At 32.9% G+C, this 71885-nt stretch overlaps 7 protein-coding genes across 12 annotated transcripts; 5 read left to right on the top strand and 2 right to left on the bottom strand.

Moving 5' to 3' along the window:
• Positions 1-10102: 10102 nt before the first annotated feature.
• LOC140877944 (uncharacterized) lies at positions 10103-15573 on the bottom strand. Its single transcript, XM_073281545.1, has 13 exons — positions 15434-15573; positions 15059-15315; positions 14690-14864; positions 14026-14109; positions 13661-13902; positions 12803-13031; positions 12519-12683; positions 12104-12235; positions 11807-11920; positions 11504-11551; positions 10812-10890; positions 10549-10605; positions 10103-10375 (listed from the first exon to the last, which is right to left on the bottom strand). The coding sequence occupies exons 2-13, from the start codon at positions 15253-15255 to the stop codon at positions 10314-10316; spliced, it is 1584 nt and encodes a 527-aa protein (XP_073137646.1). The 5' UTR covers positions 15256-15315; positions 15434-15573; the 3' UTR covers positions 10103-10313.
• Positions 15574-22181: 6608 nt separating this feature from the next.
• On the bottom strand, positions 22182-26912 carry LOC140875541 (glutamate receptor 2.7-like). Its single transcript, XM_073279251.1, has 5 exons — positions 26527-26912; positions 23585-24894; positions 23178-23496; positions 22696-23093; positions 22182-22591 (listed from the first exon to the last, which is right to left on the bottom strand). The coding sequence occupies exons 1-5, from the start codon at positions 26801-26803 to the stop codon at positions 22211-22213; spliced, it is 2685 nt and encodes an 894-aa protein (XP_073135352.1). The 5' UTR covers positions 26804-26912; the 3' UTR covers positions 22182-22210.
• Positions 26913-28317: 1405 nt separating this feature from the next.
• On the top strand, positions 28318-30961 carry LOC140875326 (protein DCL, chloroplastic). The gene is made up of 3 exons (XM_073278990.1): positions 28318-28826; positions 29375-29489; positions 30568-30961. Exons 1-3 carry the CDS (start codon positions 28447-28449, stop codon positions 30742-30744), a joined length of 672 nt encoding a protein of 223 aa, XP_073135091.1. The 5' UTR covers positions 28318-28446; the 3' UTR covers positions 30745-30961.
• Positions 30962-43785: 12824 nt separating this feature from the next.
• Positions 43786-46440, top strand: LOC140888525 (ABSCISIC ACID-INSENSITIVE 5-like protein 5). 4 transcript variants are annotated; one of them, XM_073296232.1, is made up of 6 exons: positions 43786-43873; positions 44441-45608; positions 45701-45772; positions 45870-45899; positions 45989-46062; positions 46152-46440. In XM_073296232.1, coding segments are annotated over exons 2-6 (1308 nt in total). In that variant the 5' UTR covers positions 43786-43873; positions 44441-44477; the 3' UTR covers positions 46153-46440. The 4 variants fall into 4 exon arrangements, with proteins under 4 accessions (XP_073152333.1, XP_073152328.1, XP_073152318.1 ...); XM_073296227.1 differs by having other exon boundaries at positions 45989-46079; XM_073296217.1 differs by having other exon boundaries at positions 45989-46440.
• A 5043-nt stretch (positions 46441-51483) lies between these two features.
• Positions 51484-58157, top strand: LOC140874935 (uncharacterized). 2 transcript variants are annotated; one of them, XM_073278430.1, is made up of 10 exons: positions 51484-51736; positions 51831-51882; positions 51994-52048; positions 52193-52278; positions 53041-54079; positions 56038-56263; positions 56485-56620; positions 57175-57269; positions 57361-57484; positions 57768-58157. In XM_073278430.1, exons 1-10 carry the CDS (start codon positions 51660-51662, stop codon positions 57846-57848), a joined length of 1971 nt encoding a protein of 656 aa, XP_073134531.1. In that variant the 5' UTR covers positions 51484-51659; the 3' UTR covers positions 57849-58157. The 2 variants fall into 2 exon arrangements, with proteins under 2 accessions (XP_073134531.1, XP_073134532.1); XM_073278431.1 differs by having other exon boundaries at positions 51685-51736; positions 51831-51915.
• A 1122-nt stretch (positions 58158-59279) lies between these two features.
• LOC140875426 (uncharacterized) lies at positions 59280-63177 on the top strand. Of its 2 annotated transcripts, none has more exons than XM_073279102.1 (8): positions 59280-59809; positions 60318-60420; positions 60565-60657; positions 60748-61431; positions 61533-61896; positions 62127-62208; positions 62329-62560; positions 62806-63177. In XM_073279102.1, exons 1-7 carry the CDS (start codon positions 59633-59635, stop codon positions 62533-62535), a joined length of 1710 nt encoding a protein of 569 aa, XP_073135203.1. In that variant the 5' UTR covers positions 59280-59632; the 3' UTR covers positions 62536-62560; positions 62806-63177. The 2 variants fall into 2 exon arrangements, with proteins under 2 accessions (XP_073135203.1, XP_073135204.1); XM_073279103.1 differs by having other exon boundaries at positions 62329-62565.
• Positions 63178-67868: 4691 nt separating this feature from the next.
• On the top strand, positions 67869-69150 carry LOC140865822 (uncharacterized). Its single transcript, XM_073270612.1, has 2 exons — positions 67869-69062; positions 69130-69150. The coding sequence occupies exons 1-2, from the start codon at positions 67869-67871 to the stop codon at positions 69148-69150; spliced, it is 1215 nt and encodes a 404-aa protein (XP_073126713.1).
• Positions 69151-71885: the final 2735 nt, after the last annotated feature.

Here is a 71885-nt window from a genome sequence, read left to right as displayed (position 1 = left end):
AATTTAATTAATATTTAAATTTATAATTTAAATATATTAAGCTCGTTTAGGCTCGATAAAAGCTCGATAAGCTCGTGAGCCATTAATATATTCGTTAAATAAGCTCGGGCTCGGCTCGTTTATAAATGAACCGAGCTTGAACATTCAAAAGCTCGGTTCGGCTCGGCTCTTTTACATCCCTAGATCAATATTTAGGATTAATATTTTTCAGATAAAAATTAATATTTTTTATGGCTTAAGTTTAACCTTGGATCCATCTAACAAAATGTATCCACTAAAATCTCACAAGATTTTGTATCGATGCTACCCCAAAAAAGAAATGAATTTTTTTTACTTAAAAATGTGATATTGTAGATAATTATATATACATATATATATATACTATTATGGGAAAATGATCAATAAATCCCCATAAGCAAACTTATATTTGCCCTCAGTTCCCGTGTCAGCAAATATTTGTTCTCACTCCCTGACAAAGTTCTGGCATTTGTTTCAACTCCCTATTTGAGCACAAAATACGAAAATGCCCTCACTTTCTTTTGAAATCCAATAATACCCCTAACTCTTTAAAAATAAAATAAAAATTACTTATAAGGCAGACAACGTACAGTTTCTTTTCATCATTCTTGTTGAAATTCTCCACAAATTTATCCATCAATCGTAAACGACTAATCCACCGATCGCAATATTGCAAATCTGCTTCGAATCGGATTGAAAAAAGTTGCTAATCGTTGTGAATTGTTTCTGGACCATGAAAATTTTTTTGAAGAACCATTATTTCAAAGATTTAAGGTATTATTTTAGGTTTTTAAAAATTTGCAGCCAATAAATTTCATTACAGTGTTTGATGTAGTGTAATTATTTTTATATATCCTTTTTAATTGAACGATTCTTTGAGATTTGATATGGTTTTAGTGATTGTATTAAATTTTTGTGTTATCGTGTGAATTGTACAGAGTTTTTTTTTATCAATCTCTGGTTTTCCCATCTGTGGGTGAGAATGAATATTATTTATTGGAATTTTGAGATAGAGTAGCTGAAATTCCTTGTTGTTCTCGATTATAACGATTTAATTCCGAACCGTAATGGTTTTAGTGCTGCATTATGACTTAGATATTGATAATTTTTTATCATTAAAATAAAAATGGTCTACTTGAATTTGTTATTGTGTGCTGTTTTTTTGTATGTCATGTGTTATACGAATGAATATATGATTTTTATTTTAGATCTTATTATATTGAATGTAGTTTTTTTAATAGTTTGATAATGAAATCTAGAAGTGATTCTTGTAATATCTCCTTTTTTTATTGTTACAAGTAAAAATACAGATTTGAGTGATTTCAATCTTCATTGGATGTAGTTTGATGAATATTTTTGTGAGCCTGAGAACAATGTGCTGAAATTTCATTAGAAACCATGATTCTTCGATATGTATCTCCACTACAGTTTAAGAAGTATTATACTTTCATATCAATGCACTCTAATCGACGAGTTCATTTTTTCTCGGATAGACATCCTGAGATTATCAAGGCAGCTGGACGACTATTTATGGGGAGTCATCATGCTTATTATTTGTAACATTTAGTAGATAATTTTGTGAAGCTAATAATACTAAATTATTTATTATTCTCTAATTTTATTAAAATTTTCACACACGATTTTATCTTTTTAAGCTCGCTGTAAATTATTTTATTTTTATTTAGGTGTTGAGAAGTTATCGTCGACATAACAAAAAATATTGAGCTTTCATAATCAAGAAAGCAATGTATGCTCCATCTTTACACTTACATAGGAGAAAGCTAGTGGTTATGGAAGTTGGCTCGAGCACGGACCTTCGAGGAGATATGCTTGTTCTAGTGAAAGCATTGTTGGTTTACGCTTGATTTAATGATTTTGTGGAACACACTATTGTTTTATATTAATTTGAGTTCTGGTTGTAGTGTACTCTTATGTATTGAGTTCTCTTTTGTTGTCGTATCGTGTGAAGTTGGTTCGTAAGTCATAGTTTATTTAGAAGTTGTTTGGTCGGAACTTATTTTTGTGTTTAAAGATGATGATAGATACTTGAATGATGAGTACTTTCAGTGATTAATTTATGAAATATGTTCTTTGTTTAATTTAGTTTTTATTTATGATTTGAGGCGCAATCAATATTTGATTTATGATTAAGACACATTTTATATGTAGTGAGCAGGGCAGGTCATAATGATGTTACTTTTTTTTTTTATTGTGAGGGTAAAATATAATTTTATGATTATAAATCAGATAGTCATTTTGTATTTTATGTACGTACCATGAGTACTACATATTAACACTTGTGCAACTGATCTCTGTCTTTATATCCTAAAACTTTACACGTTACAACATAAAAACAAATCGACATATTCAATATAATCGATTAAATTCGGGAATTTGAATCATACATTATCAAAAAAGTGAGTTTCATACTGCCTCAAATAAACGAATCATAAAATGTGTCATATTGCCTAAAAATTGAATATTTCATTCTCAATTTTTTATTTGTTTATTCCAAAAAAATATGAGATTATTCCAAATATATTTGAAGTTATCCCAAATCAGGGACTATGCATGCGTCTTATATATTTGACAAAGTTTGTGCATTTGCAAAGAATGAATATCTCACATTCCAGACTGTCTGTCTGATTATCCCGCAAATATCCGAGGTTGTTCCAAACATATTTGAAATTATCCCAAATCAAGACAATTGAAACTAATTTAATATCTCTTGAGAACGTCGATCATAGTGGCCCAAAATTTTATCCTGAGAAGTAGAACGTTATGTGCTCAATTGAGAAATATTTGTACTCTTCTAGCTCATGTGTTGTGCCAGATCCCATTATCACATATGTTCTTTAATATTGGAGTTCAAATACACTTGTCGTATTGCAAATTGAGCTAATCGATGTCAAAATATCACACTCAAGAGTTTTTTAAGTTTAGAATTACCTTTAATTATGCAAAGAATGAGTCACTTATATCCAATTTCTTGTATATTTGAGTCGCAAATATCCGAGATTGTTCTAAATTAATATGAAATGATACCTAATCTTAAAAAATTCGAAACTAATTTGTTTTCACTAAATGTTAGTGGCCCAAAATTTTATGTGATTACAATAATCTCATAAAATTAGACCGTGATTGTTCTACATATTTAATATGAATTAGTTAATTAAACACACAAAAAATAGGGATTACCCTTGAAGCATGCTTTAACTATTTCTTGTTTTGAACGGATATGCGTCTCAAGCCTCCAAACCCTCAAGCCTTCTCCGATGTTCTCTCAAAATCGAACATAGGATTATTTGTACGTGATCACAACTTTTTGTCAGCGTATACCCTAACCAAACTAAAACCAAGAAGCGAGTGAATGGGATGAAGTGTACCGATAGAGCTTAATAATGAGAGGTAGGTGGTAGTCAAAGTCTTTGATTGGTCAATGTCTACTAGGAGAGTGTGATCCTCATAACCCATAATGTTTGTCCTACAATCGAAAAACATTGTTTTTGATTCAATAATATTTATCCCTATATCTGCATGCTAGTTGTGCTCGATCTCGCACTCACATGTTCTGAAAGATGAGTGAAATTAGAATAAATGATAGTCCTCAAAGATGAGAAAACATCATATTAAACAAGTTAAGAGTTTGGATTTTGGAAAATATACCCCTATTATATACATTGGGTGGCAATGGACATCCACAAATGGTGCTCTCATTGGGTCATGATCAATGTCTTCCTCCTACACCTTAGACAAAAGTGGGGAAGGGCACATTACTAGACAAACATGGGTAATGGTTCTACCAATCTCTAGGGATTGAAAACTCCGCTCCACTTGTGTCATGTAGTGTATTATAGGATATTGGTGCATGCTAACATAGACATGTCTTTTTGTTCCACAAAAAAAATATTATTCTGCATAAGTCTAAGATTGTTCCTAATACATGACATTTTGATCCAAAGCCACTTTAACAATGAGATTATGATCCTCATGACCCACAATTTTTGTCCTACAATCGGAACACATTGTTCTCGATTCAATAATATTTATTCCATCTCTGCGTACTAGTTGTCCTCGATATCGCACTCACATGTTCTGAAAGATGAGTGAAATTAGAGTAAATGATAGTCCTCAAAGATGAAAAAACATCATATTAAACAAGTTAAGAGTTTGGATTTTTGAAGGCATACCCCTATTGTATACATTGGATGACAATGGACATCCACAAATGGTGCTCTCATTGGGTCATGATCAATGTCTTCCTCCTACACCTTAGACAAGAGTGGGGCAAGATACATTACTAGACAAACACTTGGCTGATGGTTCTACCAATATCTAGGGATTGAAAACTCCTCTCCTCTTGTAATGTATTATAGGATATTGGTGCATGTTAACATGGACATGCCTTCTTGTTCCGCAAATCAAAAATATTATTCTGCATAAGTCTGAGATTGTTTCTAATACATGACATTTTGATCCAAAGTCACTTTAAATAGGAGATTATGATCCTCATGACCCAAAATGTTTGTCCTACAATCGGAACACATTGTTTTCGATTCAATAATATTTATTCCATCTCTGCGTACTAGTTGTGCTCGATATCACACTCACATGTTCTGAAAGATGAGTGGAATTAGAGTAAGTGATAGTCCTCAAAGATGAGAAAACATCATATTAAACAAGTTAAGAGTTTGGATTTTGGAAGACAAACCCCTATTGTATACATTGAGTGGCAATGGACAACCACAAATGGTGCTCTCATTGGGTCATGATCAATGTCTTCCTCCTACACCTTAGACAAGAGTGGGGCAAGACACATTACTAGACAAACACTTGGGTGATGGTTCTACGAATTTCTAGGGATTGAAAACTCCTCTCCTCTTGTGTCATGCAATGTATTATAGAATATTGGTGCATGTTAACATGAACATGTCTTCTTGTTCCGCAAATAAAAAATATTATTCTGCATAAGTCTGAGATTGTTCATAATACATGACATTTTGATCCAAAGCCACTTTAACTAGGAGAGTATGATCCTCATGACCCACAATGTTTGTCCTACAATCGGAACATATTGTTCTCGATTCAATAATATTTATCTCATCTATGCGTACTAGCTGTGCTCGATCTCGCACTCACATGTTCTGAAAGATGAGTGGAATTAGAGTAAATGATAGTCTTTAAAGATGAGAAAACATCATATTAAACAAGTTAATAGTTTGGATTTTGGAAAATATACCCCTATTGTATACATTGTGTGGCAATGGACATCCACAAATGGTGCTCTCATTGGGTCATGATCAATGTCTTCATCATAAAACTTAGACAAGAGTGGGGCAAGACACATTACTAGACAAACACTTGAGTGATGGTTCTATCAATCTCTAGGGACTGAAAACTCCTCTCCACTTGTGTCATGCAGTGTATTATAGGATATTAGTGCATGTTAGCATGGACATATCTTCTTGTTCCGCAAATCAAAAATAATATTATGCATAAGTCTGAGATTGTTCCTAGTTAATACATGACATTTTGATCTAAAGCCACTTTCACTAGGAGAGTGTGATCCTCATGGCCCACAATGTTTGTCCCACAATATTGAGCAATGAATAATATTGTTACACATGATCTCATTGAATAATGAAAAAGATGTATTCTCTTATATATTTGCCAAAATAGTACACATAACATAAGATGACCAAGACTCAAGTAATTGGATGATGATTCTGAGATTGTTGCAAATTAATTTTGATTTATTCCAATTCAGTATTCGATCATAAAATTTTTTACTTGGTTGACATATTCAATCTTAGTAAAATAATTTATCAACCTAGAAAGACGAATAACTATGCTAAATTATACAAATTATGTACTACTATCTTTAATTTTTGTACCAGAAATACAGAACACATAAAAATTTATTTCACTGAAGCTTAAATAACAGATTGAATCACATTGAGTTTACAACATGTCTTGCTACTAATTAATTATTGTCATACTTACATCAACCCAAAAAACATAACCATATAATAAAAATAACTCAAAATTATTTTCCAGCGATCCATGTTCAACAGATAATATAGTCATTTCTTCAGATAACATACTCGCAGCAACACAAGTTCGATTAGTGTACATCTTCACCGTCTTTTTATTTGTCCTTATTTCTTCTGTGTCACGGGCTACTCCAATGAACTCACAAAATGCATTAACAAACAGATTCAAAAAAAATTAAAGAACCAAATAAGAAAAATTGGATTTACCATAATCACTTAATAATTTCAAATGAATAATTATTCCAATGAAGCAGCCAACAATATAAACAGAAATCATATAACAAATTCAAGAAAAAAAAACATAAAAATAGAGATAAACACATGAAAATAAATAACTAAAAAATAATTTCGGAACCTTAAAATACAATTGAAGGATTTAGAGCAAAAAAATCCATTGTGACAACCAAATAAATAAATGAGTATGTTTTTATCAAATTAAATAATAAAACACTCGCAATTGTCGATAACGAAATCAAAGTCAAGCATTTAAAACAAAATTTACGAACTTCTGCATAATCATTCAACAATTTCGAACAATTAATCAAAGGAAACAAATAAATAATTTAAACAAGAAAGTGACCACAATCAACACTAGAACACTACAAATTTGGGACAAAGGGACACAATCGAGAATTACAAAAAAAAAAACACCAAAACGCAGAAACCTTCAAATATTTGCGAAAAAATGATATTTAATCGATTTCCAAGATGAAAACATATTTTGAAAAAAAAAACCTTCAAACTTTTTCTGGGTTTCATATCTGTATTCACCTACGACCATTTATAGATTTTATTCTCAACCCAATCAATAAAAAGCATAACATTCAATAAGACTAAAAAATAAAGATCGGGGCTTTATTCATAACGTACACATTCCACAACAACAAAAATAATAACAAGATAAAAATTTTAGGCAGCTGATTTGAATATTACAAGGAATATCGACATAATATTTATAATCCAGTACTAAACGATGAAAATTGACAATGAAATCATTATAATCGAGAATAATCACAAATTTTAGATAATCAATACACAATTGGTTGAGATGAACCACAGACCCACTTATATATGTAAAATCTAAAAGCTGTCCATTAAATTTGTATAATTCACGCTATGTACGGAACTTCAACATAACCACAACACAACATACAAAACACTCAAAGAATCATGACTCAATTGAAAAAGAAAAAAAAAACTCAATCATCGAGATGGAATTGCATCTAAAAATTTCTTAATTTTTCAAAAAAAAAAAATTCTACCTTAAACTTGTTGTTTCGATGTTGGTTCTACGAAAAGATTTTCAAAATCTAACGATTCTTAGCTTTAAACTATTTTTGCCTCAGTTTGTTGCACAAAACATCGACACAAATATATTGATCGTCGTTGATTTAGCCGTCAATGAAGGATTTAAGTAGAAGACAAATTGGGAAAATGTTGGATTGGAAAAAGAGAAGAAGAGCTATTAAATAAATATTTATTGGTAAATAGGTATTAGTGAGTTTTCATATTATTTCAGGATAATTCATAATTTCACCTCAATTGGGGAGTCCAAACAAATTCGGCACATTGTTCTTAGACTCACAAAAATATCCATCAAGCTACATCCAATGAAGATTGAAATCACAAAAATCTGTTTTTTTACTTGTAATAACCAAAAAAAAAAAAATCACAAGAATCACTTCTAGATTTCACTATCTAATTATTAAAAAACTAAATTCAATACAATAAGATCTAAATTTAAAATCATACATTCATTCGTATAACACATGACATACAAAAAAATAGTGCACAATAACAAATTCAAGCAGCCCATTTTTATTTTAATTATAAAAAATTATCAATATCTAGGTCATAATGCAGCACTAAAACCATTATGATTCGGAATTAAATCGTTATATTCGAGAACAACAAGGAATTTCAGTTACTCTATCTCAAAATTCCAATAAATGAGATTCATTCCCACCTATATACGGGAAAACCAGAGCTTGATAAAAAAAATCTCTACAATTCACACGATGACACAAAAATTTAATAGAATCACTAAAACCATAACAAATATCAAAGAATCGTTCAATTGAAAATGATATATAAAAACAATTACACTACATCAAACACTGTAATGCAATTTATTGCTGCAAATTTTTAAAAACCTAAAACAGTACCTTAAAATATTTGAATAATGGTTCTTCAAAAAGATTTTCACGTTCCAGAAGTAATTCACAATGATTAGCAACTTTCTTCAATCCGATTCGAAACGGATCTGCAATATTGCGATCGGTGGATTAGTCGTTTACGATTGATGGATAAATTTGGGGAGAATTTAAACAAGAATGAGGGGAAAAAACTACACGTTGCCTTATAAGTAATTTTTATTTTATTTTTAAGTAGTGAGGGGTATTATTGGGTTTCAAAAGAAAGTGAGGGCATTTTCGTATTTTATGCTTAAATAAGGAGTTGAAACAAATGCCAGAACTTTGTCAAAGAGTGGAAACAAATATTTGCTGACATGGGGACTGAAGGTGTAATGAACTGGGTTGGCCCAGTTTTTGCCCTCCCCAGGATTCGAACCTTGCGCTCCAGGTCATAAATGCAATGTTCCCTTAATCCTGGTACATAAAAGGGCACCCTTTTTTGTAATGAACTGGGCTGGCCCAGTTCATTCTTGCTCCCATGATCTTCTTCCCCCTGGTGGGGAGTTTTTGCCCTCCCCAGGATTCGAACCTTGCATTCCAGGTCATAAATGCAATGTTCCCTCAATCCTGGTACCATTGAGCTAGCTGATATGGTTCGGGGACGAACCAAGCGGAAGCTGGTGGGCATGTGACGCCCGGGGCTGAGGAGGCGGGGAGTGATCGCCGGTGCCATGAGGTTGCACGGACAATGAGGTGCTCCTGGCAGGCTTCTAGGCGGAGGGAGACATGAATGAACCGATCCTGCCGGAATGAGAGGGATTCTGAGACTGTGTAGGTATGGGACTACATAGTTGAGGAGAGCTTAAAATATTTCATATGTACTACTCATATCAAGAAGGTGCATCTTCTTTTCGGGAGCTCATCATATAGGAACTCCAAAGTTAAGCGTGTTTGACTTGGAGAAATTATAGGATGGATGATCCCCTGGAAAGTTTCTCAGGGTGCGTGTGAATGAGGACATAAGTACGCTGAAAAGACCCATCTTAATATAGTGGGTCGTTACAGAAGGCAAAGATAAGTTTGGTGATAGGGATTTATTTATCATTTGCCGTAGTATTATAGATTTATGGCAATTTTGTTTAAAATATTTTAATTTATCATTTGCCGTAGTATTATAGATTTATGGCAATTTTGTTTAAAATATTTTAAATTTAATTGAACTAACAATGTCGATTCACGACAACAAACATTTTATTACTTTATTTTTTAAAGAACTGCCATAATAAAAGGCCGTATCATTGGAACAAGTTGCCCAGTGTACTACAAGTGTCAAAAATTACCATTATTCTTTCCCAGTTTGCTTTCTTTCATTTTAAATCAAAACATACGTGTAACACGGACAATCAAATGCGAGGATGTTGATATTTTTTTTTTATTATTTTTGAAGAAGAAATACATTTTATAATAAAAGGAGCTTCTTCTTCTTTCTTTCTTTCTTTTTTCGAAATGAAATAATGAGCTTTTGACATGTTTTCAAAACAATATACATCGTTTCAGTCGTTTTTATTGCCATTGAAGTCCATTGTTTCCAATTCGATTTGTGCACGTGTTGACTCAATAAATTTAGTTTGCAAAAATAACGTGGATCAAACTTTTCTCCTAAAACAAAATTTGACCGAAGTTATTCTTCAAAATTTTCTCAACAAAAAAAACGTTCGCGACAGCCCAAAAATTTCGGATGCGACACAAAGAAAGTAGAATGCATTTATTAACCATATCTTGCACGAGAAAATGCAATCAAAATGAAAAATTAGAGCTTTGATTTAATGGTATTATTTCTTGGCTTGAATAACGTTCAAAGAATAGTTGGTTTTTTTTTTTTTTTTTTTGCAGATATAATATAATCAGAACTTCAATTTAACACACTCATTAGCTGTACATACAAAACAAACTTAAAAGAATGGTCCAAAATTGAATCAACCTGCAAATTGATTGATTTCTCTTTTTATACAGAAAAAAGCCGCTTCTTGCAGATAACATCAACACTCATTAAAGAATCAAAATCCTGTATAATGAAATCAAATTAAGGTAAGTATTTTTTTGTGTATCAAATCTGTGGTTTTGTGGGATCATCTTCGGCTATTACGTCGTCTTGAAGATCTATCTGACCTGCACGTCGGAAAAACAAAACACGATCAAGAATTGAAAGTACATTCAGCTCAGCCATCAAAATAAAGAAAAGTGAGGCTGGAAGATAATATTTTTTGAGTTAGAACGGCCATCTGTTAAAATCTACGAGGCTCGTGTGCCAACTTTGGAAAGAATTTGAAAAAACATCATACCAAATAAGGAAACCAAGGATCGGGGCTTTGAAGATTCATTTGAATTCACCTCTATCCCTGCATGATCACCAAAAGTGTCATGTAATATCCATAAGAAAAATGTGAAAATTAAACAATGATACAAGTCGGATTAGTAATCTTGAATTTGATATATGTCAGCAAACCAAATAGGGGTCTAGGAGTGTGAAGTATTGTTCAAGTCGGGATTCACTTATCGGCTCAATTCCAAGTGAAAAAACAATCAAACTTGAATTTTAGCGTACCTGCAGTGCCAGCTGATTTTATGATATCTGATTTCTTGTAAGTGTATCCAATAAAATTGGCATCTTTTGATGTTAACATCTGCTCAATGAAACCACATCGACAAAATGATTATTTGACTATCATTCTGTTAAAGAAAAGAAACCCTAAAACGATTCCTGATACAGACTCAGAATTTTGTAGTTCCTGTCGTGCATGGTATATCAGAAAGAAAGTATCAAAAAACACAAGGAAAAAGTTGACATTTTTCCAAACTATAGTTTTCCATATGGCATCTTATTTTTCTATCTAGCACCATATAGACAGTGTTTCAATAAAAAATACATTCTTTCACACACAAATACATAAAATCTCTCAAAAGAGAAACTAGTATCTTATTGAATCCGGCCACACACACACACACACATATAAATATTTATACGGCCACACATATTTGAAAATACCAATTTGTAGAGAAAATTTGATGTGCCAGCTTAACAATTTATGACAACAAGATTATGCATGAAGCTATATCATTACTTCGTTTATATATATAAACATACCACAAGTGTTGTGGTAGACTAATCTCATAGATCTCTTGTAAAGTATGCCAAATATATGTAACGATTCAAAACAAAGCCAATAATTTTCTGATCTCCTTATTGTTTCAGATTAACCGGTGCCGCAATAAAAATGGTAAAGATAGCACTTTTACCTTCCTCCAAGGTCCTACTCTTGGTGCCGTAGATGGTGGATTTTCACCCTGATTAAGAGCCATTAAGACACAAAGAATTAAAAAAAAAAAATTCACATTGACAAAAGTATAAACTCGTTAAAAGCTACAAAACAGAGAAAAGCTCTGGAATTGTAAAGTAAATGAAAACAACAGCTTGTTGAAATGGCCAAGAAACTCAAAAAGATTGGGATTTCCACATTGTAGCTACAATGTCATTAACTGCTCTTCCAAACTAAGTACTATAATAAAAAATATAAATAAAAATTGACTTTGAGTACTTACTTCCTCGAATTTCTCAAAGTTCTGTGTGTCCAAATCTCCATTAACAGTAGGCTTGTATGCAGCTTCAGTTTCATAAAGTGCATCCCATTTGATCCCTCTGAACCAAGGATGTGCCTGAAATTAAAAATAACCAATGAAAAATTTATACATTAAAACATTACTTAAACTAGACCATTAAAAACTTAAAAGTATCAATAAGGATGAATATGATTTTCTCGACTCCGTTTCATGAAACAAGAAATTAATCCAAGTTACTAAGGCATCTTTCCTCTGGGTATACGTTCATGCATGCCATACCTTTATTTCATCTACGCCTCTGGTCCCCAATCTTTTATCAACATCACACAGCAAATGACAGATCAGATCCCTTGCTTCATCTGAGATTTTGGGTTCTTCAGGGAATTTTAAGCATGTTTTCCAATTTATAATCTGATAAAAAGATGAGTAAAACATTTAAATGAAACAGAGAGATGCATTAAAATTGCTAACTAAATTATTGAGGCAATTTCTAACTTTTCATATCAGCAGCGCGTAGCCAAATGTGCATCTGGATTAAAGATCTAAATCAATTAAGATTGTTTGAATATTTTTTTAGTCAATGAATTTGGAGTTCAACTCTCTTCCAATTTAAGTTTCATTATGAATAAAATATAATGAATTTCAGATTCTTAAATTCTCACTTTCAAAAAATCCATCACTAAGTTCAGTATACCTTACGGCATGTCATTCGGGGGTCATCAGAACAAAAGGGAGGATAGCCTACGAGCATCTCATACATTATTGCCCCCAAAGACCACCAGTCACACTCCATTCCATATCCTTTTTTCAATAAAACTTCAGGTGCCATGTAATCCAGGGTCCCAACTGTAGAATATGCCTGCACAGAGAGGATGTGTATTATGCCCTAATACTGAACACCACATCTTAAGTTATAAAAAGATATGACTAGTTAAGAAGGGGATAAATACCCTAAAAATTAAACAAAAGAAAGTATACCAAGGCACGACGATTGCGTTTCCATTGTTGTAACTGCTCTTTTGCCATTAACCAAGGAGCATTATTAGCGCCAACGCGCCCTTCTTTCTCGGTTTCAGGATCTTGATAAGTAAGATCTTCGTCTTCTAACAATGATGAATATTTATTTTCCAGTGGCTTGCACAAGCCAAAATCAGATAGCTTTAGGTGTCCGTTTCTGTCCAATATCAGGTTGTCTGGTTTGATATCCCTGCAAGCAGAATAATTTTGGAGTGGGTTAATGTATTCACATTATACAGCAAAAATCGGTGAACCAAAAGTTCAGGGATAACAGGGATACATAAGCAATCAATCATTGAGCTCAATTGGCTTCAAATTGTCCATCCTTCATAATGCCAAGAACATGACTAATGCTATGTAGGAAGAGTTAACAAAAGAAATAAGGGCAATCAAGATATTGTTGTGGTTATATGATAATTTTTCTCTTCATAATCTGTAAAACTACAATTGAATGACTGGCGCATGATTACAACTGTTTAAATTGTGAAGGACAAAGGATAATGAAATATAACATCAACTTTGTTGCATAGTCAAAGATAAGATAACAAACGGATAGTGCAGCAGACATAACTTCACGTCTTATTACAAGTCACTAAACAAAACAAAATTACTTGTCTTTGCACTCAATCGTAAAAAACTTTTAAATCTTTTCAAAACGATAAATTTATCATATGCAAAAAAATACTTCATCTTGATAAAAGACCAAACCTTTCTATTTCTTGCCTAAATTTAATTTTCTTCAGAGTAAACGCAATCCATATAGCAAACTTCCTTAGTAGAATTCGTCAAAAGTTTCAAATAAAGGTAATCCACACATACCTGTGAACATAACTATGCTGGTGAATTGAATGAATAGCAAGAATGCTCTCTGCCATGTAAAACCGGGCAACATCCTCGGAAAGGATATCCTCTCGCATCAGTAAGGTCATAATGTCACCACCGGGTAGATATTCCATGATAAGATATAAAAACTCGGAATCTTGGAAAGAATAATAGAGCTTCACTATGCACCTACTATCAACCTCCACAAGCAGATTCCTCTCAGACCGTACATGCTCAACCTACAGAGTATAATCCAACAATTATCACTAATCAATGTGCAAATTGTTATTCTACAATAACATTCAGATCCACTAGTTTCAACTATGATTTATTCAATTTCAACTATTTGTCTGCCTTCATACCTGTCCACGGCTAAGCATCTCTGATTTCTTCAATTTCTTCATTGCAAATATTTCTCCAGTATTTTTTGCTCGGCATAATCTGACCTGCATTACCTCATCAAGTCACATAGTCGTACTCTAACATACAAAGCATGTTAAGCGCTCAACAAATGCTACAGTGTCAAAGCCATAGACATAAACTTGTCTTTGCAATACAGAAGTTGTTGTTGAGGGCACTAGACAGATACACATTAACCACGTGTTTTATTACAAGCTGGGAACATTTCAATCCATTTTTTATTATAGAAAAGTATCAACTCCAACAACTAAGTTAATTACAGTGTTTAGCTGGAATTTTCCAAAATCACAATGGAAAATTTGTTCTGATCAAATAAGATGTCCGTTGCCCGTTGTTTATTAATTGATATTACAAAGACAATCCTTCATGGTTGAACTGTATATCCGGAAAAAGTCGATCATTCTATTAATTCTACGAGGGAGTTTCACCACTACAGTTTGCTATAGTTATAATAATCCTGGTACAATAAGAAATGCGCGAGAGTTGTTTCTCTAAATTATTGAATTACATCTTCACTCTCCCATGAGTAGATTCATTCCAAATCAAGAACCCCGTATGGAATCTAAATTAAAAATCAAGATGCATCAAATGAAAACATCAACACACCTCACCAAATGCTCCTTTACCAATGATTGTCAACTGTTCAAAGTCATCGATCCCTACTTTATGCCTCTGCAATCTCATATATTCAGTTTCCCTTTTCTCCAAATTCCTCAACATTCTCTCTTCCTCCTCACTTGAGACCTGCTCTTCTTGTGCTCTTATTTGCAGTGCCCTCCTCCTAAAATGTCACACGTACAAACAGACACAAAAAACAATCAAACCAAACACCCTTTAACATTGATGGTTGTCACTACAATATCATCAGCATGATTATCAACTTTCTTAATCATTTTTTTAACAAACCCTTGAAGTGTTCAACTGAAAATCAAGCAATTTAGTGACAAAACAGAAGAAACAGCAGCAAGATTTCACCTTTCTCGGCGATCCTGCAAGCCCTGGAGGTGATTCTTGTAATGATTCTCGATGAACTGTTTGGCTGCGGCGGCTTTCTGACGGGTCACCGGCGAAGAAACCGACACATCGGGCTCTAAACAGAAACCCCGATCAGCCTGCAGCTTCATTTGCATACCCTCCATTCTCACCGGGCTAATTTCTCCATTGCCCTCCATTAATCTCAGATCAAGTGATTCGCAAAAATAGTTAACTTTAAGACCACCCACTTCTTTTTCCTTAAAAACAAGAGGATGTAATCAAGAAAAAAAGATACTTTGATGTGTGTAATAAATGAGAGGGGTTTGGTGGAAACTTTGAGAGTTAAATACTGGAGGCGATTACGAGGCAAAGTACCTTAAACAGGAAGAGAAAAAGTGACAAAATGGAAGCAGTTTCTTGATTTTTGTGCTTTCGACGACCGAGCGATGGATCCTGTTTGTGTTGTCATTACGTGTGTGATGCGGCTGTGAACTGGCAAAGTGTGCAAGCAAAGGTTTAGCTGTAAATCTGGCTGCTTTCTTGTTTAATTTTCAAGCTTAATTTGTATTATGAATGTTGAGTCAAGCAAATAAATGCTTTTTTTTTTCCTGATAGTATTTTATTTTTCGAAAGTGAATAATAGTTCTCAAATCCAAGTTTATTATTTCTAAAATGGAAATTCGACGTAATTTCAAGACAAACTATATCATAGATGTATTTTTAATATACAAAAACTCCTATAAAATTATCTCACGTTTTAATATCGATTTTTTACTCGACGAAAAAATTTTATTTTTTAATCTATATATGAATCAGATCAACCATCTATTGGATTCAAGAGACATACCATTTTTAATAAAACTATCACACTTTTTCCAATTTTAAAGACACGTTTCTTTTGGAAAAAGTTATTGAAACCAACAAATAGCAAAATATAACTGATTTTTTTGAAAGAGTTTTCCTGATATATTTTTGGAAACTATAAATTTAAGCTATTTAAATTAAATTGTAAGTAGTTGAAAGTGATCAACACCAACTAATTCTAAATTTGACCACACAAATGAAACCCTTAGTTTTGAATTAACAACGACCATTTGATTTTTAGTATCAAATAGATGATGGTACGGAGAGGGATTCAATTATGTAGGTCTTTTATATGGAATAATAGAGATTGTAGGGTGAAACAAATGGACTAGCCTCGTTTGCAAGCATGGTATGTATGTTTAGTCGACTTTTTTTCATAAATATTTTTGTTAAAAATTTAATTTAATATTTAAAAATAATGTTTACTTTTTTAACATAAACTGAATTTTTCATGTCAAAAAAAGGAAATCTAAAGAGAGTATTTTGTAGATTTTAAAAATGATATAAAGACACTATTTTATTTTATCCTCTATTATGATTCAAATATTATCTATTATCTATTATAAATATATGAGTTTCAATTGTGAATTTTCAAATTTGTCCTTATTTATCTTACATAATATTAATTAAATATTTTTGTCATTTTCAATGTATTTTTTGGTTTTTCCTTTCATTTTCAAGATTAGTTTAGAGTAATTAATTTTTTTTATTAATTGTTAACATTTAATTCATGTCTTAAATTATCTATTATCTATTATTCTATTATAAATATATGAGTTCTAATTGTTAATTTTCAAATTTGCCCTTATTTATCTTACATAATATTAAATAAATATTTTTGTCATTTCCAATGTATTTTTTGGTTTTCCCTTTCATTTTCAAGATTAGTCTAGAGTAATTAATTTTTTTTATTAATTGTTAACATTTAATTCATGTCTTAAATTATCTATTATTTATTATCTATCTATTACTATTATCTATTATCTATTATCTATTATAAATATATGATTTTCAATTGTGAATTTTTAAATTTGCCCTTATTTATCTTGCATAATATTAATTAAATCTATTACTATTTCTATTATAAATATATGAGTTTCAATTGTGAATTTTCAAATTTGTCCTTATTTATCTTACATAATATTAATTAAATATTTTTGTCATTTTCAATGTATTTTTTGGTTTTTCCTTTCATTTTCAAGATTAGTCTAGAGTAATTAATTTTTTTTATTAATTGTTAACATTTAATTCATGTCTTAAATTATCTATTATCTATTATCTATTATAAATATATGAGTTCCAATTGTTAATTTTCAAATTTGCCCTTATTTATCTTACATAATATTAAATAAATATTTTTGTCATTTCCAATGTATTTTTTGGTTTTCCCTTTCATTTTCAAAATTAGTCTAGAGTAATTAATTTTTTTTATTAATTGTTAACATTTAATTCATGTCTTAAATTATCTATTATCTATTATCTATCTATTACTATTATCTATTATCTATTATCTATTATAAATATATGATTTCCAATTGTGAATTTTCAAATTTGCCCTTATTTATCTTGAATAATATTAATTAAATCTATTACTATTATAAATATATGAGTTCCAATTGTGAATTTTCAGAGTTCCAATTGTTAATTTTTAAATTTGCCCTTATTTATCTTACATAATATTAAATAAATATTTTTGTCATTTCCAATGTATTTGTTGGTTTTCCCTTTCATTTTCAAGATTAGTCTAGAGTAATTAATTTTTTTATTATTATTATTACTATTATAAATATATGAGTTCCAATTGTGAATTTTCAAATTTGCCCTTATTTATCTTGCATAATATTAATTAAATCTATTCTATTACTATTATAAATATATGAGTTCCAATTGTGAATTTTCAAATTTGCCCTTATTTATCTTGCATAATATTAATTAAATATTTTTGTCATTTCCAATGTATTTTTTTGGTTTTTTCTTTTATTTTCTAGATTAGTCTATTATAAATATATGAGTTCCAATTGTGAATTTTTAAATTTACCCCTATTTATCTTGCATAATATTAATTAAATCTATTACTATTATAAATATATGAGTTTCAATTGTGAATTTTCAAATTTGCCCTTATTTATCTTGCATAATATTAATTAAATATTTTTGTCATTTTCAATGTATTTTTTTGGTTTTCCCTTTTATTTTCTAGATTAGTTTAGAGTAATTAATTTTTTTTATTAATTGTTAAGATTTAATTCATGTTTTAAATTAAAAAAAGTTATTAATTAATTATTAATTAATTAATCTATTACTATTAATAATATATGAGTTCCAATTGTGAATTTTCAAATTTGCCCTTATTTATCTTGCATAATATTAATTAAATATTTTTGTCATTTCCAATGTATTTTTTTGGTTTTCCCTTTCATTTTCTAGATTAGTCTATTATAAATATATGAGTTCCAATTGTGAATTTTCAAATTTACCCTTATTTATCTTGCATAATATTAATTAAATCTATTACTATTATAAATATATGAGTTCCAATTGTGAATTTTCAAATTTGCCCTTATTTATCTTGCATAATATTAATTAAATATTTTTGTCCTTTCCAATGTATTTTTTTGGTTTTCCCTTTCATTTTCTAGATTAGTCTAGAGTAATTAATTTTTTTTATTAATTGTTAAGATTTAATTCATGTTTTAAATTAAAAAAAGTTATTAATTAATTAATAATTAATTAATTAATTAATTATTAATCTATTATCTATTAAAAATATATGAGTTCCAATTGTGAATTTTCAAATTTGCTCTTATTTATCTTACATAATATTAATTAAATATTTTTGTCATTTTCAATGTATTTTTTGGTTTTCCCTTTCATTTTCTAGATTAGTCTAGAGTAATTAATTTTTTTATTAATTGTTAACATTTAATTCATGTCTTAAATTAAAAAAAAAAAGTTATTAATTAATTAATCTATTACTATATCAATTATCTATCTATGTAAGGTCTGAGGTGACGTGAGAAGAGATTCTCCAGCGTTGCGGGTTCGATCCTCGTGTGAAGCATATTTCTTGCTGAAATATTGTGTGGTATGCTCTGGGGGTTGGTCATGTTGCTTCCTCCTTCAGGTCTTTACCGCTCGTACACATCCCTCGATTTAACCTTCGCATGCGCCAATGAACCTCTGACTCATGTGGAATGGTGTCCCCTTCGTGGTCAACCTTTTTTTATATATATAATTGAGACAGATAAAAAATAAATGTATTTTAAATAAGTGAGACAAAGAGATCGAGTATGATTATGACTAAATTTCATGTGGATATTTGTATTACAATATAATACTTGGCTAATAGAATTAATTAATATTAATACTTATAAAATCGTAAAATATTGCGTGACAAAACTAAAAAAAGCACACTAAATTCAAATCGATTTTAAGTTAGACAAGTTATTCTTATATCTAAGTTACTTGAATGATTTATTATAAAAGTTTTTAACTTGTTTAAAATATGATTGTTCATCCTCTAAAAAAATATTTCTCTTCACATTTTTTAGTCTACTCAAATTTTTATTGCAAATAATATATTTAACATACTATTCTTAAAAATTATAAATTAATTATCACACTCATATATAAATGTTTTTATGGAATGTACAACAACATCTACTTTAAATGTATATAAAATTTAAAACAACTCAATTGGATTATTATTGAAGAAAATTAAGAATAAAAGCATATATTCGAGTCAAAAATTGAGATCGAACATTGTTGAGTTGTCAAATATCACGTCAGTAATTGAACTAACAATAGTCGAAAATTAAATGTTAGTGCACCAAAACCAAATTTGACAAATCAATTGACTAAAACTCAAATTTAGATAAGTTAATGAATCAAAAAAACACTTATCTAAAAAAGATTACTGTAGCAAGTTAATCTACAACAATTGTCTTATGATTAACATGGCTTATCAGAGAAAAAATAATACATTATTTTTATTTACTTTATCAATGAAAGATCAACTTTCATATCTAAATAATAGCTTTTAAATAAAGAAAAAATAGTTTTTTTTGTTCACTAACTTATTTAATATTATGATTTGGTCTACTAAGTTTACAAAGTATATTTTTGATATGCTAAATTTTAATTCGGTTATTTTAGGTCTAATTGGGTCAAATGCCCATTGAAAAATACTGACTTATAATAAAAAAATACTGACATGACGTAAAAATGCTGAAGTGAGATAGAACATTGTTGAATTGTTAAATATCAAGTCATCAATTGGACAAACAATAATTGAAAATTAAATGTGAGTGCACCATAACCAAATTTGACAACTCAATGGATTAAAACTCAAATTTGGACAAGTTAATGAATCAAAAAATCATTTTCCTGAAATAAATTACTGTTTTTTTCCTTAAAAATTAATATAAGTAAAATTATCATTTAACATAAATTGTTTAAGCTGAGATGCAATAATAGTCTCTAAGAACAATCGAAAAACGATGCTTATGATTTTGTAATATTTAAGATATTTGAATCGTATTGTTACCATCAACTATAAATTTTGGTAAAGCGATACGTATTCGGTCATACAATTAATATCAGAGTCAAGACCATAGTTTTGATTCACATTGATTGAAAGCACAATTGTTGATAAGGTGATTGTTTGAGTGCAATAATTGTCCTCTTGGGTTGAACAACTGAAATATGTATTTGTTTGAACTGTGATACGATCTAAAAGATTTGTATTACACAATTACCATCAACTATAGTTTTTAGTAAAACACAAATCTCTTGATCCTACGATTCCTACCGTTTGTAACAATATAAATATTTTACATTTTTCAATAAATATATAACATATGTTATTGCTTTAAAGTTAGCTTTAAAAAATAAAACTTAATGAATAAACATATAATATCACTAAAAAAACGTCTATCAGAAACTGACAAATATAACAAAAAAGAAAGTTAAATAGGTCATATGATCACTTCAGTAGCTAATTAAATATTGAATCATAGTTACTGAAGTTTGAACTGGCACCCTTAAAAAATATAATACTTGATTTTAACAAAACTAAATATTCAAAATTTGATAACTCCGATCACAATCAAATAAAATTGTTATTACGTGCAACGACGTATATTTAAATATTCATAGTTTTGAGCGCAGCCATATTTAATTCTTTTTGTATGTGTCATTAAAATCAATTTAGCTAGGTTGAGTACCCATGGTTAAAACTTATCATATATTAATTTAGTTGCTTCATTGCTATTCAATTTATATGGATGATGTCAATCCTTTCTCAGCATCTACTTTATGAGTTCCATGTAACAATCTTTTCAAATTCTTCTCAGTATATCTTTATACTCATACTTCGAATGAAAATAACATTAACTCGAGAAAATAACTCAAGAAGCTAGATGGATCATGTATGTTTATAATTGACACTTGATGAAACCATTACACCAACTCGATAATTTAGGTATCGAGATTGAACGATAAATGATATTTCGTGAACGATGAGATGATAATTGAAATTATTAGTCCATGCACGCGAAAATTCACGTGCATTAATAACATTAACTCGAGAAAATAATTCAAGAAGCTAGATGGATCATGTATGGTTATAATTGACACTTGATGAAACCATTACACCAACTCGATAATTTAGGTATCGAGATTGAACGATAAATAATATTTCGTGAACGATGAGATGATCATTAAAATTATTAATCCACGCACGCGAAAATTCACGTGCATTAATAGTTTATATTATATTTAAAAATAACGAATATTTTTTTATATTTTTAAATTGAAAAATATAATTGAAAGAGGGTAGTTATAAATAGTAAAATACATTTTTGTTAATTTGACCAAGATAATTATTCTAACAGGTTTCATGCATTATTACATAGTATGTATATATGTATAGATATAGAAATAACATAGCTATTTTTTTATTCAAAATATGATAAAATTTGAGTCAATCAACCCGTACCCCAAACGAGATTTAAATAGAATTACATTTATTAAAAAGGGAATTTACAAGCACACAATTTTCTTTTTCTTTTTCTTTTTCTTTTTCTTTTTCTTTTTCTAAAAACTTGTTAACATTCCCAAATTCAAACGTTACGATGCCAATGACGTTTATCTGATTTGTCACCCAGATCCCAGATATAAATTCGATCTCGAGTTAGAGACTCACTTCTAATAATCGTCTTTTTTAATATAAGACGAGATATCGTGTTCAATACTTATTTGTAATATAAAAGTAAAAAAAATAAAAAATCAAATGTTATGATTGGCATTCAATTGAATCTCCCTCACACCTTGTCCCACATTCTCCCCAACGATCTTCCCTCTGAGAATCAAAGCAGCAGCCCAACTGTAAATTCTGTTGGTAGCCATTGCTCCTCTAATGTTATTATACCAATGCATTTTCGCGAGCCGAGCAATGGCGACGAAGAGCGCCACCCCGATGCAGCATTCTAAAACAAGGAACAGCTTGGAGAATGGCCGATCGTCCAACGTTATATCGTCTCTGTTGTTGCCACATTTCGGAAAATCAGACAGTGTTTTCTCCTCGATTTTATTCACCTCTCCACTCTGTGTCACTTTCAGAATCGCCTCTGAGAAATCAGTAGCCAATGGTGAACCCTTTTGGAAAACCTGAGAGATTAGATAAAACAATCTGGATTCATTGGACTTGTAACACAAATGGTGAAAAATTCCAAGAAAATGAGTTGGATTTGCTTTCAGCGTTTTAATCTTACAAAGCCGAAGCCGCCTAGTTTGTAACTACGCTCTGCCGTGGCGTAGCCTTGGCAATACTTGGCGAGGAATACTTTGGCGTGGGGGGCGACGAAGAAAGCGGCTTTGATGTCACCATGATTGAAAGCGTTGGGATATTCATCGATGGAGTTGATTTTACGGATGTTTTCGGGTTTGAAGTCGAGGGCATTGATCAGATACCGGTCTATGAACGAGTTCCCGTTGCATCCGACGGGTGCATTTGTCTTGAGAAGGTAGTCCACGTCTAGGATCGATGGCTGGATTCTTGGAACTGTCATCAATGTACTTAATACAGCAGTAAAACTCGCTGCCACGACGACTACAAGAGCGATCCAGGCCGCCAGAACGAGCCTGGAAGCACCGTTTTCGATCCTTTCTCCTGAAAAATCAGAACGTTTTTTCAGCAGGAAGAATTAGTTTGGGATCTGTGTAATGTATTAGGCCGGATGGCGAATTGTCTTACTATATGAAAAGGACATGATACTGACTGAAAACCATAGAATGGAGCTGATCAGATCAAGAAAATGTCTTCCATGGAATTCGGTGTTGCCTGCAGCATATTCACTCAGCCAGATGATAGCTCCTGTTAGGAAACTCATGGCTCCATACCGGATCCACATCTTCTCGGTGAAGGCTTTAAACGCGATGAATTCGGACTCTTTTATGCTAGGTTCTGCTGTGACCACCATCTTTAGTCCAGAATCAATGTAAGGCTGTGTAAACACAGCGTATACGTATCGATCGGCCATTATTTCCGTGTCACCAACTGCTCCATCCAGGCTCTGTTATTCAGTTCATGAATCATTAGCGATTCTTTTGAAGGAGCAACGTCGCAACAAACACATTTTACAGATCAAGAAAAGGCGGTACCTTGTTGTGAACTGCAGCCAACATTTCGTCGTAAGTTCCAGGAAAGGGGATATATTCGAAGTACAGATGATAAGGCAGGTGCTGCACCGCGGCCTCGAAAACATCGATAGAAAATCCACTGATCACGGTTCTGTTCAGGTGCGGATCGAACAAAACCTTAACAAATTGGGGGAATGCACCCTTAGCTGGAACTCCTATCCTCAATGGTCTCTCTTTGCTGCCCATAGTCCATCCCTTTGGAACAGCAAGTTCACCGCCTGGCCAGTAAATCGAATGCAATCCTGTCACGACTTCGTCCCCTGATCTCATCTCTTTCCCGTCGAGTTCGGTTACATCTGCCACGAAACCATATCCAGGTGACCAAAATGCTGCATCTTTATAGCTCCTTCCAATCACATTAACAATCTGAAAAACTGGCTTTCGCTTAAGTAAGCTGTTCTTGAAACTTATCCTTCCACTTAACCCTTCAAAATCACTTGACAGAATCTGATTATCCAACTCTGCCGCATGATCAATCTTTCCTTCTGATTTTACCGCGGCATTGGCCAAGACGCGAACTGCGTCATAAGCACGAAGAGCATATAAACTCGGGTTGGAGTTTTCTTCTTCTGGATATTCTTTACTGTATTTTATCCTAAACCTCTTACCAAATTCTCTAACATGTTCATTGGTATCGACAAAATATGTCTTTAATCCAACCACACCTTGCATATTCTTTACAACATAGAAATCAAGAGAATCAAGAACATTTCCAACCTGATCTGATACAATCCACACATACTGTGTTTCCATCATTCCCAACAGATTCGCCTTCTCAAACATAATCTTGGCGAACTCGACAGAAGCTTGCATGACCACAAAGACCTTAACATCCATGTTTTTTAGCTTCAGCAGCTCATTTTCCATCAACAGTCCGGGGTCTAACAGAGAAGAAACAGAAGGGAAAGCTAAATGGTAATCGACCGATGAATCGACGGCCTGCAATGCATCCGAGAGGAGAGTTGTGGCCCTGTAATCAGCAGAGAAGTGGTTGCCTTCTTCGTTTATGGTTATCACCTTTCGCCACCCGAAATGGCCGACGATTGCGGCAATGCTTTGCATTTTATAGGTGATGGAGGCACTGATCTGGATGAAGAATGGAGTAAAATTTGATGGGGCTTGTTCTGAAACTGAAGATGTGGGAGATATGGAGATGATGGGAATGCTGCTGCCTGTATGTCTATGGATTAACTGTGAAACAAATGTTGCTTCTTGCTGTGTTAGTGTTCCGAGGATGGCATCAACATGCTTGTGGCTTATCAGCTCAATGGCTGAATTTTGGAGAACAATATAAGCATAAGTGGAACTGAGACCATTCATTTGATATATAAAAATGAAAAAGTCTAATTTTTTTAGTGAGAATAATAAATATTTGTTTATCTCACAGAATTTTAAATTAAACGTTCTAAAATTTACAACTTTTTTTTAAGCTTTATTTTTGAATGTGAAAACTCAATGAGTTAAAACCGCAGGTTTTCAAAGTGAGACCGGACCAATCGGTTTGACCGAAAACCGATCATAGGTTCAGGCTGGAAATAACTTAAAAAACCGTTTTTACGGTCAAAACGATCAAGAATTGGTCAGACCAATCAAGAATCAAAAAATCGATTCAACCGGTTGAACCACTTTATTGATTTTTTTTATTTTTTTGAAAAATTAATTTTTATTTTTTTAAAATTTAAATTTAATATTTTTTATGCAGATAAATGATTATTTGAAATGCGTACTTCATTAAAAATATTATTTTAATATATTATTCATTATATTATCTTACTATATTATTAAAGTAGAAACTCTTTAATTAACAATTTTTTAATTAATTGGTGAAGCTTTATTTGAAATTACCATTATCTCATAACTTAATTTTTAATAAAACCAAAATTTTTGGGCAAAATAGTCAGTTTATAAGGTTTCCTCTTTTCTAGCCATTAAAAGCTCACTTTGTGCCTTTTGATATTATTTTATTTACAAATATGACATTCATTTTATAGAATATATATTTGTTTAGAAAAACGTTATATTTTATTTTTTTAATTTTTTAATTTATTATTTATTGTCTTTTAAAAAAATGAAATGTACGCACGCAACGCGTGTAACGAAATACTAATATTATATAAACGATTTTCTGGTTCAACCTTCCGGTTAAAATAGTTCGACCGATTAGACCATTTTTTTAAAGATGGACCGGTTCGATCACTTACCCAGTTATCAAAACATTAGAATTAAATCATTAGCTATAGGGGTGTTCAAAAACCTAATGGTTTGGATAGGCTTTCAGTTAATTATGGCTTGAATTTGTTTCAAATTAATCAAACTTTTAAAAAAAATCAGTTTGGTTCAAACAAACTGAGAAAATTGGGGAAATGGACATGACCAACCAATTTTTTTTTATAAAAAAATTGACCTTCTTTTTGTTTTTTTTTTTTGATATGAAAACCCGCAACCGCTACCTTTCGATGCGCTCTCGTGTATATTTGAAACACATTGGAAGAGGTCATTTTTAAAATAAAATAAAATTGTTGGCGAGGTTATATTTAAAAAAAAAAAAAAAGTGGAAAAAGGGAAACCAATCCAAGCCGATTAAATTAATATAAAAACTTGTGTAATAAATTTTGTTAATTTATAATTTATTGTGATTTTTTCCAGGATATAATCATATAAAACAATTTTATTTGATTATCATTTTATAATATATTAATATATTATCAGTAAGCTAAGTAAATTACATTGAGAATTTACTTCACATGATAAGTGACAATTTTACAGTACGATATTGGAAATTTCCGACGAAATTAATTTGTTGAACTTGAACATACCAATCAACTGATTATATATAATCCAAGTCTAATTAATAAACATGAACGATGATCGCTAAATATATATATATATATATCAGTACGTACCCGTAGAAGCCGCCGAGTTCCCACGCGAATCTCCGAAATGAAGAGCAAAGTGGTGTGAACAATGGCGGAAGTGATCCTTTACAGCCATTTCAATGGCGGTCTTCTGCTCTCTCCCGACTCTGGAATTCCCATCAATCACCACTCCAAGACCCCCCTTCAGTACTGGAACACATGAAGAAGAAGAAGAAGAAGAAGAAGAAGAATATGCTTCGGATCCCACAAATGATAAAACCCACACAAAACTAGACATCAAGAAGACCACCAAGGCACAAGCCATGTTAATTAATTAATTTGTCGCTAGCTGCCGAGACTTCTGATGAATATATATATATATATGATATCTACTTGTGGAGAAAATATTAATTATCATGAACACTAAATTAAATGTTCTTTCGTTAAACTAAATATATATAACTAGCTAGGGTTGACTTTTGAATAATATTTGCGCGACTTTGTCAACTTGTTTTAAAATGTATGGTGTAAAATAATTCATAACTGAGGTAGTTCAAGAAGAAAACTGATGTTTAAAGTTACCGGTCGGGCATGTATTTATTTGAGTTGGGAAGGTGGTTTATTATTATATACGCTTGATTTTCGAACTCATCGCGTTTTTAAATCGAAATTTTTGTGTCAAATAAACTATAAACTGTGGGTGAATTAATTCGTACTTTCGAGTCAGCTTTTATTATATATGTACGTGAGTTTTTCATTATTTTTTTTTTCTTTTGGGCATTGTTACATTTTTTGCTTATAAGACATTGGCTGGATTTTTTTTTTCGACGTAAATATCATGAAATCTTTTGAATATGTTGGCCCTCTAGAGATTCCAAGAAAAATTGAGAACGAAGAAAAAAAATACGTTCAACGTCTTTTGATTGGACTATATTTTTTCGTTGACTTCACTGGTAAGATGTTAATCGAAGTTAAGTAATATTGAAGCCAAGCGAAGCACTGTGGTTAGGTTAGGTGCGTTAGAATAAATTATACATTCAGGAAAAAAAAAATTTGAAGGCTGAACTCGGAAGGGTTATGCTACATGTATATTTAAAACTGTAAAAACGGATTGGTGGGATGAGCCAATCCATAACCCATCAAAATCCGCCAGTTGACTGGGTGGGGCGGCCCACTATTTAGGGGATTGGGAAATTATCAATCTAATCCATCTACTTGGCAGTGTGAGGCGGCGACCAGCCAATTTTTAGTTATATTTGGTGGGTTGGCCCGCAACCCACCACAACCCACCGCTTGGCGGGGCAGGGAGACCCGGTCCGGCCCACCATTTAGACGGGTTGAAAATTTATCAATCCAACCCGCCTATATAACGAGGGGTGGACCAACCCAACAAGTTCAACCCACTTAGACAGCTTCATGTATATTGAGGTTTTCAGGTATGTATATTGAGTTTTTCAGGTTGAATTACACATTGTACTTGAATTATCAACTATCATAAATATACTTTTATATTAAAAAAAATATCAAATAAAGTACATGGATAATTTTATAATTTAAAATCGAATGTCTAACTCATTTCGTAATCCAACGTGTAATTTATACAATATATTCATATGAATGGCACAAAACTTGAAAATATTAATGTCACATAGATAAATATCGGTATCTGGCGTCATGTCGACCAAAAATATAAGATTTAAAATAATAATTAAAAAAAAAACCTTAAAAGGCCAGTCGGCCAGACACTAAATTTGAATTTTTTTTGACAATATCGGGTCGGATTATTTTAAAGACCAGACCCGTGCCCGTCTTCCAAAATCCAGCCCGCGAAACGAAGTATCTCATTCTATCTTCTACACTTCGCAGCTAAACGGAGTTGTGAAGAGTGAAAAATATGAACAAAATGATTGATTCGAAGAATATTGTTGGAGAATAATTCTAATTATTCCCATCAATTCATTTCATCAAATGGCTTTAATTCATTCTTCAAATTCGCCACAAATTTGTTCTTTTCACGGGAAACCCATCTCGCGTATCTTCGTTTTACCACCATTGTCATTATCTTTTCCATTTTACAGCACAAGATTGCCAGTGAACTTTGCAGCAAAGACCGAACCCGATGGAGGCGGTGCGGTTCGAAGCAGCGCGGAGGCGATTGCTTATGGGTCTCCGAGGAAACGCGCGGCATCGCCCGCGGCCGACGAGGAACCGGAGAAGGAATATTCCGATGATATGAGTGACAAGAAGTCCGATGGAGATGGTGACACGTGGGTGGATTGGGAAGACAAGATTTTGGAGGATACTGTACCACTCGTGGGCTTTGTCAGAATGATCCTTCACTCTGGAAGGTATGAAATTTCATTTTCCCCCTTTTATGGGAGCTTTCTTTTATTATATATTATATATATCTATATCTATAATTTTTTTGTTAACGAAATATGCATGACAATTGTCTGAGGTGCTATTTTTAGTTCTTTTTCTTTTCTTTTCTTTTTTGGCGGCTAGAACTACTATTTATAATGGTAGGAAATTTGATTGATCAGTTCTAACGTTGGGCCTATAATTTGTATTATTGTCTGGGGATTTATGCTCACGTCTTGTTTTTTGAAGAAGAGGAATTTGGTAGTCGTATTGGTTGAAATTGAAGTTGTTCAATTGCTTGATGCTGAGGCATAGTGGCCGGCTTCAAGTTTTTAAGAAAATAAGTCTGAATTATGAATTTGATTTCAAGTTGGATCTCATTTTGATTCTTGGGTGTAATATGCATATGTGGCTCCCATTGATTCACCGTGCTCGTGATAGCTGGTGTGAGTTTATAAAGCTTTTGCTTTACATCGATTTGGTTATTAACATTTTTATGAACTAAACTTATTTTTATTGATTTAATTTTTTGAAGATACGCAAACGGTAATAGGTTGAGTCCAGAACACGAGAAAACTATTCTTGAGAGGTTGCTTGCTTATCATCCAGAATATGCGAAGAAGATTGGATGTGGAGTTGATTATATCACGGTTGCTTTCTCTTCCCATCTCTGTGTGTTTGCTGTTTCAAAGTACATTTTATTGGCTTTTTGTATCATCAGATCGAGTTTGTCAAAATCAATAGGGGCAAATTTACGATAACAAATAGTGATATATACTTTTCAATATCCCTTTGGAGGAATTATCTAAATGTAGTTGATGTCATTTTTCCAGCAAAGCAGAGGTATAACTTATAAGTTTGTTTATTTGATACAGATACCGAGTATTGAAGATAGAAGTACTAGTTTTTATAGTTTTAAATTTATACTTTCTATTTCCGTAGCATTTTCCTTTTGAGAAACTAGCTTTTGTGCTTCCGGGATGCAATTATTGAAATAATAAGTACTATTTTGAAGGGATTCTGCTGTGCTTAGCTTTTCTTTTAAAGGACCGGTTGCGCATCAACCATCATCAACTGATCATTGTGATAATATGCATGAGATACTTGATAACTTGCCATCTTGTCTAGTGTTACCATGTTTCCCTTCTTAAGCATATGATGATACATTTAGGTTACCTTTCTCACAAAGGAGCAACTGATAAGTGCCAATGAATGTCTAATACATTGTAATAAAAATGAACATTGAAAAATGTATGGCATGGCCAATGGGAAACGACGGGAGTTACAATGGGAACGGTGTATTTTTCTTCTTATTTTCTTTGGTCTTTGTCTGCTCTCTAAAGTGTAGCTTGAAGTGAGTGAAAACTGGTTCTTTTGATGGTTGGAATTAAATAACTGTAAGATGTTAAAGGTACTTTCTTAACATTAAACAAAAAAAAAACCCGGTAAACTAGATAATCGACATGTGAAAAACTGGTAACTTGTAACTTTACCGAATGCCTTTAAGATTCAATGAAAAGCAGAGTTAACACAGGGAATGCATGAAGCTAAAGACTTCCTTTCGGGATCATTTCAATCAAATAGTTGCATTCTTCGTATCTGGGAGTTCCACTGTTGTATTTCAATGAAAGCTGCTTTGTTCACATTCACACACTTAGGCATGTATTATCTCTCGTGCTTCGATGTCAATCGGTGGTTGATGCAGATATTTTCTCATCTACTTCACAGATTGGGTACCATCCTGATTTTGGAAGCTCCAGATGTTTATTCATAGTTCGAAAGAATGGGGAATTGGAAGACTTCTCCTATTGGAAATGCTTGAAGGGTCTGATCAGAAAAAAGTATCCTCTGTATGCAGATAGTTTTATTCTTAGGCATTTTCGGAGGCGTAGACGTAATGACTGAAAGGAAAGCTCATAAACCGGTACTTGCCTTGTCCGCTGCGCCAAAAAATTTTTTGTCATTAATTTCATATATCTTAAACTCTTGTATTTGCATGTTACACTCGAAGAACTTAAGTCGCTGGATTATTGTATCGGTTTGAAATAGATCCTTCTTGTATAAACATTAGTATTCACTTATTTGACAAAATACATGCTTTGTATTGTTTGTTCTAAGACACAATCTTGAATTTGAGCTCTGAATATGGTGCAAAAGCACAAGCAGGATCAAATATCTGATGTATAAGTCGAAACTCGAGAGAAGCGATTCGATTCGATTTGCTTTCCCTCTTATGCATCTGCTGTTTCTGGCAATGTGAAAAATGGGCTTCTTGAATTAGAGCTCTTGTGTATAATGAGCAGTGCGCAGGATTCTGTGTTCTTCTCCTGATGATGATTTGGGGTTGCATCTGGCAAATTCTGATTTTGAAATTGACATTAAAATATTGGAAGAGAATAAGAAGTATGATAGTTTTGAAAATTTAATTAATACGCATTATCAGATTAAAAAAAAAAAAGGGGTGCAAAAAAGAAATTTAAATTGCGATTTTTTTTTTCTTTTTAGAAATGATTCAAATTAAATTGTTACGATAACTGTTAAAAAATTCATTGAACGTACATACGTGTCTTTTTTGTATTCAATAACGGAATTTCAAAATGTTTGGGTCAAATCCAATAATTTGAACTCAAGCGGATAATAATTAATAACATTATTAATAATTAATTCATTAGTGACGAAAAAAGGGAACACCAAAGCCGAAAAATAGAAGACAAGTGTCTATTTTTGGTAATGGACTTGACGAAATGGTAGGGTACCAAAAAGTTGCTCAATCGGGTAAAGGCTAACAATGTCGGAAATTACTTCTTTTGGCTAAGACCAAAATTCATTCTATTTCATTTATGAGTAACACTCCTGTGCAACGGTCTCATTCGTGAGACGGGATTTATATGTTTCCCAAAGTTTACACGAACCGAATAATTACACTTCGTCGTCTTAAAATTATTGAATTATATGGGTTTCCTGAAATTCAGTGATTGAAAATTTATCACATACCCCATGTAATAAAAAAAAGCATATATCTTATTTGTTTTTAGTATTTTTTTTAACGATTCAGTATCTTCTTTCAATTTTATCCTTGAAATTAAGATTCTAAAATCAAATAGGTTCGAAATCAAGTGGATTTTTTAGGTCGATGTCAAATATCAAGGGTGGATGCAATAATAAAACACTTGGATAAGAGAGCATTTTCGAAATTATCATTTGATTTCCCAATAATTTTAAGTTTTTCTTATTTTTCAATTGGTAAATTTAGTGACTTATACATACTTTTGTATCACGTCGTTAAGATGTTTGAAGTTTAAACCAACTAAAAAACTTAAAATTAATATGGTCATCACTTGAGGTTAAAGAATTGATTGTTCTTTTTTGTTTAGTTTTGAATAATTTCTTGTATACTCCATTAGTTTGGTTTTCTATGGGAAGTAATAACTGTTAGTAACTACTAATTACTCACACTAATAACATTAAAACATAAATAAATAAAATCCGATAGGCATCAATAAATATTGTTTGGTTTTAGTGGGCCGAATAGGCAATCATAATGTATCACAAGTGTCGTGTGTTGGTTGTCTTTCAAATGACGCCAACTCCGATTTTGTCAAAGTCGAATGGTCACTTTCGTAAGATGATGTAATGAGATTTTTATATATTTATTTCTCTACTATAAAAATATGAATGATGTGCAAAGTTTTTTTTATTGTGAATTTATAATTTTGTCCTCAAATTGTATATGATCAAAAACATGTATAGACAATTATGAAAAAATGAGGTAAAGAAACAAGGGCAAAAAATGGATTAAAATTTTAGTCAAACTTTAAGGAGACATTTATTACATCAGGAGTAATGAAGATGTATTTAATTTTTCATTTATATTCATCATCTCAAAATTAATTATTGATACACATGTATAATATATAATATAAAATTTCACAAACAATATTTGGCCATAATATTTTTATATATTGTCAAATATTTTACTTTTTCATATATATGTTTGACACAAATTTTTTATAAGTGTAAATATTACAAAAAAAATATTAGTTATTTTTATTGTGATAGTGAGAAATAGGGTTAAGAATTTCAATAATAATAAAGAAACTATATTAAAATAGTTTATTAATTTATTGTACTTATATTACAATAGTATATAGATTTAACTTTACAAATTCAATATGTTTAAAAATAAATTAAAATATTGTGTTTGATTAGTTGAAAAAATAGCATAGTATTTTTATTTTCTTTCTAATATAGTGTGTTTTTAATATTATATTAAATGTGAAACTTATTCCTTATTATAATATAAAATTTCACAAACAATATTTAGCTACAATTTTTTTATATTTTCAAATATTTTAATTTTTCATATATATGTTTGACATAATTTTTTTATAAGTGTAAATATTGCTAAAAAAATATTAGTTGTTTTTATTGTGATAGTGAGAAATAGGGTTAAAAATTTCAATAATAATAAAAAGACTATATCAAAATAGTTGTTAATTTATTGCACTTATATTACAATAGTATAGAGATTTAACTTTACAAATTCAATATGATATTTTGAAAATAAATTAAAATATTATGTTTGATGGGTTGAAAAAATAACATAGTATTTTTATTTTTTTTATAATATAGTGAGCTTTTATTATTATATTATATGTGAAACTTATTCTTTATTATTATTATTATTATTATTATTATTATTATTATTATTATTATTATATATATAAATAAATATATATATATATATATATAATTTCAATAATAACAAAGAGACTATATCAAAATAGTTATTAATTTATTGCATTTATATTACAATAGTATAGAGATTTAACTTTACAAATTCAATATGATGTTTTGAAAATAAATTAAAATATTGTGTTTGATAGGTTGAAAAAATAGCATAGTATTTTTATTTTTTTTATAATATAGTGTGCTTTTATTATTATATTAAATGTGAAACTTATTCTTTATTAATATATATATATATATATATATATATGTATATATATAGTGATACTCTCTATCCATATAATTTATTCATTGATTACACTTATATTACAATAATTTAGAGGGTTAACTTTACAAATTTTTTTATAAAAAAAATTAAAACTTTACAAATTCAATATGATATTTTGAAAACATATTAAAATATTGTGTTTGATGAATTAAAAAAATAGCATAGTATTTTTATTTTTTCTAATATAGTGTGTTTTTAATATTATATTAAATGTGAAACATATTATTAATAATATTAATATAGTGTAAATTTAAACACAATAAAACAAAAAAAAAATCACAAGAGTTTTTTTTGCTCCATTAATATTTACATCATACTAATAAAGGATCATTATTACTATTGACACACATATTTAAAGTAAAATAAACGAATTATGTTAATTATCATATTAATTTTTATTATATCTTCATTTTTTTGACAATTTTAGTCCTTTTTCTGATGTGACGTTGATATGGCACCAATGCAGTGCTGATGTAGAGCTAACGTGTATAGTGTCATGTAAGCATTTTCGAATAAAAAAGACTGAAATTGCCAAAAATCGGAACATGCGGGACTAAAATCGAAATATGAAAACATAAAAGACCGAAATCGCAAAGTGACAAACACACATTACCAAAAAGAAAACTTAGTCGAAATTTTAGAAAAGTAGTTAAAGGCGTGGAAATGAACTAGTCCGGCAAAATAGATGGACGATGGTTGTGTTGGTAATTTCTAAACTTTTCAAAAATGTTGAGTCGGTCCTTTCCTTTGAATTAGACTCAAAATTAGCTAATGTCGTCAAATAAAACCGTTTTGACATGTCGTGAAGTAAACACTGGTTTGGATTCATTTCACATAGAATAAATGCATAATTAAATTGTTGATGCATCTAGACGTTGATGAAACATTTTTTTAAAAATAATAATAATAATATAATAACAACAATTATATGAGATGGAATTATTTAGAAGATATAAAATTTACATTTTTTGAAAAATCGTATAAATAGTATCTAAATTAATTTTAAAATATAACTATTACTTTCTCCTTTTACCAAATCTTTAGACTACTTAAGGATAGCGAGCCTTGAGAGTACACATAAAATCCTACTTATAGTTGAAATAGTATAAATTGTTGGATCATAAATCCAACGTTGAGCTTATATGTAAATAATTATGTGTTATGGACTGTCAAATAAAGTTAGCCCATAAAAGTGATCTAAATAATTTTTCGGTTTATTTGGGCTTTAATGTATCTAATAGGATGTGACCTTTAATGTGTAGATACTAGTGTGCTTTTTTATTTGATTGATGGGCTTAAACAGAATCTCAAAATATAAATAAAGGGTTATGGTTCCCAGATCACACGACGTTGATGTCATTCTATTCTATTTCCATCGATAGTTAGAGCGCGTGAGAGAACTGAAGGAACTCTCAAGGCAAATCGTGTTGATATAGAAGGTCAAACCATGCATATCTACATCAGTATCAATTGTTAAGAATTAAGGTATGCTTCCGCTTCAGTTTACAGTTTTAATCTTGATGATTTAACGTGATGATTCTGAGTTTAAGTTTATGGAGAATTTTTCCAACAAGTGGTATCAGAGCCACTCATGTTTAAATCATTGAGATACGGTTTATATTCGATTTGGTCAAATCGAAAACAGAAAATTATGGTTGAGTCGATATCAAATTGCCAGTCAAGATTTTATTTCATTTTTTTTCGGATTTAAAAAAAAATTGGAAATTCGAATTTTTCGAATTAGGGTTAGGGCCACCGGAAATCGCCCAAATTGGCCGTCCTACGACAGTTATCCGGCGGCTAAAGGTGAGGTGTTTTGTTGCCCACATCAAGGCGCATAAGAAAGTATAGATATATGGTCGGAAAACGTCGCTCTGTTGCCTGATTTCGAAGCCAAAGCTTCGACTACCATGTCGCGAGCTTCGAAATTTTTAGGGCCAAAATTCCGGCCGTTCTTTGGGCAATCGGGACCGGTGATGGAACATTAGAGGTCGCCGCTCTGTGTTCTGTCATGTGACGGAGGTAACCGACCGGAGTAAGGGCGGCGGCAGCAGCAAGGAGTTAAGGAAGGTGATGGGTTAGGGTTTCCTATTTTTTGTTAATTTTTGAAAATTCAAAAATTTAAAAAAAAAATTTAAATTACATTATTTTCAGATATAGGAAAATTTTATGACCCATCACATATTTTTGGATAAAGTTTAATTCGGTTAATAAACCCATTTTGTTTTGGGTTTTAAGGATAATTTGGCTTAAAGGTTTAAATTTTCAATTATTCAAATAATGATAAGGTTATTTTTATATATTTTAAAATGAGTGGATTAAAATCAATTTATTTTGAAATATAAAAGGTTTTGTATATGTAATTTTTATGAGTATTAATCGTCCCAAAGGAAGATTAATACTTAATATGATTACATATGTGTTTATATAAGGGTAAAATTGTGATAGTTATTCGGTTTTCATGTGAATAATAATCGGACCAAAGGAAGATTATTATTTGGCATGTTATTGACTATCAATTTTCGGTATCCCTTATGAGGTTTGCATTATTTGAATTAATTGATTATTTTCTATGGATTAAGTTTATCAGGTCAATATACATGGGCCAGTTAATTTTTTGAATATACGGGAATCCAACCCGAAAAGATCACCCATGACAATTAAATTGTCTGATTTGCCCACCAGTCAGTATTGATCGTACGATCAATGGTTAAATAATTAAATTTGACCAAAATACTTAAAATTTATTTTTTAAGAAAATGGTCAATTTTCTTTGATATTAAATTTGAATAAAGGAATAGTTAAGGTATATATATTTTTGGATAAATTGATTGAAACAACATGTCTCCAAAGTGACCTCTATTGTGAAAATTAATTTGTTTTGAAATATAAAAGATTTTGTACATGTAACTTATGTGAATAATTAATCGGCCCAAAGGAAGGTTATTATTTAACAAAATTACATGAGCAGTTGTGGTAATAAATATGTGATTATTATTTGGTTTTACATATGAATAATAAATCGGCCCAAAGGAAGATTTATTATTTGATATGTTCTTATGATCAGTATTTGATTTCTACGTCAAGATATCATTTACAAGTTAATATTTTGTCCAAAGATGGAATATTAATGGAGTGTCCGATATCTTGAGATGAGGAGTGCCTTTATTTGAATTTAATATTACTTATTTGGGCTTTTTTTGTGAGCATATTTAATTTTTTGATAATTTTCAGTTCAGTTATTATTTGAATATTTCTGTTAGTTTTACTGTCCACATCAAATTTATTCTTACTTTCAAAGATGTTCGTTACTTCAAGTTATGAAAAAGTAAACATTTTGATAGTTCTTGAAATAATGATCAAAGATATTGCAATAAAAATTGATTCAAGTATACATTTATGAACTAGAGTACCTCTTTTGAAAGGAGGGAGATGGAAAGGTATGAGAAATTAAATTGCATGTTTGATGATCATTAAGGTAGTCATTTAGGAATCATTAGGGCAATATGTGGAAAAGATATAACTACAGTTAAGAATTACCTTAAGAATATTGAAAATAAGGTTTTTCATGAATGAAAGGGTGAATTTTATACGTTCTTGACAACTTCACTTTCAATGAGGTATAAAAATAAATGATTAAGGATAAAGTAAGCTGTAGATATAGCACCTCAAAAGAAACAACAAAAGAAACCGAGTGAATCGGAGAGTAATAGTTGTTTCTTCTGTGGAGCTAAAAAGCTCATGAAAATAAAGTTTCTAAATTTGGTTTGTTTTAAGATTAATTTATCTTTGATATCTAGACACATGTTGTGGATAGATTTTGGTGCTATCATCAGTGTGTCTATGCAGGGATATTATTATTGCTAAAATTCAAATGATGATGAAAGATTCATCAGTGTACAATGGCAAAACAGATAAAGTTGAAATAATTAAAAATTTTAGATTATTGTTAAGGCCTGAGTTTTATTTGAATCTAAATGAAACATTTATTTTACCGACTTTCAGGCGGAATAATTTTTATTTCTATTTTGGGCAAATTCGGTTTCTCTTGCTCATTTGGAAATGGAAATTTAGGTTGTTTCATGATTGGTTGGCTCTGGCTCTTCATCTCGTTACAATAATCTTTCTTCGGTTGATACAATTGTTTCATTTAATGAGTCCCTACAATTAAATTTAAAAGTCTCAAAGATAAAATTCCAGTAAATGAGAATTCAGTTACGTCGTGACATGAGATATTATGTTATATCTCCGGATGGAGAATAAAGAAACTTATATATGACGAAATTCTCAATCCTTTAAATTTAACATATTTTGATATTTGTGTTAAATGTATAAAGGAAAAACAAACAAATTAAAGGAGATTTGAAGTCAAAAGAATTTGGATGTCTATGAACTTATAAATATGGATATTAGTGGGTCTTCCATATGGTTTTTTGGAATGATCAACAATAATTTATATTGTTCATAGATGATTATTTTAGATATGACTTTTATATCTCATTTATGAAAAAACACTAATGACTGCAGCATATATCCTTAAAAAAGTTTGATTAAAGTGATTCTTAAAGATCTAAGGGGTAAAAGTTTTATGGTCCCACAATTAATTTGATTCTCAGTTAGGAAGATGCTTGGTTTTTTAGGATGTCGAGTTTGTGGGGGAGATAAAGTTTGAAAATTGTCTTTAAGGAAGAATATTTTAATATTCTCACATGTGTTATTGACATTGATCAAAATTATATTTTTGACTTTGTTCAAAAACATAATACGGTAAGACAATTTAGGCAAATCTCTCATTCAAGAAATATTCTAAAAGAACAAACTCTTACATCTCAATAACCTTGTCATTATGGAGTTCCACTCGAGAGAGAAGAAATACAGTCTTAGGTAATTTGATTGTATTTCTCCAAGAGAATAAGGTTAACATTGACATGATAAAAAATGATTTTATCAATTTATATCAAGTCATAAAATTCTAACTCTCGAAATAGATTGATGTCAATATAAAGAGATAAAATTTATGAAAGACAATGACATTTGATATCTTGTCCCATTTCCTAAAGTGTGAAGTTCATTGGTTCTAAATGGATATTTAAAACAACGAGTACTCAAAAGGTAGTGTGGAAAGATATAAGGGTCGTCTTGTCATTAATGAGATTTTACACAGTAAGATGATATAATTATAAAGGTCTTTCTCTTTGGTTTCTTTGAAAGACTCTTCAGGAATATATTGACATAGTACTGAATTTTAATTAATAAATGATATTTTTACATTTCATAATGTGATCATCTCGTTCGGTTTGAGATGAATTTGGTCGATGATTGTATATATCATAAGGTTTGTGGGAGTAAATATTTTTCTGATTTTTTATGTGATGATAGCCTACTCGCTAACAACGATATAGATATGTTGCATGACACCAAGAGATTTCTAGCTAATAATTTTCAGATGAAATATCTTGGTGATGCATCTTTTGTACTGGGTATCCAGATACATTGGGATCGCTCTCAATGTATTCTTGGATTATCACAGAAAAGCTATATCGAGAAAGTTTTAAAGCGATATGTGATGCAAGATTGTAAACCAGATGATACTCTAAGTTGAGGGAGACAATTTAGTCTCAACCAGTGCCCTAATAATGATTTAAAGAAAAAGAAATATAAAAGATTCTTTATGACTTAACAGTAGAGAATCTAATGTATTGCTAAGGTATATACACGTAAAGTCTTTATATACGTGACTGGAATGTTGGACAAATATTTAAATAATTAAGGAGTAGACTATTGAAAAATAGTCAATTATGTATTATGAAATTTACAGAAAATAAAGAATTTTATGCTCACATATCAGAGGTCAGATCGGTTTTGAGATCATTTGGTATACTGACTTTGATTTAAGGGATGCCTAGATAGTGTGAAAACTATGTTGGACTATTTAAATCTACTGGCAACAGGTGTCATCTCACAAAAGAGTACTAAAAAGTCAATTGTTATAGTGTGTTATAAGGCATCCAATCAAGTTTCTGATTATTGAAGTAAGAGTTCAGAGTGAATAATGTCTATAAAGCATATCGGTACAAACTCCATGATTGTGGATCCACTTGCTAAGGGACTATCACCCAAAAGGTTTTGTGTGCACATTATTTGTATGAGTGTTTTGTCATTTAAGGATATTCAGTTTTAGTGGGAGTTTGTAATTTTAAATGATTTTATAGACATGTTCGGTTATTCGGTTTTTGGTTTATGGATACATAAGGAAAGATTATTTCTGCAAAAATAAAGGTTTTGGTTTATTCACACTCTGACTCTATTACGGTTGATCTCACTAAAGTTAAGGGTGGACCAGTTGGAAATAGCATGTTAAGATCACGTTACATGAAATTTCCATGCTACACATCCACATTATAATCCATGTCGTTCGGTTATCTGACATATGTGACCATTGATGGGTCGAGTTACGATGAATATGACAAATACCTCTTTGATCCTATGTTAGTATGATTGATGGACCGGATTAGCAGTAGATACATTTTGGTAATGACAGCGAAGTTGAGCTCATTTGGTTATTTTGCAAAACATAATTATAAAGTTTCACATATAGCCCAATGGGAGATTGTTGGATCATAAATCCAACGTTGGGATTATATGTAAATAATTATGTGTTGTGGACTATCAAATAAAGTTAGCCCATAAAAGTGATCTAAATAATGTTTCGATTTATTTGGGCTTTAATGTATCTAATAGGGTGTGACCTTTAATGTGTAGATACTAGTGGACTTTTCTATTTGATTGATGGACTTAAATAGAATCCCAAAATATAAATAAAAAGTTATGGTCCCCAGATCACACGACGTTGATGTCATTTTATTCTATTCCCATCGATAGTTAGAGAGCGTGAGAGAACTAAAGGAACTCTCAAGGCAAATCGTGTTGATCTGGAAGGCCAAACCATGTAGATCTACATCAGTACCAATTGTTAAGAATTAAGGTACGTTTCCGCTTCAGTTTACAGTTTTAATCTTGATGATTTAACGTGGTGATTCTGGGTTTAAGTTTATGGGAAATTTTCCCAACATAAATAGTATAAGTTATATGTAATTTCTGAGTTGGTGAAATAAGTGAATTATTGACCAATGATTAACATTTCGATTCTATCTATCAATATTTGAGAGTTTTAGCATAGAATCTGTCAAGTACAGTTTACATATATAACCAGCATAGGTTATAGGCATTAGTTCTAAGGTTTATCTACTACGCATCGAAAGACCGTAATTGTGGATTCTTTCATCATTAAAAAAATAATATAAATGGATATTGTGTTTTTTTTTAAAAAAAATCAGTATAAATGAATACAATGTAGTTAATAGTATAAATGGCAAATAAAACCGAATGCCTAGTTTTGTTTTTTTTTATCCAGTAAACGTATTTTTTTAAATAAAAAGAATTAGTATTTTTGTTGCCTTTTTGTGTTTCCCTTGTTAGATAAGTTGGGAATACGGTCACTTTAAAAGAAAGGATATCATATTTTATTCTTTCTTTGACTTGTGGAAACATACACTTTATTTTTGCGCTTCCATATGTCCAAAAAACAGTGGTGTCGGCCCATAAATTTTCAGTTATTATCAACCAAAGGCTTCATCTACAAAACTTGATTCATACGGTCACGTGAGGGGTGAGAATTCTCAGCCACTTATAAATCTTAAAAATTCCAAATTATAATTTTGTTTCATATTTTGTTTGCGAAACAACAATTATCTCAATTTACATTCTATTTCAAAGATGAATATATATATATATATATATATATATATATATATAAATATCTCAATCATTCGATATCTCCTACTCAAAGTCGAGAAAATAACAAGTGAGGTAGGAATCTTAATTTTCAATGTTTCTTGTAATTATCTCTAGGTTTGGAGTCGTTTTTTCCAATGTTCATGGTAAAAATCTCATAATTTCCGGGCCCTAAACTCTCATAAATCATGTTGTATGATAATATAATATTCACATAATTTTGGATAATAGTCAATCACGTGCGTTGCCTTAAATTTATGCTTGAAACTTCGACACGTAACACTTGTGATTAGTGATCACCACAAGAAATAATAATAATTATTCTATATGTAAGGGAAGTGGAACTGTTCAACGGTTCTCTAATTTAATTAATTTAGACTTCCTGCAGGTCATAACTAACATGGGAATACAATAATCACGCAATTAGGAACTCTAACCTGTGGTTTAATTAAATCAATTTGTTTAAATTCGACAAGAAGCTCGATTCAAGTTTAGCATAAACTTAATGTCATAAACGATATATACAGTCAAAGTAAAACACAAGGACAAAACTAAAATGATTTATTCATTGAATTATTAAATACATACAATAACCCTATTTTATAAAATATGAAAATATTTTTATTTTCGTAAATTAATGTATGGAAACTTTTCCTCTCAAATATACTACCATATAATTTATATCTACAAAATTTACATAATCAATGTATTATATTATTTAAAATTCAAATTTTCATTATTAAAAGAATTATAATTCAAATTTTCCATTTTTATAGAGCAAAACATGCATATATTTTTTTAAAAAATGTCAAACTTATTTATATCTTTTAAAAAATTAAAACACATCAAATTATTGAAAGGAAAATTATTGACGAATTTATGAAATTATTTAAGTTATTAAAAATTGTTAGTTGAAAAGCACAACATTTATTTAATGCACTTTATATATGCCACGATGATAACTACATTCATGTAGATTGCTCGTTTCCAAATCTTGTTTTTCAATCTAACATATTTAATTACTATATATGAATATTACATATCCAAAATCAAAATTTGTGAAAAAAAAAATCATACTCACTATTTTTAGAGGTTGCAAACACTTAAATTACTTCGTAACATGTTAAAAGTTTACTTCTTACTAGTATATGGAAAAAGAACAATAACAACATCACTACCAAAATAGGCTGGCTAGATGCTACCTGTATAAGGACACCGCTTTGAATTACATTCAACGACTGACATTTATCAATATATGTGGGGTCAACCATTTTTTAATGAACCCACATGTATTGCTAAATGATCATCTTTAGATATATCATGGAGGCAGTGTCCTTGTATGTAACATGAATAATATCACTCAAACATTCGATAAATATCCCAATCAAATATTATATCACTACCAAATATGGAAAAGAACATTAAAATCACTATCAAAACTGTTGGGTTGTAATAATTGTCCCTGCTGGTAGAACGGTCGAACCATAACACTTGGGCTGCTGTAACGTTTAAAATATTTGAGTTGCATCATTACCGTCAGCTATAGCTTTTGGTAAAACGACAAGCGATCGGTCCTATCATTGGTATCAGAGTCAAGGTCATGAGTTCGATTTTCATTGATTGCAAGGGATCGAACCATGACATTTGGATTACTGTGCGATTTAAAAGATTTGAGTTGCACCATTACCAAAAACTATAGTTTTTGACAAAACGGCAAGCGCTCGATCCTAAAAAAGCACGTCGAACATAACAATTCTTATATTTTAAACGGAATTTGTTTTTTATCACAAATAGATTTCAAACACTAGAAGTCGACGCTGCGCCTAACTCGAATGCTGGTGTGAATAATATCACTCAAACTTTCGATAAATTTCCCAATCATATATTATATCACGGCGCCCCACGGGAAGCACAAAAGGACAAAATGAAGACACACAACTAACCGAAGATCCAACACTTGATTGAACAATACGTGGACGGTCCAGATGAACCCACTTTGCCGATTCTCATTCATTTGAGGTCACTATACCCGCCTACTCCATTATTATTGGTCCACGGTTCCTGCCCAATGGGCCCCACATCCCAATTATTTTATTATTCTCCACATTGCTTTGGCCCTTTATCCCTATTTCGGGAAAAAAAAAGTAAAAAAGAAGAAAAACCCAAGCAAGTTGCAGCAGGACAGCGAAAGAGAAGATCTGGCAAATTGTTTCCGTTTTTCTGGTAAGAATAACGTATATTTCTTGCGTTATCCTGTCTATGTACTGGTCATGACGCTTAAATTTGTATCTTTATGTTAATTAAGACAAGAAAATATGGCCCAATGATTGAAGTTCTTGCTTAGTTTCCTGCTATGTTTTTGGCTTCATTTGAACTTTTTTATGGGAATTATGCTTTTGGTTTGGTGATTTGGAGGATGATCGATGCATGTGGGATTGGTGGTTTCTACTTTCTAAGTTTGGTTGTATCCTTCTTTTTTCCTTTTCTTTGGGGGAGATTTTTTGTGGGATTCTTGGTTAATTAAGTCGCTTATGTGTAAAGACTTCGTTTTTGCATGCGATTTATGTATTGAGATGGTGTGCTGTTACTTCATGTTGTTTGCTGTTAAGTGAATAGTCGTGTTATGGATTCAAGCATAATGGATGATTGGCTGGACTTTGGTTTTGTCTCAGTAGTTTAAATATATATATATTTCTTTTACCCACGGTTACTTCTTTTATACATGATTGTAGTAGCCATTGTCTGAGTAAATGTTCACTTTTTTACATGCATTTCTTGGTGTTTATGCAGAGAGACGGAGAGTTAAGGGTCTGAATTTGCAGTTGAAATGGGTAGTAACTTAAATTTCAAGAATTTTGAACAAATGCACATGGATGGAGACGGAAGTGGAGGGTTCAGTTTTCCGTTGGCACGGCAGTCGTCGGTGTATTCGCTAACTTTTGATGAGTTCCAAAGTGCAGTTGGAGCAGCTGGCAAAGATTTTGGGTCGATGAACATGGATGAGTTGCTTAAAAACATATGGAGTGCAGAGGAAAATCAGAACATTGGATCCACTAGTGGTCTCCATGCTAGTGGCGCCCAAGAAATGGGCGGTTCTTTGGGTAGGCAGGGATCATTGATTCTCCCTCGAACACTGAGCTTAAAGACGGTTGATGAGGTTTGGAAGGATATGTCGAAAGAGTATAATATCGGTGGCACGGACCTTAGCGGTGGCACCGGTGGTTTTAGTATGTCTCAGAGGCAGCCTACTCTCGGGCAGATGACACTCGAGGAATTCTTGACGAGGGCAGGAGCTGTGAGGGAAGAGACGGGCTCACGATTGGACGGGAATGCAAACATTATTGTGTCACTTAATGATTTGACACCACCCCTTTCGAGTAATTTGGAATTTGGGTTCGGGTATCAGCAGGCTGGTAATGTGAGTTCTGGAGGATTGATTAGTGGTGTTGCGGGGATTGGTGAAAGTAGTATCCAGATGGTGGCTCAATCTGGTAACTTACCATTGAGTGTAAATGGTGTAAGATCTTCTGTATATGAGTTTGGGAATCAGCAACAGCAGTTACTTCCGAAGCAACCTGCCTTGGCATATGCTGCTCCAGTGGCGGTTCAGAGCAATGGTCATTTGAGTAGCCCGGGAATCGCGGGAGGATTTATTGGGATGGCTGATCCTTCGATGAATAATACTATGGTCCAAAATACGACATTTCATGGTGGAGGAATGGGGATACTCGGTTTAGGACCAAACGGTGTCAGCATTGAGACTGGATCTCCAGCAGTTTCAACAGATGGGTTCAACAAGGTTAATGGAGATGGCGCTTCGGTCTCACCGGTCCCTTACGCGTTCAACGGTGGTTTACGAGGGAGAAAAGTAGCTGCTGTTGAGAAGATCGTCGAAAGGAGGCATAGGAGAATGATTAAGAACAGGGAGTCGGCTGCTAGATCACGTGCTCGAAAGCAGGTAAACAGTTCTTGTGTTTCTATTGAAAGTAAATTTTGTTCAGGTTTTTGATCGAATTTTCCTTAAGTAAATTCAATTTTTGATCGTGTAAGGCGTACACTTCGGAGTTGGAAGCAGAAGTTGCTAAACTTAAAGAGGAAAACCAAGAATTGCAGAAGAAACAGGTGCTTGTTTATGTGCTTTCTTTCCTTTTGGTATGCTAATAGTATGTTTCCTTTTGTATATTTACACTTTTTTTATTTATGCTCTTGCAACCTGCAGGCAGACTTGGTTGAAGTACAGAAGAATCAGGTACTTAACATCTATATTTGTCGCACCGACTCATAGAAACATCCAATGTAAATTTGTCATTGTTTCAATTCAATTTCTGTCATACATAGGTTTTGGAGATGAAGAAACAACAGAAAAACGGATCAAAGAGGCGATGCTTGAGAAGGACATTTACGGGTCCATGGTAAACGATGTCATAAGGTTCATGACCAAGATATAAATCAAGAATATAGCTCAACGTAAATAGCCTATGACAACATGTTTCTGCTGCAGATTAGAAGAAACCGAATCAAGGGACACTCCGTTTAGCCGCGGAATGATCCTTCAGACAAATATTTCTGCTCGAAATCTGCCCCCCGGACTTAACTAACACACGTTGCTCTTAACTCTGTATCTTCAGACAACGGATAGACAAAACTTTTGTAAATGGCGCATAATTTCAGTTCAAAACATCAAACTCTCCTTCTTGTATATAGTTTGCTTATCTTGCCATGTCCTAGTATGTTGATAGCTTATGATCACGTTTGTGAACAGTATTGTCTGATGTGTTTCATTTTTGTAACTGTTTTGCTTCCTTTGAAAAATCACGAAGAAAAATAGCCAATTAAGACAAAAGGTTTCAAAAGTAAAAATCCTGATCACTGCAAAGGTCAGCAATATGTATGATTCTAATAAAATAAAATTCCATGATAGTAAAATCTCCTTTTTTGAAAAAGGTCATAAATTTTTTTTTCCCCGGGGAAATGGTTTTACGGGGTTTCTGTTAGGGTTATATATAAATGTAAGAGGTGTTTCATTCTGAAAAATATGTCTATTGAATGATGTAATTTCATGTGTTTATATAAGTCACTCTTCAAGATAATCGTGATATTGCCAACTCTTTAAAAATCCTTAAAAACTAATATTTGATGTGGGATAATTGTAACATTGTCGATCTCTTGAGAAATCGACATGTGCAAAAACTTACTTTAGAGTGTTTTAATACACTTTGACAATATATTCAATGCATATACATCATGTACCTTGATCCCTTATAATATACATTGTTTTGACACTGATTGAATTATAGTTTTTTTTTAGGTTGTCACTTCCTATAATATACAACATGTTTTGACACTAATTCGATGATAGCCTTTTTCCAACCTATAATGTACACAGTTTTGGCACTTGACACTAACCCGGTGATGACTTTTTTCCAACCTATAAATACACGGTTTTGTGACTAATTGGATGGTAGTTTTTTTTAGGTTGCCACTTCCTATAACATGCACCACGTTTTGCACACTGAAGCGACCGTAACTTTTTTCTATGGTGTCCCTTCCGAAAGCTTACCTATTGAATGATGTAACATCACGTGCTTATAAGTCACTTTTTATTAGTTTTAATATTCGACATGTCACATGGAACAACCGTAATAGTTTTAGACCCAAGTTTTTATTTCATATGGACATTGAGTGTCATTATGCGAGTATGCATGTATATATCCCACACATTATGAAAAGATGTAGATCATAATATATAATAGATACTTAAAAAAAATTATGAACCTATCAAACGACTAAATAAATCATCAACGTGTCTGAGGGATATTGGAGTTGATGAAGTACATTTGATCAATGACTAGACATTCACAACCAACATTTTTTCGGATGAGTCTATCACACAAGATATGCTCAGTACAATTTATCTAGCTAGCGTGATTTGTAGACTGTGTTTAACACAGGGGTTTACCAGATAAAGATAATGACCGAAAAAAAACTTAACCTAACCAACATGGATTTTTTTTAAAAAAATATAACTAAAAACTATATAAAATTAATAAAATATAACCAATTGAGAGGATTTAAGATTTTATAACAAACCAAGCTTTTAAAGCCGGATTGCACTAGAATGAGGATTTTCGCTTTATCTATTATACATATATATATAATATAATTTTTGCTAATTCAAATTCAATTATAAAAAATGGAGAAATCTTATTAAAAACTACATAAAACTATTCTTCGGATTTTATTTTATTTATAAATATAAATTTTGTTCATTCAAATATAAAAAAAATGAGAAATCTTGGGAATCCTCGGATCCTAATTAATTTTTTCGAAATAAATTACGTAGACTTTTATATTTAATTCAAGCAAAAGATGTTTTCCACTTTATATTTTTAGTACTTTAGGGTTTAACATTTGAATCTTGTAGTTTTATAATATTTGTGGCGCATGACACCAGTTTTTTGTAATATAGTAATAATAGTAATAAAATTATAAGATTTACCAATGAATCAAATAATAATGTCATTATTATTTGTATTAAAAATATTATATTAATTATTTAATAAAATCACAATAATAATTTACATGTGTGTCGTTGTTTACAATTTACTTTTTTATAATTTGAACTTCACCTCGTAAACATATTTTATGTATCAAGTGAAATATATATAGAACACACAAATATGGATGACAATTTAACCCCCGCTGCGGAGCTCTGTAGGTGCCCACATGAACAGGGACGGGTTCGAGAAAAAATCAAATTCTTCGAAGTGGGATGAGATTGTGACATCAATGTTCGGAGAAAATTACATTTATGTAAACAAAATATAAAAATTATTAAAACTGAAAAAATTACATTTTTAGATTTTAATTTTAATTTTAATTTTTATAAAGGTAATACATCATCCTTGTTAAATCTCGATATTGTTAAAAACTCCATATGAAAAAAAAAATCTATTGATTCCAGAGTTTTCAAATCTTGAACACATACATCCATGTAGTCAAATTTTCAGCATTCACTCCCCTTGTTCGTACATATTTTTAGAGGTGCTTGTGCTCAAAATTTGAAAACACGTGGATTTAACAGTTATAGGAGATTTTCAGCAATCTCGTGATTTCACATGAGTAATGTATGCACTTGATAATTTTTTTTAAAAAATAATAACATTTATATAAAAAAATTCGATTGTACATCCACTAGGAGCTATATTTATCTGCATATATACACACGTATATAAGAAGTTTTATTTACACTCCAAAATATATTAATCACATTCTATTTCACTATTTATTTTATAAATTGACATTACTTTTTTTTTTTGACAGTATAAATTGACATTACTATCCCTACATGTTTCTTCCTAATTTTGTAAAGACAAAAAAAAAAAAAAACATGGATATAAAGTACAACTTCCATATATAATATATACTTAAAAAATTAATTATTTTTTAATAAAATTATTTTTAGGCATAAAAAATGTCATATAATTATGATATATAAAACTTTATTTTAAAAAAAACTTCAAGAAATCATCTCACTGAATATTTTAATTATTTTATTTTTGAGAACTTTTTTTTCCATTAAATATGACATACATCAAAATTTACATCATACATTTCTGCTATATGAGGTGAAAATAGACCATCTATATATTCTTCTTGCTTTGGCATATATATGGAACACGTCCATAACAATTGCGTCCCACCATTCCGACATAAAACCAGTCATTAGAAGGTAACACTGCAGCATCTTTGTGGGTGGTAGACTAGTACGTATACGTATGCTTTTTTTAATGATATTATATTATATGCAAAAGTATATAGTTATAATATATTAGTTTCTTTTTAATTCTTTAGTTATACACATGCTATCTCAGTTAAGATCACAATATTATATTTTTATAATTTTTTGTTGTGATTTTGTAATGTTAACTTTAAGTTTGTATTATATAATTTACATGGTTATGTATATTATTTGAGTTGGCTATCAATTAACAGGAATTAGGTAAATTTATTTCGAACTAATAAAATCAAGTTAATATTATCAGTAAATCTAGATAATTTATTTTTTTAATAAAATAATCTAATTATAAAATATTTTCATAGGAACTTTATTTGATTTCTTATTCAATTTTACAGAAAAATAATGAATAAAAATAAATATCATTTATTTTTAAAATATAAAATAAAAAGATAATGAAATAAGTAACCAAATTTAATAATACATGTAAATTTATTTAATTCTATGCCTGATTTTATTTAATGAAATCTTTAATTATAAATTTTCAAGAAAGTCAAGATCTAAATAAAAATATATTAACAAATCAAACGTAAATTGTAGATTTGATTTGATTTGATTTAATTACAGGTATAAATAATTATCAATATTTAAAAATAAAATAAAAATTATAATAGTTAATATGATAAATTTTAAGTTTAGAATGCCAACCAATCAACATCATGTATATACAGAAAGTAATATATATATATATATATATTGAACAATAATTGCTCGGATCTTATTTTATTTTTAAGAAAAAATGTTGAACTTGGAGTAATATAATTTCTCCGATTTCAACACACATATATATAAATCTTGTCTAAAGTAATACGAGGAATGATTCCTCGAGGTAATTGCGTTAAATACCATTGTAAAATTTATGATGAGCTAATATATCTCTCTGTAATGAATTTGGTTATTTAAGTCACTCTCTTATATTTTTTCTAAACACATAGACCCCTATCCATATAATTGTGAAGATATGTATGTACATAAATTCTCAATAAAGCCCATTTTCTTTTATGTTTGATACTTATTTTTTAATCAATTGTTCATGCAATTAATTTATACAATACACAATTTAAATACAAAATAAAAAATCCACAAATAAAAAACTTCATCTTTTTATTTACTTTTACGGGTAGAATAGATTAAAATATATCATAATTTAATATTTTTAGTAAAAATAATTTTTTTATCAAACATCTATTCTTTTTTTTTTTTATCATTGTTTTTAGATTTTCTAAGGATTATGCTTTGACATAATGTTATTTATAATGAATCTTTTTTTCTTTCTATTAACACTTTTTAGATAGAATATATTAAATGCATATTATCTATAATTATTAGTTACATATTAACTAATTAAAAATATTAATTAATGAATCGGCTATTGCATAATATTCATTTCATTGTTGTACATTTTTTATTTAAAAAAGAATTCATATCATCGTGAGATTTATATTCTTTTTAAGTGATAAAATAAAAATAAAAATATATCATTGTAGTTTGAAAAAGAATTAATGAGAATGATTATTGTTAAATTGAGGGTTTTTTTGTCATTTGATAAATTTATGAGACAAAAAATTTAATTTTGGAGAGAATGAGCTAACAAAATTATAACACAAGGACTGAAATGCAAAAGTTAAAACTGTTACAAAAGAGGGTATATTTACTCATCGAGAATTTCACAAAAGTATTTGACGCACTTTTTTTTGATTTCTCGGATTTTTATAAAATTTCAAGTTTTACGACTGTCATAGGTTGACAATTATTTTCAAAAAAATTATAACATTTAATTAAAAAACCCCAAAAAACCGCATACATTTTATATATTTGAAACTAAGTAATATTATATTGTTCATGATTTAAGAAAAAAATATAGAAATTTGGATTGCTTAGAATTATAAAATATTTTTATTAAAAATACAAAAACTTTAAGGTTTCTGTAGATTTTTGGATGTGTTTGTAATTTTTTAAATATAAATTAAAATATTAAAAAAAAAAAAAAGGAATCGTACAAGCAAACTTTTTTCTTGGAGGAGAAGGTTTTAAAACGGCAGCGTCTCTGCTTCCTCCTCGTTAATGAATCATAAAAATTACAAGGTTGACTGAATTTTGACTTCGAATTCTTGAAAGCCTGTTGCTTTTTCAAATTCCAGTGCCCTATCTCCCGAATAAATCTTACGCCATTGATTTATTTGCAGAACCCATTTCAAAAATCGAAGCTTTATGGGATTTTTATTGGATGAATCGCCTGCCATCAGAGCTCTCGGTCCGTTGTTTAAGCTAACTGAAGTTCACTTATGGTGAGAACAAATTTTCTTCACGCTTTAGATGTATCTATGCATATTCAAGATTTTGTGCCTGTGAAATTTGATTTGTCTCACTTTTAATACATAGGGATGACTGCTCGACTGGAGCGCGGGAAGCATCGGATTATTTAGAGGCCGTTGTGAGTTTATTTTCTTTTGTTTGGCTGCAATAGGTTAGAAAAATGTAATCTTGGATTAATTTATGTTTTACGTGTATTCTGTGATTTACATTGTAATTTTTTTAACTGCAGATGTTTAATGACGCTGATTATGTCAGTGAAAAGATTGGCGCCGCGAGAATCAATGGCAAGATTCGCTTTTTTACTTTTGTTTTGGTTTTATTGTTTATAAGCGTAAATTTGTTAAAATTTTGATCGGGAGGTGTTGTAGATTTGGATTTAGGGTGGATGAGATCTCTGTTTAATGTTTGAAGTTCTTTTGGGCTCTCAGGGTTTAGCTTGGCAACTGAAGATGTTGAACTAGCCGAACAACTGAGTGGTTTAGGACTTCCATTGTCTTTCCATACTAACAAGGCGGTAATACCACATTTTTTGTTCTTTTGTGATTTCATGTCAAATTTGAAATTCATGAGCTAGTAAAGCTATTATTTTATCTTAGAACAGTTATGCTGATCATAATTATTGAAAGCCCACAAGGTGTGTGGCGCACGCATTGGCCATGAAGTTCGTGGCTAGGTGTGCCATAAAGGATTAAGAAATTTTGTAAGTGCGCCTGAAAGGATTTTGTATCTTAGGTCAAATCCAAAGTTATAGTCATTCTCATATGTTTGTTCATTCATTGATATTTTTTATTGTTATTCCATGATTTTTATTTCATATTGGTCTATTGGATGTTGCGTGACATATTTTTCTTCTTATGTGTAATTTGAATATGTTTTCTTGATGCACCTTGGTCTGATAACATGCCAATCTTGGTTTGTGCCTTCGCCCTTCTGCCTGGGCTCCAGGATACATGTGTGCCTTAATGGCTGTGATGTTTATCGAATTCCGAAATGATTTGGAAAATGTTTTCAGTGAGGAATAGAAATTCCCGTTTAAAAGTGACAATTTTTTGGAATCTCAATATGAACAATGGTTCATGCTTTGATCCTTTGATAAATGGTGACGATTCGACTGCAAAATGTTTTACGATGTGTTAAGATACTAATGATTTTGAACTTCCTTTTGTTGAAGTTTGGCTGGTTGGTGTATGTGGTTCAACATATCTCTCTCAATTTTCACTGGTAATACCGGTTGATTTCTTTTTCTTGATATATGGATTTTAATTATTTCTTGTAGAAGAGGAATGGAGTGATAAGTGGGAGAAGGAAAACTACAATAAAAAATAATAAGCTGCTTCCCAAAGTCATTGATGGTGACTTACTGCATTCAGTAAAAGAGTGCGAGGAGAATGGATCTCCCTCTGACGCACTTGATATTTCTGAGACGCTTGACCAAAGTGAAACACATAACCATGGAATTTTAGCTGATGGTGACATATTATTGAATCTCTCTGCTGAAAGAGACGACTCAATTAGCTATCTTGGACGTTCCTGCGACATCACCAGTGAACTTGATTCTTTTAACGAGGTATCAAATCTTGGATTTGACAATAATTTGGGCAGTTCTGGACTCAGCAACATTTCTTTGCGTGAAAGTGAGGCTACAATGTCCAAAAACGAAAAAGTGGCGGCTAGTTTAGGGCTAAAGGATGGATCGTCGGCAAGAAGTTGCTTATCAAATGATGCCATTCTTTTGAACGAGTTAAAGAGAGAAATGGAATCCGTAAATCTCGATATCCATTCAATACCGGACCATGAAACCAAAGGCGTATCAAATGACTTCAGTATTGAGATGATGCATGATGCAGATTTGGCAGCATGTTCAACATTACTTGCAACAACCCATGCTGATATTATTGCAAATCATAAAAAAACCGACTCTCAAGAATGGATAACATATTGGGATGATTTTTACTTGAGAAATTACTTCTATAATGTCATTACAAAGGAGACCACATGGGATCCTCCTGTGGAAACGGAACACGCACCGTTTGTTACTGCTGATGAGAGCACGTATAAATTGGTTGAAATGGCTGAAGTAGATGATGACAAATTGGACAACAGAAAATTTGATGAGTTGCGAGAGACTTGTTATTTGCAACCTGACCTCTACTTTTCTAAAGAACTGAGAGATGATAATTTATCAAGTCAACAATTTGATGAATCTGCTGGATGTTGGATTTTATCTGATTGTATTTCGAGTATTAGGAACACAAAAAAGAAAAAGAGAGTCAGGAGACCACAATCTGACTGGAAACCATCCAATTCAAATGAAGGTCTGAACTCTTTTTTCCTTCACTATATTTCTAAGTAAATGTTCCATGTGGTAAATCTTACTTCAGTATTGTCTTCATGACTATCTACTCCTTCCCCCAATTTCATTTAGATTACCTCTTCGGATGATGATTGTCTTCCTTCTCATGTGTTGTTCAGTATGGGTGTTTGTGATGTATTATACTGGTGGTGATGAGTAGCGGGTTTCAATTATTGTCTGTCAAATAATATGTTTCTTCTTGGCACATATAATCAGCCTCAGCTCTCGTCCATTTGGAATTACTGAAGCCTGGCATAGAGTATCTCGAACCAGGTGTCATGATGGCCCTGCTAAAATTAATAAAATTGGTATATACTATCTGATATTTAATTTAAAATCACTTTTTTAATTTTGATATCAATTTAATAAAATATTTGTTATCTATATATGGTATTTAATTTACTATAAAGTAAGTAAATTATTCAATGAATTAAAATAAATTAATTATTGCCGATGAGGCCTTATTCTAATGGCTAAGGTCGAGGCCTTGAGACCCTTTGGTCTCAGGTTCCATTTCCGCTGATTACGGATAATTTTTCTAATTTATTTAGGTAGATTTAGAAGTTTTCTTTGTAATTATTTCGCTCGAGATAAGCACGTCTCGAGTTTAAGCTCAAGTTCCGCCTGTAGTGCGGGCAGATATTTTATATGGTTGTAATTTGGATCAATACTGTATTTGTACTCTAAAAAAAATTATTATTTAAACAATTAAATTAATATATAAATTACTTTAATATAATTTTAATATGTAAATTTGTTAAACAAATTTATAATTAGTTATCTGATGGAATATGAGTATCTATTTAGGAGTGAAGTATGAAGCTATGTTGCATGGATACAGGTACGGGTATCGGATCTGATACGAGACGAGTACGGCGATACGAGAAATTTTGAAAATATAAGACACGATACGGCTAGGATTTAAAAAAATATAATATTATATGTGTCTAGGATACGGCGGCGAGCAGAAAACTTCAAGGTCCAAGGAGTGGTGTTGGTGATGATAGACGATGAGAAGCAGAAAAAGAAGAGCTGACGAACCGAAGAAAGAATCGATGACTTATCGCTTTTAAGCCCAATTCATATTAATATATATATTAAGTAGTCCTCATACATTTCTAATTTTTCAATTGAACCCTTAAATTTTTAATTTTTTGCGATTTAACCCAAACGTACCCAAGCCGTACCCAACTGGTCAAACTTGGAAAAGGTCAACGACACGGGTTTTGCCGTATCCGACACGCGTATCCGCGTGTCGTACCCGTACCCGATACTCCAAATATTTTTTTTTTTGGAGTACCCATTCTACATAGGTCTGAAGTAGGTGAATCGGAGATAATTATTTTGTTTGGTGCCGAAATTTCGCTAATTTGATGCAAAACATGCACTAAGATGGTGCAATGGGTGGGAAATGATCTTATAGTTGCCAACATTTTGTTATGTAAGTTTATTATTCTTATTTTTTTTTTGAGGTATTCAGTTTGTTGCTCTCTAAATCTTGAAGTTATGCATTTTTCCAAATGTTTTTGTTTTTTTTTGTTTTTTTGTTTCCGTTTATGTTTTGTCTTTTTTTGTGTTTTTGTTTTTATTTTCCATTTCCATGGTTACATCCTTGTGCATTGTAGCATTATAGCATTTTAAAACACAATTATACTAATTGAATATTTAAGCTTCATAAAGTTTGACATTGTGTAAGTTGGCATCATTATACACCTCCTTTTTGTTAAGATGTCCACTTGTCCACTAGAAAGTAGAAAGGGTCGAAGTTGTTTTAGGTATTGGGATTGAAATACATGTAATTTTGTTTTAATCTCCCCGCTCTTTCGAATAAAAAATTGGGTCGTATATAAAATATTTACTAATTTTCTTTTGTTGCGGATATTAATATAGCTTTGACTTGATACTTGGCTTTTTTGTTAGACCTCCATGGAGTTCTGCTAGAAGCTGCTCCCAGTATAAGCAAATACTGGTGGCAAAGATATATATTGTTCTCCAGATTTGATGATGGCATTAAAATGGATGAAGAAGGATGGTTTTCTGTTACTCCAGAGCCCCTAGCCAAGCATCATGCAATACGTTGTGGCAGTGGTTCAATAATTGATTTTTTCACCGGAGTTGGTGGTAATGCTATTCAATTTGCTCAACGGTGAGCCGCACCCTAATTTTCTGCTTCCTTATACATCTAATCAATGCTCCAAGTTGTCATAGTCATTGATTCAGTAACCATGTATTCTCTTTTCTCACATGGGTAAATAACTATGTATTTTGCATGTATGGTTTTTGGGAATTCGATACTCACATGATTTTTTTTTTTGGCAAGTTGAATTTTTATACGTCGATGAAAAATATTATTGCTGCTTTTTTCAGGAGTAAACATGTCATCGCCATTGATATCGATCCAAATAAGATCGAGTATGCGATGCATAATGCTAGCTTATATGGAGTTGAGGACAAGATAGATTTCATAAGGGGTGACTCCTTTTCTTTGGCTCCAAAATTGAAGGCAAGGAAATTCTGAATCTTCAGAGAGACTGATTTGTAACTTTTACATTTTTTTCGTGTGTGCATGTTTGAAGCTTGTATTGAGTATTCCTACTTGTCATGTACAAGAACCTTGTGCTCATGCTTTTAAACAAGATAGACGAGCTGATATAGCAGAAATTTTAATGCACATTTAACATTGCATTTTGTTAATTAAATTGCCTGTAATGTAGAAGTTGGAAGAACTCATCCATATGTTTTCTGTTTGTAACTCAACTATAGGCTTGTGGTTTTTTAAATTAGGGAATCCTCCATGTACAGTACAATTCCTTAGAAAATGGGCGGCAATAGAAACAAGAGAGTGTCCTAAAAAATGTTGATACAGCAGTGCTTCCATTTGTTTGAATTATCTGCACCATAGTTCATAGTATTTTATCTGAAAATTTTTATCATTTTCCATTCGATAACATTTACCCATTCAGGATTTACATGTTCTCGATTTAAAATCTCTAGGTTTTTACCCTTTTTTGTGGTCACCTGTCTTTCTATGTATAGCATCAATTTGACATTTTTCAGGCTGATACGGTCTTCATGTCACCACCTTGGGGAGGTCCTGATTATACCCGAGTGAAGAAATTTGACATCAATACCATGCTGAAGCCAAAGGATGGGTATTGTTTATTTTTGGCTATTTGTTTTTGTGTTTCTGTTGGTTTTTACAAGATGTTGATGCTAATTTTATGCTTCTCTTGTTTATGTCAGGAAATTTCTCTTTGATGTTGGAAAGGGGATTGCTCCCAAGATTGTCATGTTCCTCCCAAGAAATGTAGATATCAACCAATTAGCAGAGTTGTCTTTAACCGCAACCCCTCCGTGGTCTTTAGAGGTATTTCACAGTCCACTTAATTGCATTTCATTTCATCTTCGTAATTTTTTTCAAATGAGCGATTTATTGGATATTAGGAGACCTGTATTGATTCAATAGGGAGGTTAGTAGCATTTATCTGGAAGAAATATATTGCTTTTGGTGAACCACTCACTCCCTTCTGTTTGAGGGTCAAATGTAAAACCTGCCTTCTTTTGCTCAATTAGCTTGTTAAAGGAACTACTTACTCTACTTCTCCTCTTCCATGTCTGCGCATTTCTGATTCCAAAATCTATAATTTTAGGTGGAAAAGAATTTCTTAAACGACAGGTTGAAGGCTGTTACCGCATACTTTTGTGAACCTCCGAGTTTCGGGAGATCTTGAGATTGTTTAAATCGCTCTGAAGTTGAAGGCTTCGTCCATGACGCACCTTTTGTACATAGACATTCAAGATAAACTTATTGGAGCTTGTAAATATCCATGCATGTAATATGTAATATAGAGAACGAATGAAGGGTGTAAATGTTAGAGGATAATTTATTGAATTTTATTTTACAACAATTTCATGCGGTTAAAAAATTTCTGGAAATGTGATGCTTTAATACATGTAGAAGTATCATACTCTCAAAGCCTGAAGATGTAAAAGTACATTATGTATCCGAATATATGGTCATGGTTGGATTTGCCTCCGTCGATCTGGGTGCCCAGACATTTTATGTCCGTCAAACTTTTCCTGCGATGTTATAATTTACAACTTATTCGGCAGCAATATGAGGACAGCAATATAAGGTCTCGAGTTCAAGATTCAAATAATTCGTCGTCTTTTTCTATTATAACATCTTATTTGACGGCATATAAGGTCATGAATTCAAGATAAGCAATCTGTCGTCTCATCTAATCGATGAGACATCATCTTGGATGGTGTCCCATGAAGCCTGTAACCCTGAGAGGGAAAAGTCAAAACCAATGAATGCGATTCAGAAGAGTGAAAAATGGCCGCAGGATCCTTCGTAGGGGGCTGCCATAGAAAACATTTGTTGCAGGCAAAGGCAATTTGTTTCATATTTATTTCATCTTTATTTATTCTCCTGGAGACCCCCACCAGCCCATATAGCTTTTTATTTAGTTAAAGAACATTATTTTTCACTCATATAATGCACTAATAAAACTTTTTTTTTTTTGGTTATTAAATATTTCAAATCGATACTTTTGGTTCTTCAATTTTAGAATTACCTTTTTAGATCTCACTATTGATTTCATGATTAAACGTAACTTACTGAATAAATTGTGAAGACATATGAGTGGGTACAGACAAAAATTATACTTAAAAATGTATATACATCAAAGAGGACTAAATTTTATTCATGTCCACTATTTAGATATACATGTTATTTCATTCTTTTCTGTTTTTATTTTAAAATTCTCACACAAAACTCACGTTAATTTTACGAAGAAAATTAAAAAAAAAAGGAACTCGACAACAAATATATATTAAATACCTTGAATTTTTTTTTGTCAGTTTATGCGAAAAATGTCAAAGAATATGGCAATTTCCAATGCAGGGGATATTTAGCTATCATTTTAGAAAACTCTATGATAATTACTTATTACTTGTCCGTCTCACTCATTTAAGTTACATTTTTTTGTATGTCTCAAATATATTGTTTAGTTTTCATATTTAATGTTACTCCTATTCTTTTACCAATTTAAACGTTTTTTTTTAAAAAAAAATTGTGTGAATACAAATACTGCCTGTATCAATAGAACCGACAAAGTAATATTTTTGGTTTTTATCCCACTTAATAGTTTCATGGCTGGATGTTATTATCCCTATAGATGTACAATAATCAATTACTTTGAAGTAACCCTTTTCACTTCATTGCGATCTGCACAAAATGATCCTTCATATACTAGTCAAAATTTCAGACATAGCCGTGGAAAAAGGGACCCAAAATTTCTCCAAGCATGGAAAAATTTGTTCACAGAACATCATAATTTTGATGCAGACTCCGTCCCTTAAAGTCCAAAAAGCGCTGTCTTTCACGTAAATCCACACACACACAAGCCCCATTAAAAAAACACCATAAAGACTCCATTTTTATTTATATGCCATACACTCAGATCTCTGTGATTCTACAACCACTTCCCTTTTACTCTCTGTATTGAGGATGCCGGAACTGAGTTTTCAAGATTTGAGATCGGGTTTCAGGGCCCGAGAGATGAGCCCCAACTCTGTCATTTTCAATGCTGAATCAAATTTCAGTGTCTTTTCTCCTGCTTCTGCTAGTGTCGAGCGATGTTCTTTTGCCTCTGATGCTCCTGATCAAGATTCCCTTGCTTCACAAGTAATGCTGATGGATTCATCACTTCTTATTTGTCTGATTGTATTTTTCAGCCCCTCTTCGCATGCATTTTGGAAAAATGGATTTCAAATGAGTGCATACATGTGTATTCTTGAACATAGTCTTAAACTTTCTATTACGTTTAGATAGGAAAACAATATATTCGTTGTGGTGTTACATTGTGTTAGAAATTTGAAATTTTGGAAGTAAAAGTTACGGTTTTCAAATAATTATGATTGGAATTTGATGGGTTATTTGACGGACAACTGGCTTGTCGGTGTTGGTCGGCCTGTCAATGCAGTTTTCAGTATGTCCTTTTCGTTTATGTGGGGAATGGGTAAAGAATTTTTTCCATTAGATTTCACAGAAGGGTTTTGGTTTTTAGCATTCAACAGATTCTGTTGCTAAAGTAAAATGTAGTTCTTGCATTCAGAAAGTATCTATTTTTTTTTTAAACTCAAAAAGTGTCCATTTAAGAAGCTGGAGAGTTGAAATTTGTAAGTTGTAACAGAAGTTCGCAGGGCATGAATCATCTGAGGATTTGAGTAGCTCAGATCCAGATCCAAATAAATCCACGCTGGTAATTCATCTCAGTAGAAAAGAAAATTCAGAAGGTAATTCTTGGTCTGCGCCCCCTTCTTTTATTTAGTTTAAATTCTATGTTTACTGGCTTTCACCTCTTTCCAATGTTGAATGACACGAACTATTGAAATTTTAATAATGCTAACGATTTGTAATCCAATATGACGTTCACTTAGTTCAAAAACCATATGGGAGTGAGACTGAGACGACTGAGGATGAAAATGTAGCAGCAGATTCTGCTAAAAATTCGTTTTCCCGAGCTGTTAGAGGTATTATATATGTATATGTTTTGCAAATTAATTGGCCACTTCTGTGTTCAATCATTTACAGTTATTTCTTGGTGGGTTTTGTTTGATTAGAATGCCAAGATAGAAGATTGAGATCTGAAATAGAGAAAAAATCTGATCACCGAGGGCCTGCTTCTATAGATCATGACTATTCTGCGACTATTTCTGTAAGCTCTTCCTCGCCGAGACTTGGTGTCATGAAGAAACCATCTGCTGCACCTTATAGGACCAGTACATTTCCTAGTCCTGAAACACCTAATCAGCATTCAGATATTGGTGGGGTTCAGAAAGGATGGAGTTCCGAACGTGTTCCACAGAACATGAACGCTAATAAGAGGAGCGTGAATTCTGCATTTCCACCTTACAATAATGGTAGGACTTTGCCTTCAAAATGGGAAGATGCAGAGAGGTGGATTTTCAGTCCCATGTCGGGAGATGGTGCTATAAGGACTTCAGTTCAGCAGCCACAGAGGCGGCCTAAATCTAAGAGTGGGCCACTTGGGCCTCCCGGGGTTGCTTACTATCAGATGTTTTCTCCGGCCACTTCTGTGTTTGAAGGAGGGAATGCTAGAAAACTAATTGCAAATTCTCCATTTTTGACGGGTGTGATGGCTAAGGATGCTTTATCAATTCGACATGGTGGCTGTGAAGGCAATGAAAACTTTCTTCCAATGATGGAGCCATCAATGGTGAGGTCAATTAGCATACATGGATGCTCAGAAATATTAAACCAGTCGATGTTTCTTGGATACCAGGGTACATGGTCATCTCCTCTTTGATCTTGCCTCACAGAATTTTACTGTCTGTTAGTTGATTTGATTGCCTGATTGTTGTTCGGTTTCATGTTATATATGTAGATGAGCAGTATGACACTGAAACTGCTGAAAAGAATGTGTCCAGTGGTTGTTCGAGAAGGGATATGGCCACTCAAATGAGTCCAGAGAGTAGTATACACTCATCATCTGGGAGACGGTTATCGTTCTCTCTTGCAACTCCATCTATTTTACCCATTGTAGAATTGGAGAGCATTCATTCCTCCAAACCAGAGATCAGGGACGTGCCGGTTGATGGACATGTCACAATGACAAGGTGGTCCGAAAAGAAAAGGAATAAAAGTTCGGAAAAGGGCAGTGGATATGCTGATGATTGGAAAGGAAAACCTTTAAACATTTGCTCTGATACTTGGGATGATTCCACGGAGCCATCCAAGAGCATTTCAACGTAATATTATTCAACTATCCATCTTTGTTTTACTCGTCTTACGTGCTAAAACAAATGAAATGAATGATCTTCTATACTTCCACTGGATTATCCCTGATCCTGCTATTGTCTTATGATAACGTACATTCAACATCACGATGCTTCTGATGCATAAAATAATAAGACTGTTGGCAAAGTGCACAGAACAAACGTTCGGTGGCCATTTTATTTTATTGCTATACCTGTTTCAGGATTAGGCGGGAGGAGGACAGAATTACTGTGTGGGAGAACCTGCAAAAAGCAAAAGCTGAGGCTGCCATAAGAAAATTAGAGGTACAATTACTTGGTTTGTAAAATATGGTTTTTATTCCTTATCTGGGTGCCAGGTATCTACCGTAGGCCTTTCCTCGTTTGAACCTCGCCCTTATTCATCGGTTGCTTTTTACTGTTCAGATGAAATTGGAGAAGAAGAGATCATCATCCATGGACAAAATCACGAACAAACTGAGATCTGCACAAAAGAAGGCCCAAGATATGAGAAGCTCCATGCTCACTAACCAGACTCATCGAATCGAAAAGCCCTCCACCAAGGGATTGTCGTTTAGAAGGACCTGTCAGTTTGGCTTGTTTAGTGGCTGCTTTACCTGTCATGCATTTTAGTGGTAGACCAAGCTTCAACATGTATGTCGGGTATGTTCTTGTTTGCAATACGTCTCTTTGAAATTCTGCTTACTTTTCTAATTTTGATCTTCAAGTTCAACCTATGTTACTATTTTGTCTGCTCTCTCATCATCTGTTTACATTGTATGAGATTTGTCTACATAATTATATATATAAAAATGCAATCCAGAATTAATGGAAATGCGATGAAGGGTAAGATTGATTCTGCTCCTTCATGCTTAAAATATTTTTTCCGTTTCTTTTGATTAGGAATGACGAATACGTAAAAAAGGGTGTTGGATACAGTAAAATGCAGTAGAGATGCTTTGGGATGGTGACATTTGAATTGTTGCATACAAGATATACATTATATCCTATCTCAACGAACAATCGGACCGACGGAGAGATCCATTCTACTTGCTATCCCATGGATTAACTTACCAGTTAATCTTCCTCAAGGCATTATGTTATCAAACGAAACCTTAGGCGTTGATGGACCAGTGCTGGTGCTGTTAACTTGTATTCAAATGTTCATATGCTTAGTAAGTACTTTGATGCATAGAACTTTTTCGTCCCCATTCTGTTTAACTGTATTATATATTTTGAGGTTGAAAAACTATGCGCGTTCATGATTATATGATGTATTTTATGGCCCAATGTGTTGTTTGCTTAAACATGTAGGAGTGCTGCAATATTGATATATATTTTATAATGAATTTGTTACTTACGAATATCCATTAAATCATCCGTGCATATATTATATTCAAAATTACGAGTCTAGCTCCACCGGTGAAGAGTCTAAGTTGGTAGAGTAGAGAGTGCTTGGCCTGTGGTCAGAGTTCGTGTAATGGGTTGGGTGTGTCCCTCTGCTTCTGGCCCATCTGGCCTTCTGCTCTGGGGCCCAGACTCATACTCATGGCCTTCTCTCCATCTGGAAAAGAGAGTTTTTACCCTCCCAGGATTCGAACTTGCACCACCAGAGCAGAAGGCCAGATGGGCCAGAAGCAGCGGGACGCACCCAGCCCATTACATAAAAGGGCATTACAGTTCGATTCCCCTCCCAAACAACTTTTTGCTCGAACATGTCGTACATGACTTATCTGGTGTGGTTTACCTGTCTATCAGGGCACCTCCAGAGGATGTCCGAGTTAGTAGAATAGTTGAACGTTTAGCTTACAGGGCTTTACCTAGTATGATTTACCTGGTTGACGTGGTTTGTAAGTCTCTGTGTCAGTGCATACCAAAGACATCGACATGAGTTCCATCATATGAATACTTAACCGCAAAATAGGCTCAATGATCTGGTTCTTCGCTAGATTGGTCCGGCCTGTTCTCTCCCTATATTTTATTTTGACTGGCGGAGCACTTTGTCAATAACAAGTAAAAAGAGACAATTCAGTTTCAAATGGTTTATAAGCTTAGAAGGCAAAGTCTATTTGCTCTCTGTTCGACTTCTGCTTGCATTTTGGTTTAATTAATCGGGTATATCTTATCTGTTGAAGTAGTAATATCTTGGACGAAATTACTATAAATTTCTCCGTTGTATCATGAAAAGCACGAACCTCAAAACATTGCTCGATGAACATCGATCGTGTCCTTAAACACGATATAGATATGGGTACGCAAGCTTTGGTTCAAAGTAGCAATCCAACCTTATGTCTTAATAAGAGGGTGTTTGGGAGAGCTTTTAAGCTCTTAAAAACAGCTTTTAAGTTGTTTTAGAGCTTAAAAGCTCTCTGGATCCGTTTGGTAAATTTTTTTAAAAAATAAGCTGTCAAAATAAGCTGTTTGACAGCTTATAAGCTGTTTTTAAAAAAGCAAGGGGAGGTAATTTTTTTAAAAAGAACTTATTTTAACATTCTATCTCTCTAAAATATCCTTAAATATTTTAATAAATCTCCATCGTATCATCCACACATTAAATATTAAATATTATTTTTTAAAAAAATTCCAAATCACATAAATTTTTCTAAAATAAAATATTATAACAATTTTATTTTTTAATATATGTTTATTATAAAATTATTTTCATATATGTATAACTCAAAACATTATTTTCATATAATTATACCCTTTTTGGTAATTTCGACGATAAAAAGATCTTATAATATCAAACACATCAACATCTTTAAGTTATTTAAAATAAGTTTATCCAAACACTTTAACAACTTATTTTTAAAATAAGTTCTAACAGCTTATAAGCTCGTAAAACAGCTTTTAAGCTCTAAAAACTTATAAACTCTTTTTAATAAGTTTAGTCAAACACCCTCTAAATCAAAATATTAATGATTTGACGAACCTCAAAACATAGTGTCCTTAAACACGATATAGATGGTACGCAAGCTTTGCTTCAAAGTAACAATCCAAACTTGTGTCTAATTAATAAATCAGAATATTAATGATTTAGGTTGGGGTACGTATGCATACGGCCGTTTGTTTAATAAATTAATATTATATGGTGATGAGTTATATATAAAGACGAGACCCCCACAGTGTCAGCGTTTCACATGGATTTCTCGTGCTTTCCAACCATCAACATTTGCCTCCTAGTTTAATACGCAAGCCATGCATTTATTCAAACTCATGACCCATTCCAAGCACTTCATTTTCATATACACTTCATTCCAAATATTAAAAAGTAATACTGTTGGGAACGATATATACTCATCGTATCGAAGATAACGCTTATAATCATTTTCCTATTATTATTATTATTATTATTATTATTATTATAAAAAAATTAAGTTTTTTTGGACTCAGAGATGTGATGTTTTTTTGGTTTTGATTTACCGACTTTTTACTACGAGATAGTTCATTAGCGTTACATCTTTAAATAACATTAATCTCTCTTTTAAAAATTTTTTTTAAAAATATTATAGACTTGCGTGTCACCTATTTTTTTTTTTTTTTAAAAAAACATTAATCTCTCTTTTAAATTTTTTTTTAATCTCCCTGTTAAAAAAAATCAAGTATATTTACACATTTTAAGGGATTTTATGCCTAATTTTTAGAAACACGAGGTTTTAAAAAATTAATTATATGTTTTATTTTATTTATTTTTTTTCCAAAATTTTAACTTTATATGGTTGATGCTAATGTAGTTTTTCCTACATATTTTTAATATTAAAATAAAATATAAAGGCAGTGAAAAGTAGAAATACCAAATTTGACTTTGCACTGAAATTTTTTAATTGAATCTCTGAGATTTTCTGTTGACTCCATAGATAGATCATACATTTTCTTTAGCCTAGTGGTTGTGCATCCAAGTAATATTTAACTATATATATGCATGATAAAGAATAATGCTTTAGCATCGCATCTTCGATGTATTATCATTATCGGATATATGTACCCAGTTATTTTTTAATTACAAAAAAATATAAGATAATGTTATATAATAATTTACGCAATATTTATCGTACATCTTTATTTTATATTAATTAATAATCTGAATTTCTATTAATCTTTATATTTCCGAGTTGATTTATCTAATTACTTTTGATATCCTAGTAGGATACCCCGGGTGGATATACCCCCGGATGCCAGAAGTATCTCGGATGATGATATAACCCAGGGAGTCTAAGCACTCAGGAGACCCCGGGAGGTCTGGGGAGAACCCGGATAAAAGCAAAAGAAAGCAAAGCTGGGGGGCCCAAGTTTTTTTTATTCTCAAGGCCAGGAAACAGTCACGTCTGCTTAGAGTGTGTCAGGATCAAATTCCCGACCAAATCATTATGGACCACGCTCCAACGGAGTGGGCTCTTTCCTTAAATTACGGGATGTCTAAATCACACGTGATGACCGTCCCATCACCCTAAAAGCCATCAGTTAGCCCATACCCAATAATCATTGAAGACCCAAGCGGGCCATTATAAAAGTTAAGGGAGGGTGGGATAATTAGAGAGGACTCACTCTCTCAAATATATTCACCTATCTTTTCCGCCCGGGAGTATTACTCGCCCCCGGGTAGTTATTTTATGATAATTGCATCATTGGCGCCGTCTGTGGGAAAGTGAGTACAAGGCATAGATATGACCATCATTCATGATCCAGAAAGCTCCCGTCGAGCAGTGGCCGCAATTCAAGAACAAATGAATGCTATGGTAGACGCCGCGGTACAAAGAGTCATGGCAATGCAGCAAGAAGGAGGAAAGTATGGCCAAGGAAAGGAGAATGAAAAAGGATTAGAGGGAGAAAAAGAACAGGAGCCGAGGCCCGAAAAAGAGAAGAGCAGAGGTATACACTTGGAAGAGGAGGGAAACTCACATGCCAATATCACCATGGCGGGGGAGTTGGAGATGCTGAAATAAAAAATACAAAAACTGAAGAACACGGACCCGCGGGAATCTTCGCGGGTCAAAAGCCTGGGTTGTCCTTTCTCCTCGGAAATCATTAGGGAGCCATTGCCGATCCATTTCAAATCTGCCAAAATCAAGGAGTATGATGGTAGCACTGATACAGAGGAGCATGTGACCCGATTTGAGAACGTGGCAATGTTACATTGCTATGGTGATCAAATTAAGTGCAAGGTATTCCTGACTACCTTGGTGGATTCTGCTCAAAGGTGGTTCGAAAACTTGGAAGAAGGTAGTATTAAGACTTTCAAAGAATTCAGGAAAGTCTTTTTACAATACTTCAGCAGTAGCAAGCGATATAAAAAGACCACTCTCAGCCTTTTTGAAATAAAGCAGTCGAACGAGGAGTCTCTGAGGGCTTATATTAAAAAGTTCAATAGAGTGGCTCTGGAAGTACCTGCATGTGCACCGGAAACCAAAATCACCGCTTTCACACAGGGACTTAAAGAAGGAGAATTTTTTCCGTCTTTAGTCAAGAGGGCTCCCCGGTACTTTGAGGACCTCTTGGCTCGAGCTGAAAAATATATCAACATAGAAGAAGCCCAACGGCAGAAGAGGGAAAAAGACAAGAAGGAAGCACACAGGGAGAAAGGAAACCAGAGTAATCCAGGGAGAAGAAGGCCGGATCAACCAGGGAGGCTTGCCACCTATGCTCCCCACAGGATAGCTCGGGACCGAGAGATTCATCTATGTGAGGAAAATGCCCAACCGTTGCCTCCAAAGAGGCCGGGAAAATATTGCTCGATACATCGGGTAAACACCCATGATACCAGTGAGTTCCGGAGGCTCATATCAGAGCTAGGACAGTCTGTACCAGAGGAAGCAAGGCACGTAGAGAAGAAGCAGCGGGATGTCCCTTGGTGCCATGGCTCGACATCACACGGGCCAATAAGCCCTACCCTCCAAGAGCTCGGGAGATGACGCCTCGAAGGCCAGAAAAAAAAACCCCGAGAGGGATCTTCTAAAGGAGTGATCAACATGATTTTGGGAGGGTCCACTGATGGGGACTCTAATAGGGCTCGAAAATCTTGGAGTAAAAGAGAAAGCCTGGGAATCGAGGCCAGGAGACTGGACCCCAACCCAATCATTACATTTGGGCCGGGGGATTTGGAAGGGGTGTGTCTGCCTCACAACGACGCTTTACTTATCCGGGCTCGAGTTGCTAACTATGACATGAGAAGGGTGTTTGGGGATTCAGGGAGTTCTGTAAATGTCATCTTTCAAGAAGCATTCGAGCAAATTGACTTACAGGGGTGTGAGATCCATCCCGTGAAAACATCTCTATATGGGTTCGCAGGACATACCGTTCGGCGTAGAGGAGAAGTGTGGCTACCAATCACCCTGGGATCGGGCGATATAAAGAAGACTGTCATGGCCCTCTTTACCGTGGTGGAAGCCCCGTCTTCCTACAATATCATCCTAGGAAGACCGGCCCTGAATGCTTTTATGGTTTTCGCCTCTGCATACCACCAGAAGATCAAATTTCCGGTAGGAAATCAAGTGGGCGAGGTAAAGGGAGATCAGCATTCCTCTCGACGATGCTATGCGGACACCATCCGAGTGGACAATAAGAGGGCCCGGGGAAAGGAGAGAAGGGATGATCCGCAACAGGAGGAGGTATGCACAGTGGAGGAATTAAAGGAGGAATATGAGGAGGTGGAGGTAATGCCTGGACAGCCAGGAAGGATTGCTCGGATGGCTCGGGGTCTGGAGCCTGCTTTGGCTGAGCAATTGAAAACTTGCCTGGCCCAGAACGCGGATGTATTTTCCTGGTCTCCCAAAGAGCTAACGGGAGTCCCGGCTCATTTGGCTGAGCACAAGTTGAATATTCTCCCGGGATCCCGGCCTGTCAAGCAAAAGAAGAGACACTTCGGAGCGGAGAAGGACAGGGTCATTGCCGAACAAGTCCGGGAGCTGCTGGAAGCAGGGCACGTCAAAGAGGTACAGTTTCCTAGTTGGTTGTCTAACGTGGTGTTGGTACCCAAGAGTACAGGGAAGTGGAGAATGTGTATGGATTTCCGAGACTTAAATAAAGTCTGCCCAAAGGACTGCTATCCCCTGCCCCAGATTGATCAATTAGTGGATTCTACCTCCGGTTATGAGCTGCTTTGCTTTATGGATGCCTACCAAAGATACCATCAGATTCCCCTGGCTAAGGAGGACCAGGATAAGGTCAGTTTTGTTACGTTGGAAGGAACGTTTTGTTATGTGGTTATGCCTTTCGGGTTAAAAAATGCAGGAGCCACATATCAAAGGATGATGGATAAAGTATTCCAAAATCAATTGGGCCGAAATGTGGAGGTGTATGTGGACAATATTCTGGTGAAATCCAGGACCCGAGACCATTTTATTCCTGACTTGGAAGAAACCTTTAGCACCTTGCGAAGGTATGGGGGTGAAGCTCAACCCAGCTAAGTGCGTGTTTGGAGTAAAAAGCGGGAAATTCTTGGGATTTGTAGTGACAGAAAGAGGAATAGAGGTAAACCCGAAGAAGATAAAGATCCTGAAGGAGATGTCATCACCCTCCTCCATTATGGAGGTGCAGCGGTTGATCGGAAGAATCACTGCCCTGTCTCGTTTCATTGCTCGGTCTGCCCATCAGAGTCATCCTTTCTTTCAAGTGTTGAGGAGGGCTAAGAGGTTTGGATGGAGTGAGGAGTGTGAACGAGCTTTCCGGGAGTTGAAGGAGCATCTGAAAAATCTGCCTATCTTGGTTAAGCCTGAGCCAGGGGAGAGGCTATGGGTTTATATTTCCACGACAGAGTTTGCTGTAAGCACGATGCTAATAAAAGAAGAGGGAGGAGATCAAAAGCCAGTTTATTATGTAAGTCACGCTCTGAATGGACCTGAGATGCGGTACAGTGAAATGGAAAAGATGGCCCTGGCCCTTATCTTGACTGCCCGAAAACTCCGGCCTTACTTTTTATCTCATCCGGTCACTGTCTTTACCAATAACCCTTTGGGTCGGGTGATGACTCATCCGGATTCCTCAGGCCGATTGGTCAAGTGGGCAGTTGAGCTAGGAGAGTATGATGTAGAATACAAGCCTCGGGCGGCTATTAAGGCACAAGCTTTGTCTGACTTTCTGACCGAGGTCATCACCTTTGGTCAGGAAGAGGTATGGAGAGTCTTTGTAGATGGGGCTAGCAGTTTGGAAGGAAGCGGGGTGGGAGTAATCCTCATTTCTCCCACTCAGGAGAAAACTAAAGTTGCGATAAGGTTATCCTCTTTCAGATCTAATAATGAAGCGGAGTACGAGGCTGTAGTAGCCCGGTTCCATTTTACAAGATTAAGTGATTTTAAATATGTTAGAAATGACATATAATTTTAAAAGTGTCAAAACATGTTTAAGGAGTCCTTATTTGGTTAAAATAAGTGGAAAATCAGATCCGGAACGTTCAAAAATGGTGGGGTAGGTCCCGGGGGTTCCCGAGGACCAAAACCAGTTCGGAAGCATGAGAAACAGTTCGGAGCTATCGGGCAGATCGGAGCTTCCGATCCGAGAACGGAGCTTCCGATCTCAACCAGAAACAGGTGTCAAGGAGATTGAAACACGTGGTCAGATGCAGAAGATCGGAGCTTCCGATCCTGCGATCGGAGCTTCCGATCTCGGCCGTCCAAAACGTAACAAACATGCACCGATCGGAGCTTCCGATCAGGAGATCGGAGCTTTCGATCGTGGCCTATAAATAGAGGTCCGAATCCCTCATTTTTAAGTGCAATTTTCCCTCTCCTCTCTCGGTAATCGCTCTATTTAAGGGCTTCGGGACTCTTTCTTTAAGAGTTGGAGTAGGAAATAGTTTATTTTATAGCGGACAGTATCCGCAGTAGCAGCCAGGTGGCGGAGCTCTGGCGAGGCGTCTAGGAGTCGTAGCTAGGCTATGCCCAGGTTCTGGGGCATGCAACATCAGAGGGCTGACGACGGACGAAGGTATGGCTTTGGTTCCCTATAGTAAATAGGGAGTAGGCTATAGTTTAATTAAGGCTTTTAGAGCCTAGTAGGTGATGTTTGGCATGCTAGGTAATGCATGGTTATTTATGCTGTAGTGCTGCATGGTAGGCTTGGACCTAGAGGGGGAGCTTCTAGGATTTGCCTTAGAAATGTACGAAAGTATTATTCGAGATATCCAGATTGAGTATGCATGTATTATGTGTTTGCATGGATTATGTGATTACATGTTTTATATGCCTTTATATACATCATGTCATGAATGTATGTTGCATACATGAGCATATTGAGCTTTTACCTTAGAGGTATCCTGTAGTAGGGCGCTCACCCTACGAGTTTGTGGATGGTTGGATACGTAAGTCTTGTGTCAGGTCACCTTTATGGTTGGACACATGTACTAGTATCAGGTCACCATTATCCACTGGGTATATGAGCCACCTCCTGATGCGACGGCGCAGCGTGCTATATACCCTGGGCCCGGTCTATGAGCTTGTTTCTTGACCTGAAAGTCTTGGTACCCAGTTCACTTGCATACATGCACACATAACATCGTATACTCATACTCTCGTACTGAGTATGTTAGGCTCACTTCCGGTTACTTTCTGTTGGCTGGATGCCCTATTCCATGGGGCAGATGCAGGTAGTTCTCCCGGAGACAGGGAGGTTAGGTGGTGACCAAGGCTGGATAGCGGGGTTGACCACTAGGTTTTGCTTACCTGGTATTTGACTTACTTTAATTCCGCAGTTTCTCTGATTAAGATTATTTTATTAATTAATTGCATGTTTAAGTTCTGATTAGTAGGTGATCACGGTGCGGGTCACTACATTTATGGTATCGGAGCATGCAATAAGATTATTTGGGACATAGTATTGATTTTGGGTTATCCTTTGTAGGATTACAAGTTGGATTCAATAACGATAGCAGTATCAAAAATTGGAATAGCAGGATGTCTAAGCTTTTCCAAGATCGTCATTGCCAAGGTTGGCAGCAGAAGTTCATATTATGTGGATCCCAGCAGGATGGAGCTGAAAGAGAAGATCCAGTT

This window comes from Henckelia pumila, chromosome 1, assembly GCF_033568475.1.
Source record: "Henckelia pumila isolate YLH828 chromosome 1, ASM3356847v2, whole genome shotgun sequence".
NCBI classification, from domain to species: domain Eukaryota; kingdom Viridiplantae; phylum Streptophyta; class Magnoliopsida; order Lamiales; family Gesneriaceae; genus Henckelia; species Henckelia pumila.
The sequence above is the reverse complement of the archived record's forward strand: the minus strand, read 5'-3'. Positions and strand labels throughout refer to the sequence as shown.

Coding starts and splice junctions, on each gene's coding strand:
- LOC140877944 (XM_073281545.1), bottom strand. CDS start 15,255: ATGGAGGGCAATGGAGAAATTAGCCCGGTGAGAATGGAGGGTATGCAA. Junction 12,236..12,518: donor CCCGAATGACATGCCGTAAG/GTATACTGAACT, acceptor TCTTTTTATCAG/ATTATAAATTGGAAAACATG. Junction 10,891..11,503: donor GAGTAGGACCTTGGAGGAAG/GTAAAAGTGCTA, acceptor TTCATTGAGCAG/ATGTTAACATCAAAAGATGC.
- LOC140875541 (XM_073279251.1), bottom strand. CDS start 26,803: ATGGCTTGTGCCTTGGTGGTCTTCTTGATGTCTAGTTTTGTGTGGGTT. Junction 24,895..26,526: donor GAACTCGGCGGCTTCTACGG/GTACGTACTGAT, acceptor TCCAAAATTCAG/CCATTGAGCTGATAAGCCAC. Junction 23,094..23,177: donor TATCATGTCCTTTTCATATA/GTAAGACAATTC, acceptor CTGATTTTTCAG/GAGAAAGGATCGAAAACGGT.
- LOC140875326 (XM_073278990.1), top strand. CDS start 28,447: ATGGCTTTAATTCATTCTTCAAATTCGCCACAAATTTGTTCTTTTCAC. Junction 28,827..29,374: donor ATGATCCTTCACTCTGGAAG/GTATGAAATTTC, acceptor AATTTTTTGAAG/ATACGCAAACGGTAATAGGT. Junction 29,490..30,567: donor GTGGAGTTGATTATATCACG/GTTGCTTTCTCT, acceptor TCTACTTCACAG/ATTGGGTACCATCCTGATTT.
- LOC140888525 (XM_073296227.1), top strand. CDS start 44,478: ATGGGTAGTAACTTAAATTTCAAGAATTTTGAACAAATGCACATGGAT. Junction 45,773..45,869: donor AAGAATTGCAGAAGAAACAG/GTGCTTGTTTAT, acceptor TGCAACCTGCAG/GCAGACTTGGTTGAAGTACA. Junction 45,900..45,988: donor TTGAAGTACAGAAGAATCAG/GTACTTAACATC, acceptor TGTCATACATAG/GTTTTGGAGATGAAGAAACA.
- LOC140874935 (XM_073278430.1), top strand. CDS start 51,660: ATGGGATTTTTATTGGATGAATCGCCTGCCATCAGAGCTCTCGGTCCG. Junction 52,049..52,192: donor TGGCGCCGCGAGAATCAATG/GCAAGATTCGCT, acceptor TTGGGCTCTCAG/GGTTTAGCTTGGCAACTGAA. Junction 54,080..56,037: donor ACCATCCAATTCAAATGAAG/GTCTGAACTCTT, acceptor CTTTTTTGTTAG/ACCTCCATGGAGTTCTGCTA.
- LOC140875426 (XM_073279102.1), top strand. CDS start 59,633: ATGCCGGAACTGAGTTTTCAAGATTTGAGATCGGGTTTCAGGGCCCGA. Junction 60,421..60,564: donor TAGAAAAGAAAATTCAGAAG/GTAATTCTTGGT, acceptor ACGTTCACTTAG/TTCAAAAACCATATGGGAGT. Junction 60,658..60,747: donor GTTTTCCCGAGCTGTTAGAG/GTATTATATATG, acceptor TTGTTTGATTAG/AATGCCAAGATAGAAGATTG.
- LOC140865822 (XM_073270612.1), top strand. CDS start 67,869: ATGATTTTGGGAGGGTCCACTGATGGGGACTCTAATAGGGCTCGAAAA. Junction 69,063..69,129: donor CTAAGGAGGACCAGGATAAG/GTCAGTTTTGTT, acceptor TAAAAAATGCAG/GAGCCACATATCAAAGGATG.